The 72,089-nt window shown below is 41.8% G+C and overlaps 1 protein-coding gene across 2 annotated transcripts; it reads right to left on the reverse strand.

Annotated features, from left to right (window-relative positions):
* Positions 1-11,889: 11,889 nt before the first annotated feature.
* ANXA5 (annexin A5) lies at positions 11,890-54,546 on the reverse strand. Of its 2 annotated transcripts, none has more exons than XM_077476834.1 (13): positions 54,384-54,546; positions 52,572-52,612; positions 33,996-34,080; positions 33,531-33,625; positions 33,141-33,254; positions 32,663-32,753; positions 30,191-30,270; positions 24,343-24,399; positions 24,094-24,187; positions 17,235-17,330; positions 15,515-15,573; positions 13,183-13,305; positions 11,890-12,467 (listed from the first exon to the last, which is right to left on the reverse strand). In XM_077476834.1, the coding sequence occupies exons 2-13, from the start codon at positions 52,578-52,580 to the stop codon at positions 12,405-12,407; spliced, it is 966 nt and encodes a 321-aa protein (XP_077332960.1). In that variant the 5' UTR covers positions 52,581-52,612; positions 54,384-54,546; the 3' UTR covers positions 11,890-12,404. The 2 variants fall into 2 exon arrangements, with proteins under 2 accessions (XP_077332960.1, XP_077332961.1); XM_077476835.1 differs by lacking the exon at positions 54,384-54,546 and adding an exon at positions 52,784-52,841.
* Positions 54,547-72,089: the final 17,543 nt, after the last annotated feature.

The following is a 72,089-nucleotide window of genomic DNA, read 5'->3' on the forward strand; positions in this document are numbered from 1 at the left end:
TGCAAAATTTTATAATACCAACTTAAAAAAAAGTGTTTTTTTTTCTTTTTAAATATGCACTCTATTTTTACTTATATCACAACAAATAAAGAACTCAGTGGTAGTTAAATACAACCAAAAGAAAGCTCTATTTGTGTGGGGAAAAAAAAAAAAAAACATTTTGTTTGGGTACAATGTAGCATGACTGAGTAATTGTCAAAATGCGAGAGCACTGGGAAAAGTGCCCTGTATTGAAGTGGTTAAAGGCAAAGGGTGGTCACACCAAATTTTGATTTGATTTGGATTTCTCTTCTGTTTGTTTACTTTCCATTTTGTCTATTGATAAAAAATAAAGTAACAACAATATGGTCATAGGATTCTTCAAGCGGGGTTCCACCCTAAAGTGGAACTTCCGCTGATCGGAACCCTCCCCACCTCCGGTGTCACAATTGGCACCTTACAGGGGGGAGGGGGGTGGCGACTCGCGCATGCGCAGTAGGGAACCGGGAAGTGAAGCCGATTCGTTTCACTTCTTGATTCCCTCACCTAGATTGGTGACTGCAGCAACCGAGAGCCGAGCGATCGATCGGCCTCGGCTGCCGGCATCGCTGGAACCCGGGACAGGTGAGTGTCCATTTATTAAAAGTCAGTAGCTGTAGTATTTATAGCTGCTGACTTTTAATATTATTTTTTTAGGTGGAATCCCTCTTTCACTTAATTTTTGCTGCTGTCTGCCCTGTCCCCTGCTTTTGCCTTTCCCCCTCCATTTGCTGCTTGCTGCCCTTCCTTTAGGGCGGTAGATTTCCACCTACAGCTATGCATACATGACCCTGACTATAATAGGGAAAAATACAGTATATTAACCCTTTCATGCCTAAGCCCATTTCTGCGTTTTGTTACTTACAAGTTAAATCTGTATTTTTTGCTAGAAAATTACTTAGAACCCTCAAACATATATATATATATATATATATATATATATATATATATATATATATATATATTTATTTATTTTTTTAGCAGAGACTCTATAGAATAAAATGGCGATCTTTGCTAATTTTTTAGGTCACATGGATTTTGCACAGCGGTCTTTCAAACGCATCTTTTTTTAAATCGGCACCATTGGCAGCCGAGTAAACAGAACGTGACGTTGTGACGTCACTTCTGGGATTTTACACCTGAGACCCAATCGAAGACGAATCCGGCGGACACGCCGGCTGGTGGCTTGGGTCTTCCGGTGGGACGGGAGGCCCAGGAAGAGCAACGGAAGGCAGCAGGGGGGAGGGACTCCTCTCACTCATTTAGGAGAACAGCCAAGTGGCTTTTTGCGTATGGTCGGCATGAATGGGTTAAGAAAGAATACAACTAGCTGTGGCTGCTAGGTGCCTGTGAGGAAAGAAGTTATGATGGAAAAGCAGAGGAAATGCAGATGTGTCTTGCCTCTATATGCAATATATATACAGTATCACACAAAAGTGAGCACACCCCTCACATTTTTGTAAATATTTTATTATACCTTTTCATGTGACAACACTGAAGAAATTACACTTTGCTACAATGTAAAGTAGTGAGTGTACAACTTGTATAACAGTGTTGCTGTCCCCTCAAAATAACTCAACACACAGCCATTAATGTCTAAACTGCTGGCAACAAAAGTGAGTACACCCCTAAGTGAAAATGTCCAAATTGGGCCCAAAGTGTCAATATTTTGTGTGGCCGCCATTATTTTCCAGCACTACCTTGACCCTCTTGGGCATGGAGTTCACCCCTCCTCCATGACAACATCACAGAGCTGGTGGATGTTAGAGACCTTGCGCTCCTCCAACTTCCATTTGAGGATGCCCCACAGATGCTCAATAGGGTTTAGGTCTGGAGACATGCTTGGCCAGTCCTTCCCCTTTACCCTCAGCTTCTTTAGTGGTCACCTTGGAGGTGTGTTTGGGGTTGTTATGTTGGAATACGGCCCTGCGGCCCAATCTCAGAAAGGAGAGGTTTATGCTCTGCTTCAGTATGTCACAGTACATGTTGGCATTCACGGTTCCCTCAATGAACTGTAACTCCCCAGTGCCAGCAGCACTCATGCAGCCCCAGATCATGACACTCCCACCACCATGCTTAGCTGTAGGCAAGACACACTTGTCTTTGTACTCACCTGGTTGCTGCCACACACGCTTTACACCATCTGAACCAAATAAGTTTATCTTGGTCTCATCAGACCACAGGACATGGTTCCAGTAATCCATGTCCTTAGTTCGCTTGTCTCCAGCAAACTGTTTGCTGGCTTTCTTGTGCATCATCTTTACAAGAGGCTTCCTTCTGGGACAACAGCCATGCAGACCAATTTGTGCGGTGTATAGTCTGAGCACTGACAGGTTGACCACCCCCCCCCCCCCCCCTTCAACCTCTGTAGCAATGCTGGCAACACTCATACACCTATTTCCCAAAGACAACCTCTGGCTATGACATTGAACACGTGAACTCAACTTCTTTGGTCAACCATGGCGAGGCCTGTTCTAAATGTATGGTCTTGACCACCATGCTGCAGCTCAGTTTCAATGTCTTGGCAAACTTCTTATAGCCTAGGCCAGGAATATGCAATTAGCGGACCTCCAGCTGTTGCAAAACTACAAGTCCCATAATGCCTCTGCCTCTGGGTCTCATGCCTGTGGCTGTTAGAGTCTTGCAATGCCTCATGGGACTTGTAGTTCTACAACGGCTGGAGGTCTGCTAATAGCATATGCCTGGCCTAGGCCATCTTTATGTAGAGCAACAATTCTTTTTTTTTTCAGAGCCTCAGAGAGTTCTTTGCCATGAACTTCCAGTGACCAGTATGAGAGTGTGAGAGTGATAACACCAAATTTAACACACCTGCTCCCCATTCATATGTGAGACCCTGTAACACTAACAAGTCACATGATATCGGGGAGGTAAAATGGCTAATTGGGCCCAATTTGGACATTTTCACTTAGGCTTGTACTCACTTTTGTTGCCAGCAGATTAGACATTAATGGCTGTGGGTTGAGTTACTTAGAGGTGACAACAAATTTACACTGTTATACAAGCTGTACACTCACTACTTCGTAGCAATTTCTTCAGTGTTGTCACATGAAAAGATATAATAAAATATTTACAAAAATGTGAGGGGTGTACTCACTTTTGTGAGAGACTGTATATATATATATATATATATATATATATATATATACATACACAGTATATATATATACATATATATATATATACACACATACACATATATACGTTGTATATACATATATATATTGTGACGCATGCCTTTACATGCACATGAACTTTAATGGCATCCCAGTCTTAGTCTGTAGAGTTCATTTTTGAGTTGGCCCACCCTTTGCAGCTATAACAGCTTCAACTCTTTTGGGAAGGCTGTCTACAAGGTTTAGGAGTGTTTGACCATAATTCCAGAAGCGCATTTGTGAGGTCAGGCACCAAAGTGGATGAGAGCCTAGCTCGCAGTCTCCGCTCTAATTCATCCCAAAGGTGTTCTGTGGAGGTCAGGACTCTGTGCAGGCCAGTCAAGTTTCTCCAGCCCAAACTCGCTCATCCATGTCTTTATGGACTTTGCTTTGTGCACTGGTCCAAATCATATGGGGGAGGGGGAATTATGGTGTGGGGTTGAACATATCAAAAACATAAAAAAGGGTTTCCCAAACCATAATCTATCTCGTCATTTTGACGAATTTCATCAAAGAGACCCGTCAGGACTAATATTTTATGGCATAGATTGTATCAAGGATAATTGGAGGGGAGGAAACAAAACTATCTTGATCTCACAAAACGAAACTGCATGGATATACAGGTTGGGGTCCCTTGGATATAGATCTAAATTTCTTTATAGCTAACCCTTAGACATTAGATACAATTATTCCCCCCTCTTTGATTTTTATCTTTATATTTATATTCATACGTTTTTTTTGTTCCTCTTTTTCCTCTTTTTTTTTTTTTTTTTCTTTTTTCTCCTTATTAGTATACATACAATTATATATTTTTATTATACACAAGATAAGGGAATTTATTTATTTGTTCGGATATACAATTTTTACTGGATAATATCCAGATCGTTATGATATAATACTGTTTATATTTATAAAAAAATTTTCGTCCCTTATTTGAGACATAATTTCTGATATATGACTTTACCTGATAACATCTGGATTGATACGGTTTTTGAGTCCCCATGGTCCTTTGCCATATGTTTTTACTTGATAATATCTGGATTTGTATGGTTTTTGAGTGCTCACGGCCCCTGGCCCCTGCTCTTCTTTCCCCTCCCCTGCCTATGAATAGTCTGGGTCTGTGTTGCCTATGCAGGTTGGATGATTCCAGCTCTGGCTTTGGGATAGGGTAATCATATAGACAGGGCAGGACTTACCATTGGGCTTGACTGGGCTCAAGCCCATGGGCCCCACCCAAATGGGGGCCCCGTCAAGATACATAGCCGAGTGTACTTGGCTCGGCTCACAGTCATGCCCAGTCCCGCCCTATTATGGACATAACACAGGGACTGCGTGTGACTGTGAGCCGAGCCGAGTACACTCGGCTACTCTCCACTCGGGACTGGGAGAGGACCCGAGAGCCGCTGAGAGCCACCAAGAAGACTCTGTATCTCGGCGGCACCATTTTTTAACTTCAAGACTGCAATGACAAGGCCTAAAATGACACTGGACAAGGCTGCAGATGGACACTGATAAGGCTGCATTGATGGGCGTTTAAATGTACGTTTTTTTCCTTAAAAGTCCCTCCTAAACTTGGGGTGCGTGTTATATGCTGGCGCATGTTATACGCCGATAAATAAGGTAATGTATAGAAGGTAGGGCCCGAAAGTGACTCAAGCCCAGGGGCCCCCACCACCCTAAGTCCTGCCCTGCATATAGATAATATGATATAATATATAATACATACAGGGCGTATAGGGCTTGTTTTTAAGTTCACTTTCTTTTTCTTCTTTCTAATTAAAAAAAAATAACTTTATTGGAGATTTTTGTTTTCTCCTTATTGAAGGTCCCTGGTCTGCAACATAAAAAATTAAATTATGTAATTTGTCTTTTATTTTTGGAAATGATTTATTCATTTGTGGTAGAATGTCTCTCTGGGCAGAAGTATCATCTATATAGACAAGTTGTGAGTTTATCCCTTGCGTACAGTTCCTGAGGTGTTCTCCCTATGCCCGCCCTTTATGACTGGATTAGTTTTATGGGAGATGGTTGTGGCATACGGAGACCTCCCCTGTTTCTCTAAGTGTATGATTTGAAAAATCCCTCCCCATGATTGCCTCCTATGATGCGATTGGTCATCCTCCGGTGAGTAGCATGTGGATGGTCTCTCTATAAAATACGTAGTGTGTAGTGGCGTGGCACCGCCGCTGAAGACGTCAATGACAAAACGCGTTCGACGGAACCACGCACACTACGTAATTTCAGGGGCGCCGCAAACGGTTGGAACGCAGCTGGAGCGCACGCTGTGTATCCTCCGATCGGGCCCCGAACAGTTTTTAAGCCTGCAGAGGGGATTTTTTTTCAGCCCCAACCTGGTAATCAGTATTGAGATTTCCGCTCCATTTTTTACAGCATGGGACTGCCTGCATTGAATGGAAACTAATCTGGAGCGGACGATTTTTTTCCGCTCTGCGGATCTCCTGCTGATCAATAGAGGATTAGTCTTGATCATTTCAGGTTGTGAGCTATTTGAATTTTTAAAATCCGTCCTCTGTTGGCGTTTTGTATACCTTATATGGTTTATTTTTATGGGGTTTCTTTGATTTAGATTTTTATTTTTATTTATTTTTTATTTTCTGCTACCCCACTGATGTAAAAATGTTAAGTGGGAGTATTGGATAATATTAACTTCTATATATTTTTTGTTATAATTTATATGTGAAAAAATTTTTATATATATTTTTTTCTCTGGCATACATGCTTCTTAAGAATAAAAGTTTTTTTTCTCTGCCAAAGCGATTAATTAGTGCTTCCATTTAATCGCATACAAATTACGTATTACACTATGGAGATTCTATATTTTTTCCTATGAGGATTAAACTGGACTCTCCTTTTGGATATCGTATATGGGCCTGAGAACCGGAATCGCATTTAAAGGCACAGTACCCCTGTAGGGGTGTATCTCTTGGAAGAACTGTATCGCATATGGACCTGGATATTGGAATCGCACAAAGACTGATCTGAAGGCACAGTACCCCTGTAGGGGTGTATCTTTCTGGTGAGTGGGGAACCTTGTGGGGGAGCACGCAGTCACCTGTAGAACATATTCGCAAGCACTAAAGTCACTTTCGTTTTGCTGGATTTGCACAATCGAGGATTTTTTTATTGTTCACGTGTGGACATTAACCTCCCTGGCGGTATGATTCAGTCCGGTTTTAGGTGCTGAAAATGGTACAATTATTTTGCATGGGAATTTGGCATTTTATTTTGTAGTCCTGTAATTCTTAGGAATAACGCTCTTAAATCTGTTCAAACCAGTGTCTAGCAGACATCCTGGGTATGATAAAGTTTATAATATAATAAATAATAATAAAAATTATTCAATAATGTAATCAAATCCAAAAACACTGAAAAAGGGACACGTTTTGGTTGCTATGGACAATCTCCAAATTCCAGGCAGAAAAAACTGTATTTATAATATAAAAGTGCATGCAGGTCACTGCACAGACCACTAGGGACAAAGGGGGTGTGTAATTTTGTAATACAGTACTGTAATCTGTAAGATTACAGTGCTGTGTGTGTTTTGTGTCTTTTTACTTTTTTGAATTTGCCGCCGTTCTCCGCTCCTGTGCGCCGTAACGTCGCAGGGAACGGAGCTCGCGGCATTCGGCACTGTGAATCGAACGGAGGACAGCTCGATCACACAGCGCGGGGGACATCGCTGGATCCAGGGGACAAGGTAAGTAACTCTCCCTGTGTCCTCCCCTGCTTTTTTGCTCTCCATTTTTTTGCTCTCCTTTTTCGTTTTCTTTCATTTTGGTTTATTTATTTTTCTATTTTTTTTAAATTTCATTCTTATTACAATTTTATTTTTATTTTTTATGCACTTAATTATATTTTTTGTTTATGATACATAAGAAAGTTTTTTGCTACATATCCCACGCATACACATCCACTTTGGGCGTTTTTCTTTTGCACAATTAGATATATGAGGTTTGAAGTATACGTTTACAAATTTTATAGCCATAATGTGTGGTTTTTCAAACGTTTGCACTTTAATTTGATTATTTGATGGTTTGTAGTTCATTAGTGTTGATTAACTCAACACACAGTGGGAATTGTGGGAATTTTTAGCGTCAGTCTCATTAAGTATCATAGGTGACACTTATTTTTGCACAAAAGCACTTTATATGGGTATCTGTAGGCCTTTCTTCACAATCTACTGAATTTATATTGCGATTATTCGAATACTCTCAACTAATTTAGAAAAGTTTATGTATATTAACAATCTACTGATTTGAGGTGACACTTGGCCTGGTGGAAACAAGGGTGGTCCTCCTCTTTATATTAGGTAGCGCCGGATTCCCCACATTTTTTTGAGACTATTAAATTGTCCTAAGTGTCTTTAATGCCTGCGCTGTGACTGACTTGACTGTATGACTTTGCTCCTTGCACAGCCTAGATAGGGTAATGTAGCAGCACAAAGTAGAGAATTACGCAGATCTGGCAAATTGGCAGGTCTGCTTTTTATCTCACGGTTTATGCATCAGTAGATTGTTTATAACCGAAATAGTTTAAATTCATATGGTGTTGGTTTCTGTAAGTATTAGCAAAATAAAGGGTTGTTTTTTTTTTTTTTTTGTTTTTTTTTTTTTTTTTTTGCTTAAATCAGGAAAGGTTCAGTTAACTGCCACAATATCGCCATCTACTGTTCCAAAAAGTGAAAAATACAGTTAGTGAGAGAAACAATGACAAAGACCTGTCAAAGATTATTTGAATATAGCTGTACAGTTGCTTGTGGATCCCATTTTTTTTTTTATAGCATGACATGAATTTTATAATCTGTTTATAAACTGAAGTGCTGCATATGATTAAAAGCAGTGATGTAAATCCCAATGGTGTAGATTAGGATCAGCTTTGCTGCTCCTGATGTAGTTTGCAGGCCGGGTTCTGCTTCCACTAGATGAATTCTCACAAAGGTTTTTACTTACCCTCATTAGGAATAAAAATAATAACTCTTTAAACATATGACTGGATATATTGATAGTTTTGTCGGTGTGGTGTACCTTCCTCTTTATATGATACTTGTTGACTTTGTCTACCCATATTCCTTTGGCTTAAAATCCAATAAAGTATATTATTAGAAATAATATCAAGAGATTCCCTTAAAAGTCATTGTACTGGACCTGCTCCATTTATTCAGTGCTACAGAAGAACTAAACCTTAAAAAAAGAAAAAAGAAAAAAAGGAGGACACCAGGCAGAAAGAAGATCAGGAAAGAGGAAATGGTAGCAGCAACAATGGAGCGTGAGGGAGCGTGCAGACCTAGCACCATTGGAGGAGGCCAAACAAGAGTTTAAAGTGACACTAAAAAGGTAACTTATTTTTTTTTTTAAACAACAAACATATCTTACTTACCTCCACTTTGCAGCTCGTTTTGCACTGAGTGACCCCCAAACCTGCTCTTTTGGGGTCCCTCGGCGGCTCTCTCAGGTCCTTCCTGCATCAGAAACCCCCCTGGGGGGGGGGGGGGGATTACCTTGCGGGCACGCTCCTGAGTCCAGCATTTGGCATTCATAGGAGGTCTCGGCCCGGCCCCATCATTGGATTTGATTGACAGCAGCAGAAGCCAATCGCTGCGCAACAACAAAACAAACAACAAAAATATCCAGAAAAGCGCATTTCAAAAAAGTTATAAGTTGATTTGCATTTTAATGAGTGCAATAAGTATTTGCAAAACATAACTTAGTACTTGGTGGCAAAACCCTTAATGACAATCACAGAGGTCAGACGCTTCTTATAGTTGGTCTCCAGGTTCAAACATATCTCAGGAGGGGATATCTAGATCCAATTCATTAAAGCGGAGTTCCACCCACTTGAGAGGTGGCCTCCTTCCCAATTTTTTTTTAGGAAGTATATAGTGTACTTCTGATCCATCCGCAGCGCAGGATGTCATATCCTTCCTTTTGTGTGGCAGGCCCCCCCCCCCCCCCCATCTTCTGGGATCTGTGTGTCCCTCAGAAAACAAGCTGGCCATTCATAAAGCGCTGTGCGACTCGCGCGTGCACAGTAGGAAACTGGCAGTGAAGCTGCAAAGGCTCCACTGACAGTTTCTCTTAGTTAGCATGGCGGCGCCTACACCCAATTAGATGGATGGACCGGGGAGGGCTGGCGTTAATATCATAGGCTCTCTGGACAGGTAAGTGTCCTTATTAGACAGTCAGTGTTTGTGGCTGCTGACTTTTAAATGAAAAAAAATTTGCGGCTGAGGTTTGGCAACTTGAACCTTCAGCTTCCTCCACATATTTTCTATGGATTAAGGTCTGGAGACTGGCTAGGACACTCCAGGACCTTAACGTGCTTCTTGAGACACTCCTTTGGTACCTTGGCCGTGTGTTTTGGGTCATTGTCATGTTGGAATACACATAGCTTGATTTTGTACTCATCTGACCACAACACTTTCACCCAGTTATCCTCTGAATTATTAAGATGTTCATTAGCAAACTTCAGACGGGCCTGTACATGTGCTTTCTTGAGCAAGGGGACCTTGTGGGCACTGCAGGATTTCAGTCCCTCAAGGCTTAGTGTGTAACCAATTGTTTTCTTGGCGACTGTGGTCCCAGCTGCCTTGAGATCATTGACAATATTCTCTTGTGTAGTTCTGGGCCGATCTCTCACCGCTCTCATGATCATTGAAACTCCAAGAGGTGAGAACGAATTGACAGTTATTTTGTGTTTTTTTCCATTTGCAAATAATTGCATCAATTGTTGTCACCCTCTCACCAAGCTGCTTTGCAATGGTCTTGTAGCCCATTCCAGCCTTGTGTAGGTCTACAATCTTGCCCCTGACATCCTTGGACAGCTCTTTGGTCTTGACCATTGTGGAGATATTAGAATCTAATTGATTGATTGCTTCTGTGGACAAATGTCTTTTATACAGGTAACAAGCTGAGATTAGGAGCACTTCCTTTAAGACCCCATACACACCATTAGTTTTTTTGTAGATGATTTTTGTCTTCAGATTTGCCAAGACCATATATGAGGTCAAACCTTAAATGTTTCAATTTGTATGTAATCAGGCAGGCCCTTGCACTACATGGTTTTGGTAAATCTGAAGAAAATCTAATAGTGTGTATGGGGCTTTAGAGCGTGCTCCTAATCTCAGCTCGTTACCTGTATAGAAGACACCTGGAAGACAGAAATCCTGCTTATTGATAGGGGATCAAATACTTATTTCACTACTTAAAATGCAAATGAAGGTATAACTTTTTTTGAAATGCGTTTTTCTGGATATTTATATTGTTGTTCTGTCTTTCACTGTTAAAATAAACCTAACATTAAAATTATAGACTGATCATTTCTTTGTCAGTGAGCAAACTTACAAAATCAGCAGGGGATCAAACACTTTTTTCCCCTCACTGTATCGCTGTGTATATTTGCATACCTACAGCAGTCATTTTGACAGTGGTGACATGACAAAACATTACAGCGCAACACGTCTCTTCTACAAAAATCTGACTTCCCCGCTAATTATGGACAGAGAGAGATCAACCTTTACACACATTGGAGGTTATTTACGAAAGGCAAATCCACTTTGCACCGCAAGTGCACTTGGAAGTGCAGTCGCTGTAAATCTAAGGGGTAGATCTGAAATGAGTGGAAGGGCTGCTGATTTTATAATAAAATCATGTGCAAGCTAAAAATGCTGTTTTTTTATTTTCCTTGCATGTCTCCCTCAGATCTTAGTAAAATAACCCCCATTATGTTGAATGTAAAAAGGGTTTGTAGTTCAATCAGAAACACAACCTACTGACAAGGCTCCTTCTCCAAAGATACAGCAAAATGAGTGATCATTGTTACTCTAGGAGAGGAAGTGCGATACTGGCAGGATTACCAGGTGAAAATGAAGGAATTTGAGTCTGAATAAAAAGGAAAATGCATGAACATATAAGGACTACTAAGCTGCATGATATTGCATTTTTGGTGTTGGATTTAGACATACTTTAACAGTGCTTAAGGGATGAAAATATTGTAAGTGGTTCTCTCTATACAGTATATTCTGCTAATTATTAGATATATGCATCCAAATAGGCATTACTCCACCGATTTCAGTTGACAGGATAGGGAGCAGTATAAGGATACATCAAGTAATTAAAGTCACCCGTAGACGGAGTGCTTCTTTTCCCATAGTCATCCACCTTATGATTAGTGATTTTGGGTGGTTTAGTGCATCAAAATGTGTTTAAAGCCAGCGACAGCCATCAACTGATTACAGGTCTGTCACATAATTTGACTAGTGGGATGGATTTGGAATGTGGAGAGATACTGCTATCCACTCTGTCATACTCTGCAGTATTTCTCAATAAAGTGGCCTGCATTTTGTGACCCATGCAAAAAAATGCAGGATGTGGCACTGAACCTACAGTACTTTGTAAGTGTTCTTTCTTCCCAATCCAGGAGATGGAGCTCCATGTATAGGAGAGCCAATCATCTGACTTTCACAGGTCATATAACCGTCTTTTTATTTTCTTGTTCACTGTCTTGTGTTCTGTTGGCTTTCGATTCCTGAAGCCAATTGAGCACAGCTATGTACAAGGCCATACCACGGATTTTAAAATTAACCCCTTAATGAGGCCAGCCACATGGTAAACACCATTATACTAAATAATAATGAAACTTCATATCTGTACTCATTAAAACAAGTAAATTGAGAGAAAGATCAGTTTGAAATTAAGTTTATTTCTTGTGATGGAAAGAGGTTATCCACATACATTTCAAGGACCAGTGTGGTCATGTGTTTATTAGTGCAACTTCCATACCTACCTAAACTAACACTGAATAGTAGGATGTAAGTACAGAAAACCACAGAACAGGTTTTCTAAATAGAAGAGATTTTTGGACGTTTAAAAACACAGGTTATGGAAAAATACTGAGAAACACTACTCCTGTTTTATATTTGGAAGGAAAGACCATTATACTGGCTTTAAATCTAGTTTAAAGATTAGAAAACTAGTTACACTTAAATATTTTGGTCTAAGAGTGGACAATATAAAAGCCTCTCAATGTGGTCTTAAATTACAAGACACGTCTTAGAATAGACCTTCTCTAGCATTATAGCAAATCACATAACACAAGACAAACAAGTAAGTAACAAAGCTCATAACATAGAAACTGTAACTGCTCTAGAAAGATATGGAATGCATGGAACCAGTGGTCTTCTTGGCAAAGGAAGTGTTACTCATCATCCCCACCACAAATAAGGAGAAGTGTATTCCGGTAGTCTCCAGATGTGTCACCCTGTGGAGTGAGAGAACTATTAGACACAAATCACAACTCAAGTTCTTACCACACAGGTTTTTTTCTGTCTTTGTATGAAAATCAAGTATTGTAAATATTAGAAAAACACACACACGTATATCCATTAGTACAGCTCAAACAGCAATGATGTGCAGTAAAATATAGAAACCAATTTGTTTCTGTATGCAGAGCTACTTTTAGTTTTTGTAGTTTGTTTCAGCATCTGTCTCGAGGTGTCACAAAAAAAAAAAAAAAAAAATACACAATTGCCAAGCGAGATAGAGATATATATATATATATATATATATATATATATATATATATATATATATATATATATATATATATATATATATATATATATATATATATATATATATATAAAACCTGTAGTTCTAGACTGAGGAAAACCAAGGTTGTTCTCCTGCAAAAAAATATTTTTTTGCTAATGTTTTGCAATAAATGCATATACTGTACCCAAGTTGGACATAACATGTCAAGTTCCATTTAACATGTTTTATAGTACGCCAAAACTATATTTTAATATCTATATATATCTATATATCTATATATCTATATATATCTATATATATCTATATATATCTATATATATCTATATATATCTAAAAAAAAAAAAATTATTATTTTTTTATGCAATGCTAGGATGTTCCCTTTACTTGCCATGGTCAAGAAAAAAACTTCATTTGCTTTTTACCTTAATTGCTTGAAGCAGAGATCTTCCGTAATTTTTTCTGTACTCTTTCCGTATATCAAGCATATCAACTTCACTTCGAGAAACCATCACTCGGATCAAGGTTTCATCATCAGTTCCAGCTCCCTGTGCAGATGGTAAAAATCAATGAAATACTAATAAGGGACATTCATAAACATACATTATATTATTGTCAAGAATGAACTCTTATATTTTCTGGATGGTCCTGAAAAGTATAACTCGCTCCCTTTTAGGATCATATTAAGACATGTTGTCCTAGGTACAACCGAACAACATACATTGGTGTACAAGGTTTGTCACCTTTGTAGTCATTTTATGAAAAAATAAATGCTAGGATGTACAATAGAGGAGTCCTTCCCCTTCCAGTTTCTTTGAATTTTCCATCAAGATCAGGAGGTTGTCAGAAAATGGAAATAAAATCAGAAGAAAATATCAAAGTATGTATATTTTGAGACTCTGTGCTTTCATCTCTAACTCTGCTGCCTTAGGCACAGGCCCACAGTAGTCAGTATGACAAAAAAGACCCCTGCTTCCCATGGCTAGGCCAAGTCTAGAGTTGAAAAGGAGGCTGCTGATTTTTTTTTTTTTTAACCTCAGAACATTCAAAGGCTTCACCAATGAATGTCAGATTTTCTCTACATACAGTATACAGCTTTGATTCTCACACAAGTCAGAAAAAGGTTCCAATTAGGTTTGCACCGATACTAGTATCGGTACCGATACAAAAGTATTTGCACAATGCTCGGTTCTTCGAGCCGTCAGTGGGGATGAACACATTTAAAAAAAACAATTTCACATCTATTTTGTAAACGATAAAACAATTAAAATGTTTTTTGTTTGCTTTGTATATATATATATATATATATATATATATATATATATATATATTTATATTATGTGTAAAAATATTCACTAACATATTTACACATTTCACAGTGAAAAAGCGCAAAATAAAAAAACAAATCTATTTATTTCATTTGTAAATAACTTTTCCAGTGTATGACGACGTACATCAGGAACAATGGCATGAATGGGCATACAGGTACGTCCCCTTTAAATCGCGGCATTATGGGTGTGCGGGCCACCGGTGGTGTACTCCGTGACCGTGCCCGCGGGCGCGATGTCCGCGGGGGGCCCGCGATCTTGTCACGGAGTGGCAGAACAGGGAGATGCCTATGTAAACAAGGAGTTTCCCTGTTCTGCCTACTGCAGTGATCGTTGTCATGTCAGTGGTAGCCCCCTAGTGTTTAACCCCTTCCCTGCCAGTGTCATTTACACAGTAATCAGTGCATTTTTTATAGCACTGATCGCTGTATAAATGACAAATGGTCCCAAAATAGCGTCAAAAGTGTCCGCTATAATGTCACAGTCACGATAAAAAAAAAATAATAATAAAAATGCCATAAATCTTTCCCCTATGTTGTAGATGCTATAACAATCAAAACATGCTTATTGCGATTTTTTTTTTTTTTAACCAAAAATACATAGAAGAATACATATCAGCCTAAATGGAGAAAGACTTTAATATATTTTTTGGGGATATTATAGTAAAAATATTGCTTTTCTTTCAAAATTGTCGCTCTTTTTTTGTTTACAGCGTAAAAAATAAAAACCGCAGGAGGTGATCAAATACCAACAAAAGAAAGCTCTATTTGTGGGGGGGGGAAAAAAAAAAAAAAAAAAAAGGACGTCAATTTTGTTTGGGTGCAACGTGCAGTGCCGTATCGAAAAAAGTGCTCAGGTCAGAAAGGGGGTAAATCCTTCCGGGGCTGAAGTGGTTAAAAGTTAATGTATAGGTGACTATTTAATGCTGCCTTCCTAGCATCATATATTCACCTTCCTATTACCCCACACCCTGCTCTGTTCAGCAATCTGCTCAAGGGAGGAAAATCAGCACTGAGCTAATTGCCAAGAACCAGCACTGTCATGAGGGAGAAAGGACGAGTCATATGCCCAATACCAGGGCAACATTGGGTATTTCTCTTCTGGCAGTCCAATGGAGTAATGTGGAGCATTCAGTATTATGCTAGGAAGGGAGGGATGTAAGTAGAGATGATGGGTTGCCCTGTATAAACACTTTAGGTATAAAACACTTTTAGATTGTCTTTGTACTAACAGGAGATACCTGTTGTGAACGTATATTGGAGGTATGTACAATGCTAATGTATAGCAAAAAGCTAACGGGATCAGTGCACAGGATAGCAGAAAAGAACACAAGATAGTAGATCATTTTTGCGTGGTGTTTAGTGCAGCCCTGCTATATAGACCAAAAAAAATAAAATATATGGAAAAAAAAAAAATTAGGCCTGCTTACTATCATCGCTTTGTGAAGAGTTTCAGCAAAATATCCAGGGACACTTCGAACATTCTTCACTAAAAAAAAAAAAAAAAAAAAAAAAAAAAAAAAAGCATATATATATATATATATATATTAGTAGATTAAATAAAATATCAAGGGCTATAGGAACAAACACTTAAGTAAAGGTTACCATTTTCCTACCCTCAGATTTTCGTAAGAAAGAAATTCCTGTAAGGATATACCATTATAGAGCTCTTAGTCAATTGATGCAGATTACCTTGACTGCTTTGCAGTAATCCAATGAAAAAGTCAACATGAATAGAGATTTTCTGAATGCATTAATTGCCCGTACTATATACTAAGCCTAATATTTATCGCCCAGCAGAATACCAGCATAATGACTTAACACTAAGTTTATGTGAATATTATAAATCACACCTCCCAATCATCCCAGATTCTACAGAACTGTCCTGGGATTTCAAAACAATTCTGGTGTCCCGCAGAACTGGGCTCTGCCCCAGAGCCCAGTGCCAGAACGCTCATTCCGATACTTGGCAGGCTGTGGAAGGTGGCCCCCTTCAGGCTGCCCTGCTTGCTCTCAGCCAGTTGTGCTGAGTTTCCTATGGTGACAGTGGGAGCAGCCATGACTGAAATGTAATCATTGTGCGAGAGAGTCAAACCATCATGAAAGTGCTGACTTTTCCAGAATGCAGATGACCCAGCCACAGGCCAAGCTGAGGCAGCACTCTGCAATAGTCAAAGGCGACGGCACCAGCTTTAACCAAGCGTGTTTACGGCATGGGGGAGGGGGAGGGGGAGAGAATGTGTGGGGAAAAAAAAGGGGGGGGGGGGGGGGTTACTGTGCATGGGGAGGGCGGGATGGAGGTGAGGTGTGTGCAGGTGGGGGAGCAGTGTGTGCAGTCAGTGATTTAAATTGGAACTAAAACCTAAATGGGACATTTTATTTGCCACAGCTACTGTAACAAAAATATTTCAAAATTCACATTTTATTAAATTCACAATTTTGTTTTTTGCAGTAACCGTGGCACCTAAAAAGTGCCATTTATGTTTTCACATGCGGTTTTAAGATGTATTAGGTTTGTAGTCCCTCTCACACTCTTTCATCTAATCTGCTAAAGTTGAAAAAAAAATTGTGCACAGGCAGGCTTTATTGCAGAAGAGACATGCAATGCACATACAATAAAATGTATTTTTGTGTTTAGGTCTGCTTTAATCTGGACTAATTCCCATGTCCTGGTTATTTCTAATCAGGCTCGATAAGCCCGTCCATTATTTAGCATAATGTAACAGAATAGCAGCACATAGAGAAAATTATTTATTTTCCTACAGTGCTACTACTTACATTGCTTTGCATGCACTACAGAACTTTGAGAGCGCCTCATAACAGAATACACAAAGGCGATTATATATATATATATTTATTTATATTTATATATTACACACATACATATACACACACAAAACTAGTTGCATTTCCATCTATGTAATAAGCTACTGCAAACAGTTACATTTTCCAACACGCAATAGCAAACATTTATTTTTAGTACTGTACTCCCTAGATAGAAATGTAATGTGTTGCACACTGGTTTCCTATGTGAATTATGGAACACGGCGTCAAAGTAAAGCTTTGACTACACCTGTAATTAATCGGGTTACCCTTCTTTTACACTGCATTTTATGCTATAGGAGTAGAGTGAATGGATCCAAGTCTTACCTATAGCAAGCAAGATATTTTCAAGATTGCCTGATGTCTCACGATCAATGCTCTCTTCAATCTGGTAGCCAGAGATGGTCATGTATCTATCAAACACTGAAATGTCAAAAAAAGATGCTAAGAATCAGCACAAAATCCCAGGTAGTAAAATCAATGACACTATGGAGATCTTAAAACTATATATGGTCTGTACATGTAAGCAGACCCTGGTTTCAGACAAGCAGCTAGCTACAGAATTTAAACAAATATGTTGTATACGAGAACAGTTTTAGTGGACACAGAATTTGGCAACCAAAATCAAACAGACTGGAATTCGGGTGCGCCACCTTAATTAGAGCAGTTTTAGCACAGCTTGGTCAAGGATACAACCCCAGCATGATGCTTGTCTAATGAAGCAGATGTACACTAATGAAGCTCTTGCTCTGTGCAAACTTCACTATTGTCAGTATATTCATTTACTAATTACATGTGTACTTTTCGAATAACGGTCAGGAGGTCAACTTTAATGTTGGGTACACACTATAAGATCGGGCAAAACGATCTGATCTTCCTCGTTGTTTCACAGCAAATTGGAACTGATGAACGAAAATGGCTTTTATAGTTTTTTTGTTTCTGATCATGCGCAGTCTTTCAGATTATTCATGTAAGAAAATCTGCAAAAACAGTGCACATTAAAAAAACGAAAATCGTTTGTTCTGTTCCCACACGAGAAAAAAAATAAAAATTAGAGTTTGCCCCGTCTGGAATTTTCATACAAAAAGTCGGAATCGGCTGTCAAAAGTTGTGCATACCCTATATACAAAAATCGTATGAAAGTTCCTCGGACGAAAAAAATAAAAATAAAATAAAAATAAAAAAGAAGAATCGCCCGCCCGTTTTCCTTATAGTGTGTAAGAGCCTCAAGTCTCCAGTCTTGGTCAATTATTTCCAGGTACCTTTTCTTGTTGACAGAACTTTTCTTATAAGCAGCCTGGAATTTAGTAGCTAAATCTGTACAAAACTCAGACCTGTAAAGAATTTACCATTTGAATTATTTTTCCCTTAGGAAAATTGTATGTACAAAAAAAATAATAATAATAAACAACCACACGTTGCAAGGCTCCTTTATAAACTGCTGAGAGCTTGTGAAATAAAGACAACTAAAATGGGAATAATAAGTTAAAAAGATAAAAATACAAACAGTTGGCAAAAGAGACAGGTATTTGCAGCAGGGGCTAGAAATATTGTAATGTAAAATACATAAAATTGAAGGTGTCCTTGTTTGTGGAACCTCTTAATTGCTGCATATATTTTTTAACAGTGTGTTCATTATAGAAGCATATAGAACCAACCCTTATAATAGTACAGATTACTTTTACTTATTTTTTCTCCTCTCGTGGAAAAAAAAAAAAAAAAAAAGTAAAAAAAAAAAAAAATAAAGTTAAGTAAAGTAGAATACTCATGTCTGAGACATTTTAATCATTTCCATCTGTGAAAGTAGTAAGATTTTCCAACTACCATACATAAGCTTTTGCTGAACCTCCTGTGTGTACATGAACTCTGATTGTTTTTTTTATGTTGATTTCCAAGCTGAAAGAAGAACAGAAGACTGAAACGCTGACCTTTGAGTGTGACTGTAGGGACCAGGTTTGTGATTTAAAAACAGTATGTTGCAAACAGAAGTCCCAATTACTTGACAGCAGCAAGGTTAGGAGTATTCCCCTTTTGACGTTGGGGTGAATAACTCTGGAGAGTTCTTTCCATTTCTTACGGTGGGTGGATACATGATTCACTGCCTAATGACCACAATGACTCAAGTATGTCAAATATATTTATATACAAAGTTCACAAATTATACTTTTCAATTCTTTCAGGAAATAAATGCGGGAAGGCTTGGCTAAGCCTACTGAAATTAAGGTTTACATATGTGGCAAATTCAGACCTCCATTTAAAAGAGAGAAAAAGGACATTGGGTTAAAGTACAGTAATAAAGGTATATAAAAAAAAATAAGATAAAAAACCTGGGGTCAATATTAATTTTATGTTTATATGTATTTTAATGAATGATTTATTAGATGCTATAGAGTGAAAACCTCTAAACCTAAAAACAAAAAAATGATAATATTGCATCTTATCAGTCCTGAGATTAGGTACCTGCATTAGTTTTATATTTTCAGACATTTCTCCCTTAAATTTTTATCTGGCAATTCTGAAAAAAAGTACTGGGGATGATTTACTAAATCAGCAGAGTGCACAATCTGCTGCAGGTGTGGATAGATTTTTTTATTTTTTTGGTCAAAGCTTAATTGAACAAGCTGAACTTAAAGTGGATTGGCAGAAAATTTCCATCTACAGCAAATTTATAAATTTCCTTAAATTGCTACAGCAATCCAGCCCAGACCAAGCAGTATGCACCATGTTTGAAAATAGGTGCATGCAGGAGGTCCCTATGCGGTGGGGGCATCTTAATGCTATATCTAAACTATTCTCCAACCCTACAGCCAAGTTAAATTATCAGATGGCCTGGGAGAGGGACTTGGACATATCTCCTGAGGCGGAGGACTGCCACAAATGGAGCACACGGATTCACAAAGGCTTTTTAAACATTGCTTTGATTTAGGCTAGCTACAAAGTGCATGCTAGATGGTACCGGAACGCCTCTCAAAAAGGTTTCCAGGCTCGTCAGCCTCCTGTTACAGAGAATGTGGCCAGATAGGCATGCCTTTACATACATAGTGGACTTGTCCAAAAGTGCACTGTTTTTGGATGAGTGCACACTCTTATGCTTTTGTTACGTTGTTCAATATTAACCACTTCAATACAGGGCACTTAAACACCTTCCTGCCCAGACCAATTTTGAGCTTTCAGCGCTGTCGCACTTTGAATGACAATTGCCCGGTCATGCTACACTGTACCCAAATGAAATTTTTATCATTTTTTCCCACAAATAGAGATTTCTTTTGGTGGTATTTGATCACCTCTGCGGTTTTTATTTTTTGCTAAACAAATAAAAAAAATACTGAAAATTTTGACAAAAAAAATTTTTTTTTTTTGTTTCAGTTTCAAAACTTTGCAAATAAGTAAGTTTTCTCCTTCACTGATGGGCAATGATAAGGCGGCACTGATGGGCACCGATGAAGTGGCACCAATGAAGTGGCACTGATGAGGTGGCATTGATGGACACCGATATGTGGCACTGATAGGCGGCACTGATGGGTGGCACGGATTGGCACGGATTGGCATGGATGGGCATGGATGGGCATGGGTAGGCGGCAGAGGTGGGCATGGGTAGGCGGCACAGGTGGGCATGGGTAGGCAGCACAGGTGGGCATGGGTAGGCACTGATAGGCGGCACAGATGGGAACTGATAGGCGGCATTGTATTATAATATATTGTACTAATGGATGCCAATCAGTGCCAATCAATAATGCATGCCAATCAGTGATGCCCATTGTGGGCACTGATTGGCATCCATTGTGGCACTGACTGGAATCCATGGTGGTCTAGGGTGGCATACCTTGTCCTTGGCATCCCTGGTGGTCTGGTGGCGTCCCTGGTGGTCCAGTGTGGGCATCCTCGGGGGGGCTGTGCTGATAATCGATCAGCACAGACCCCCCGTCAGAGGAGCAGCCGATCGGCTCTCCTCTACTCGCGTCTGACAGACGCGAGTGAGGAAAAGCCGATCACCGGCTTTTCCCATTTACACTGTGATCAGCCGTGATTGGACACGGCTGATCACGTGGTAAAGAGTCTCCGTCGGAGACTCTTTACCGAGATCGTAGTTGCCGGGTGTCAGACTGACACCCCGCAACAACGATCGCCGCGATGCGCGCCCCCGGGGGCGCGCAGCGGCTCATAATCCTGATCACGTCATATGACGTCCGGTCAGGACTATGAAACCACTTTGCCGCCGTCTATTTGCTATAGGGCGGGCGGCAAGTGGTTAAAGATGCGAGTATTGCCCTACTGAATAAACCAGTCGAAAATGTCCTAAGGTATACACAGATCTTAAAATATCTCATGTTCCTGGAAGCAAAAATTGCGTTTGCAACCGCCTGGAGAAGTCCAGTTATAGACATAGCCTTAATGAAGCATAAACTAACTTGGATAAAAACTGAACAAAAAAATGGTTAGTGTCTTGCGAGATAAACAATGTCTTTTTGACAAAATGGTCTCCTTGGCTTGCCTATGGCAGGTCCCAGACAAAGTGCTAACTCCAGGAAAGGTTGGCATTATACTCCCGGAAGGACCCGTGTCCTTTTCTGCTCTAGCTTTCTCAATCTCCCCCCCCCCCCTTTTTACCCCCTTACTTATTTTTCACAAACAATCAGTAGTGGGAGTTACATTTCCCATAAAATAATGCATTGTGTTCTGATAACGGAAAGAGTAACTGTAGCCTACAAACGCAAGATAAAAGTTCAATCGTTTCAGAAAGGTTTTGCAATATTGTTGTTTAAAGCTTCCCTCCCCCTTCCCTCTTATGTCTGCTGGGGCCTTGGGCCTTGTGGGTTTCCTTTATGCAACCACCTACGTTACATTTGGACTTCATGTTCCCTATATCAGCCACTAAGGTTAATCCGTCTTATTCGCGAACCCTTTTGTTCCCTCTGTATTTGTACTGTTAAATGATTGGAGCATGGCAAGGATTGTTTGCCATTCCATTATGCATCATTCATTAAAAAAATTTCAATAAAAAACTGTTATAACAGAAAAGCTGATTAGCTACCATGTACAGCTGCACCAGATTTTGCACTCTTCAGTTTTAGTAAATCAACCCCACTGTTCACCTCTTCACTGCATCTATGGAGGAAACCTTGGTTGTCAAACAGGCCGGACTTTAAACGTGTCCGCCTTTCTATCTGGGGGGGCTAGTGGAACTAGTAGTTTATACAATAAAGATACACATTTTTTGACTATTTTCTGCTCATAGAAGTGACAAGAAAACTGTATTTCTGGTAAGACTGACAGATATTTTCTGTGCTTGATGAAAAATATTCTTAACCACTTGCCGCCCGCCCACCGTCAAATGACAGAGGGGCGAAGCAGCCCTCGTTCTGTGACAACGTCATATGACGTTGTCCCGGAACAGCCGCCCAGACCCTGTTCTCTGTAAAGAGCGACGGCCCTTTAACCATGTGATCGGTTGTGTCCAACCACAGCCGGTCACATATAAACACAAAGATGCCGGTAATCAGCGCTTCTTGCCTCACACTGACAGAGTGTGTGCCGAGGAGAGCCGGTCAGGGCATCTCCTCACAGGGGGGACATCTACACATGTAATCAGGGCACTGATCAGTGCCTTAATTACAATATAGAGCCAGAAGTGCCTATTAGTGATGCCAGTCAGTACCACCTAATAGTGATGCCCATTACTGCTGCCCATGAATGCCGCCTATCCGTGCCCACCAGTGCCTCCTTATTAGTGTCACCTAATCAGTGCAGCCTATCAGCGTACATCAGTGAAGGAGAAAAATTACTCATTTACAAAATTTACTGACAAACTAAAGAAAAACTTTTTTTCCCAAAATTGTCAAAAAATAAAAAACCCAGCAGTGATTTAATACCACCAAAATAAAGTGCGACAGCGCTGAAAGCTGAAAAATGGCCTGGGCAGGAAGGGGTTTTTAAGTGCCCTGTAATGAGGTAGTTAAATAGCCTGAAAAATTAAATCTAATCTGCCACCACTTTTAGAATGGTAAACTGTAATAGATGACATTTTTATTTTAAGGTTTACATGCACTTTAAAATGTGCAGCAGTTTTTTATTTCTTGGGTATTTTAAAGTTTTACTTTAAAGAATTTAAAGAATTACTACCACCAGACATATGCCATGTCTATTACAAGGTAGTCCCACCTTCTATATTGGATTTATCATTTTTATCCTCCAAGTCTCTTTCTTTATAGCCCATGCAATGGGCAATTTTCTAGTAAATACTGTATATAGCACTTTCAACCAACAAATACAAAATGACCAGTTTAAAGCAGCCAATACCAATAGCATTTTTGCTGTATATGAAAAGAAGGGCTTCTTAAATGGTTCTCTACATTCACCCTTAAAGTGGTTGTAAACCCTTACAAACCACTTTGACCTACAGGTAAGCCTAGTAGACAGCGGCGCGCAGGCGCACTGAGAGCGGCATTCTCAACGACGGAGCTGGCGCGTGTGTCGGCTCCCGTGCGCATGTGCGGGAGTGACGTCATCGCGGCTTCGCCGAATGACAGCGGCGGAGCTGAGAGACCCCACCAAGAAGATGGATGCGGCGGACTACAGGGGACAGCGGCGACATCGCTGGCTCCTGTGTCAGGTAAGTGACACATAATGGACTACTATGTGATGCATAGTAGTCCATTATGCTTTGCCTTTGCAGGGAATGAAAGAGGAAGTAAACTCATCAGGGTTTACGTCCTCTTTAAGTACTGATTGTTTAGAACATTCAGAAATGTGAAATACAATATCTAATTCACAGATATGGGTTACTGCACACATCTCAAAATCTCTCCAACAAAGACTTTTCCAGCAAGTTATTTAATAAAAATGCAGCAATCCACAGCCACTAACTAGAATTCCAAATTTTATTGATCTGGATACAATAAACTAAAATTGATTCAGTTGTATGAGTCGCATCACTTTGCAAATCATTATTGCATTTTGCATTTCCTTATTAAATAGGACCATTTCATCCAACACTTCATGCAAATTTAATATGTAAAACTACTCAAGCAGTGAAGCCAAATGGCTTCTAGGAATTTCAGAAAATACAGGCACATGAAAAACATTTGCATAGCTACAGAAATTCAAATGACACCAGAAAATAAACAGAAACGCGATCCATTTGCAAAGCTAATAAATCAAGGAGTCAGTACATTTAACAACGATTTACCTTTTCTTAAATGGGCATTGCTGCGAGTTCCCAAAATAGTAATGAACTTCTCTTCATCTGTGCCCCACTTCGTTTCCCCAGCTTTAAATAAATCCTACCAGAATAAAAAGAACATTGTACTGGTTTGAATTTCAAAAAGCAGACACATACACAACCAACAAAACACAAAATTATCCCTTCAAGGCATGACTGAAACATTCATGTCAGTCTCTTATCAACCATGGAGAGCAACATGAAAAATGCACTGACCTGAGCATCCTGCTCGACAAGAGCATCATTGACTTTAGAGTCCGGGTCTCTATTACCCTGCAAAAAACAGAAAAACGCCTCTATAAAAAAAAAACTGTAAATCATTTATAATGGTGCTATCCAAATATATGCAGATGTGGCAAGATTACTTCACACCAATTATTTCAATTTTTGTTGTATGCATGCGCGCACACACACACACACACACACACACACACACACACACACACAGTATCTCACAAAAGTGAGTATACCCCTCACATTTTTGTAAATATTTTAAATATATCTTTTCATGTGACAACACTGAGTAGTGAGTGTACAGCTTGTATAACAGTATCAATTTGCTGTCCCCTGCAACAAAATTGAGTACACCCCTAAGTTTAAATGTCCAAATTGGGCCCAAAGTGTCAATATTTTGTGTGGCCACCGTTGTTTTCCAGCACTGCCCTAACCCTCTTGGGCATGGCGTTCACCAGAGCTTCACTGGTTGCCACGGGAGTCCTCTTCCACTCCTCTATGATAACATCACAGAGCTGGTGGATGTTGGAGGAGCGCAAGGTCTCTTCCTCCTCCTCCATATGCTTGGCCAGTCCATCACCTTTACCCTCAGCTTCTTTAGGAAGGCAGTGGATGTCTTGGAGGCAAATTTGGCAGTTATGTTGAAATACTGCCCTGCAGTCCAGTCTCCGAAGGGAGGGGATCATGTTCTGCATCAGTATGTCACACTACATGTTAGCATTCATGGTTCCCTCAATGAAATGTAGCTCCCCAGTGCCGGCAGCATTTATGCAGCCCCACACCATGACACTCCCACCACCATGCTTGACTGTAGGCAAGACAATTGTCTTTGTACTCCTCACCTGGTTGCCACCACGCACACTTGACACCCTCTGAACCAAATAAGTTTATCCTGGTCTCATCAGACCACAGGACATGGTTCCAGTAATACATGTGCTTAGTCTGCTTGTGTACAGCAAACTGTTTGCGGGCTTTCTTGTGCATCTTTAGAAGAGGCTTCCTTCTGGGAAGACAACCATGCAGACTAAATTTGATGCTGCATATGGTCTGGTCTGAGCACTGACAGGCTGACCCCCACCCAACCTCTGCAGCACTCATACATATATTTCTCAAAGACAACCTCTGGATATGATGCTGACCACGTGCACTCAACTTCTTTGGTCGACCATGGCAAGACCTGCTCTGAGTGGAACCTGTCCTGTTAAACCGCTGCATGGTCTTGGCCACTGTGCTGCAGCTCAGTTTCAGGGTCTTTGCAATCTTCTTATAGCCTAGGCCATCTTTATGTAGAGCAACAATTCTTTTTTTCTGATCCTCAGAGTCATTTGCCATGAGGTGCCATGTTGAACTTCCAGTGACCAGTATGAAAGAGAGCGATAACACCAAAATTTAACACACCAGCTCCCCATTCACACCTGAAACCTTGTAACACTAACAAGTCACATGACACCAGGGAGGGAAAAGGGCTAATTGGGCCCAATTTGGAAATTTTTACTGAGGGTGTACTCGCTTTTTTTGAGTTATTTTGAGGGGACAGCAAGCTTACACTGTTACACAAGCTGTACACTCCCTAGGAAAAATAAAGTGTAGCTGTCCAGCACAATAAATGCATAAGACTGTCTGGTATATAGGGTTTTGCCATTATATGCGTTTTTATATATATATTGGTTGTAAGCTGTAACGAGCAATATGATTTCTACTGTATTAAATTGTATTTCTAATTGTTCTATCTGCCCTACTGTTGTAAAGCTCTGTGTAAACTGTTGGTGCTATTTAAATCCTGTAAAACAACTCAACTAGGGTTCAGGTATTAAAAAAAAACACAAACACACACACACCACAGAGAATTCAGTTTTTTAAAGTTATTCTTTTGAAACATGAAACGCCCAAATATGAAATAGTCACTTTCATAAGATTGTGAGCTTGCGGGGTACCCAACCAGACAGAGTAGTTATATTTTATAGAGAATATTTTGCCCCCATTATTCCACATCCCAACTAAAAATATATATAAAATTAAAAAAATGGCAAAGAAGAGGATTTGTTCTTTGAAAGAAATATGGACTTTGGAGGTGTATATACAATTAGGTAAAAAAAAAAAAAAAAATTATATATATATTATATGTAAATATCACAATTTTATAGTTTGTTAGTCAGGTATTCCAAAACATATTCAAGCTATAGTTATATAATGGATATGTGCTGAATGTACACATTCGGGTTTAATTTGAGAGTATGTACAGTACATCCAAAATCAGAGAAAGGGCTTAGGAATTACAGCTCTTATGAATAGCTATTCCCCCTTTTTCGAGAGACCAAAAGTAAACCGGACAACTGAATCAAAAGCTTTGTCCTGGCCAGATGTGGGCTAAGCCATTATTTTTTCAACAATTAAGCAAGTTGAAAGATCTGGAGTGGATTCTAAGTGTGGTATTTGCATTTGGAATCTATTGCTCTGAACCCAAATCATGCGATCAAAAGAGCTGTCCATGCAAGTGAAACAAGGCCATTGTAAGGCTTCAAAAAGGAAACAAATCATTTAGAGATATATGTACAAAAGGGGCTCCTGCGCTCTATGACAAAAAATTGGAAGATAGTAAAAGGAATGTTCTAGCAGGAGCAGCAAACACTCAATGAGTGAACTCTCAATATTATAGACAAAGAACAGGGGGGGGAGGGGTGTGTTGCGCTTCCTAAATACCAACAAAACAATTACAATAAATATAAATCACATAGTATAAAAAACCTATAAATAATTCTTAAAGTGTTCTGTGAGCAGCACTTAAAACTTAAAGGGTGTATTAAATTGAACATCTAATATATAGTGTTCATATGTATTATTCCTGTGTCTTAAAATAAGCAAAGATATGTATTATTCCTGTGTCATAAAATAAGCAGAAACAGTGCTTAAAACCATAAAGTGCATAAATTTAAATAGACATCTGTGATATCAATGCAGCAAGATAATAAAGGGGTATATGTGATAATCTAAGTGATCAAAAACATATAAAAAACTATGAACACATAAAATCGGTGATCTAGAGTGTGTAGAAAAAAACAGAGGAATGTCTCAATTACATTCCTTAATAAAAAAAATAAAAATAAATAAATAAATAAATAAAATAAAATAGCAGCAAAAAACGTGAATCTCAATAAAGTGTCCCATACACAGTTCAATCGTGCAACTTTCAGATGTGATTTCACAACCGCAAAAAAAGTGCAATGTGCCAAGGCTGGATGATCCCAGTTGAAGTCGTAAGACGTAACGCGTAGGAGACCGGAAGTGACGTCTGTACCTAAGGAAATCGTTCTGATCTGTTAAGCTGTGTGCTCGTTTACTCGTTCTTCTATGTGAGTAATTTTAGCTATTTTTAATAAAATATTTGACTGAAATACTACACCATGGAGGCTCTCCTTTACTTGTTGTTTTGAGCACTGCTATACTGGCCACAACTACAAGGGTGAACGGCACCGTCAGAAGCTCCCATCCACAGCCCTGCTGACCCCCCTGAGTCTTCCCTGCAATATTTGCTGTTTTGCTGCATACCTTGCAGCTGTAAGGTAATTGTTTAATATAACCAGCACTGGCACGGAACACCGTTGGAGGAGAATTGCCTTGGCACATTGCACTTTTTTTGCGGTTGTGAAATCACATCTGAAAGTTGCACGATTGAACTGTGTATGGGACACTTTATTGAGATTCACGTTTTTTGCTGCTATTTTATTTTTATTTTTTTTATTTTTTTTTATTAAGGAATGTAATTGAGACATTCCTCTGTTTTTTTCTACACACTCTAGATCACCGATTTTATGTGTTCATAGTTTTTTATATGTTTTTGATCACTTAGATTATCACATATACCCCTTTATTATCTTGCTGCATTGATATCACAGATGTCTATTTAAATGTATGCACTTTATGGTTTTAAGCACTGTTTCTGCTTATTTTAAGACACAGGAATAATACATATGAACACTATATATTAGATGTTCAATTTAATACACCCTTTAAGTTTTAAGTGCTGCTCACAGAACACTTTAAGAATTATTTATAGGTTTTTTATACTATGTGATTTATATTTATTGTAATTGTTTTGTTAGTATTTAGGAAGCGCAACACACCCCTCCCCCCCTGTTCTTCATTTAGAGATATAGCAGCAACATTTGGAGTGGTCAAATCAACTGTTTGGTACATTCTGAGGAAAGAAGAATGCACTGGTGAGCTCAGTAACATAAAAAAGGCCTGGGCGTCCACAGGAGACAACAGTGGTGGATGATCACGGGATCCTCTCTGTGGTAAAGAAACCCCATTTACAACATCCAAACAAGTGAAGGACACACTCCAGGAGGTGTGCATATCATTGTCAAAGTCTACAATCAAGAGAAGACTTCAAGAGAGCAAATACAGAGGGCTTACCACAAAGTGCAAACCATTCATGAAGAATAGAAAAGCTAGATTAGACTTTGCTAAAAAACCTCTAAAAAAAAAAAAAAAAAAAAAAAGACAGACCAGTTCTTTGACGGATGAAACTAAGATTAATCTGTGCCAGAATGACAGAAAGAATAAAACAAATAAAAATAAAAAAAAAACTATGGAGAAGGCTTGAAACAGCTCATGATCCATGCACACAATGTCCTCTGTAAAACATGGTGGAGGCAGTGTGATGGCATGGGCATGCATGGCTTCCAGTGCCACTGGGTCATTGGTGATTATGATGCGACAGAAGTAGCCAAATGAATTCTGCAGAGTTTAGATCCATAAGGTTAGCCCAGATTCAGCCAAATGAAGCAAAGTCGATTGGACGACATTTCACAGTACAGATGGACAATGATCCAAAACACACTGCAAGAGCAACCCAGGAGCTTTTGAAGGAAAACAAGTGGAATATTCTGCAATGGCCGAGTCAATCACCTTCTCTCAACACAATTGCATGCATTTCACTTGCTGAAGGCAAAACTAAAAAGGCATAAAAACCCACAAACAAAAGAAAAACTGAAGTCAGCTGCAGTTACAGCCTGGCAAAGCATCAGAAAGGAGGAAACCTGGTCTTTGGTAATGTCCATGGGTTCCAGACTTCAGGTAATCATTGCCAGTAAAGGGCACGCAACAAAATATTAAAAATGAACATTTATAAATTATATTAAATTTGTCCAATTACATTTGACCCCTAAAAATGGGGGGACTGTGTAAAAATGGTTGCAGTTCCTAAAATTTGCACTTGATATTTATGTTCAACCCCTTGAATTAAAGATGAAAGCCTGCACTTCAAATTAATTTGGATTGTTTTGTTTTAATTTTATTCTGGTGGCATACAGAGGCAAAAGTAAGAAAATTGTGCTTGTGCCCAAGTGTGTGTGTGTGTGTGTATGTATGTGTATATATATATATATATATAAATTTTAAAGCAATCAATATGTTCAAGCTGTGTAAATTCATTCATCTCGTTAAGAACACTCATTTAGGCTGGGTTCACATGGATTTCTCCACATCCAATTCACATAGCAGGAGATTGTAACCAGCTCTCCATTTTGGTGAATGGAGATGCACCAGACTCTTGCTGCGAGCTGCTGCGTTCTCAAGTGTGAACCCAGCCTTAAAGACCCTTTTTCATTTTTGTTTCATTGCTTTATTATGACAGGTATTACTACTGCAGCTACAAAAAGCTAAAAACGAGAGAATTTTTGTAGCCCCTAATAATAATGGCTACAAAACTGATCTGACAGTACCCCCAGTATCACAACAACATGCCGTCTATCTTGTACTATTGGACTTTTACTACCATAAAAGCAGACAGACACACTAATTTACAACCGACAATAATAATACTTACTTGGGCAAGGACTACCAACATCCTCTGAAAATATCCAGACGTATCTCCAGTGATGCTGTCTTCCAACTCGCATCCATATTCTAAAATTGGAATTCAGAAAGCAGCATAGACTATTAGATTAAACTACTGTATATTATAAGTCTTTATATGCAAATACATGTATGCTACAAGTCAGAACAACCATTTAAAATAATTTCTTAGATAACAGATTCTCTTGCAAGAGTGGTACTCCACCTGATGAAACTCACCTTCACTGCACTGCATTCTGTCTGAAATTAACCAGTGCTTTTGGGTATGGGGACAGCACATGCCCTACTCTCAGAATGCCAAGATAGGGTTTGAACAGCCAACTGTCAAGCCCTAATATTGCCACCTGACGAGGAACAAGAAGAAATTACCCCAATGTAAAGCTCAAAACACCATCAGACATGGAGCTTACACAGAGTTAGAACTCCCACCTCTGGTGGAGAGAGACAGTGGTGGGGGGTGCAGGTAGATGAGCATCCATGGGTTGGGGTTATTTTCACATGAGAACCTGTAGCTTTGCCCTGAATAATCTCTTTTAGTGTTTAAAAGCAAGTTGTACTCAATAAAGAATACTCTGTCAATGTCCAATGTAGCACTACAAGGCAACATTCACAGTAGGTGCAGACCCTTGGAAGAAAAATCTACAGTGTCCTAGCACAAAAAGCAGAATATCAAGTTCCTGGCTGAATGTCATTTTTGAAAGCAGATCTGCAAATCCCTAAACAAAAAGTTATGTTCATTTTAAAGATTTTAGCAAACTTTATTGGCAACTTATTTTCTATTTTGAGACATTGTTGTAGGTTTTATGACCGCTCTCAAACTGACTGCGACATACCATTTAGTGGCATTAAGGTAAATTTAAAAAAAAAAAAACATTATTTAAATATATATATATACACACACACACACACACACACATTTAAAATTATGAGGTTTGTATTTTTCATGATTTTTTTTCAATTAGACATTACCATTGATATGTTACCTAATAAACCCTTGTGGCTTTGTTTGAAGTATATACACAACAAAAAAAAAGCAAAACCGTGCAATGTTCAGCGTGGCTGCTGATGTGAATGATCTTAAAGATACTGTTAATTTCTCAATATTTGCCAATAAAAAACTGAACACAAAAAAATATATATTTTTTTCCCCACAAATATAAACTGATCAGCCATAACATTATGACCACCACCATAACCTGAATGTATGCTGTGGTATCTGACTACAAGCTGGCAGTAGCAGATCTTTTAAATCCTGTAAGTTGCTAGGTAGGGCCTCAATGAATTGCACTTGTTTTTCCATAACATCCCACAGATGCTCGATTTGATTGAGATCAGGAGAATTTGGAGACCAAGCCAATGCCTCAAACTTGTTTGAGTTCCTCAAACTATTCTTGACTTCATCAGACCATGCCACCTTCCATTGCTCCAATGCCCATTGTAGGCACTTTTGCTTGTGAACACAGGTCAGCATGTGCACCTGAAACCAGCCTGCGGTGACGCAGCCCCATGCACAAACTGCAATGCACTTCCTATTGAAAGCAGCATTCGATTTTTAAGCAATTTCAGCTACAGTGGCTCTATTAGACTGGACTACATGGGACAGCCTTCGCTCCCCACCTGCATCAATGAGCCTTGGCTACCCATGACCCTGTTGCTTGTTATCCTTCCTTGGACCACCTTTGGTAGGTCCTGACCATTGCAGCTGGGGAACATCCCACAAGACCTGCAGTTTTGGATATGCGCTGATGTAGTTGTCTAGCCATTACAAATTTGGCCCATATCAAAGTCAATTATGCTTGTCCATTGTTTCTGCTTTCAACACATTACATTTATGGACATCATGTTAGCTTGCTGCCTAACCAATTTCAGGTGCCATTGTAATGAGATGATCAATGATATTCATTAATTTTACCTGTCAGTGGTCATACTGTTATGGATGATTGTTGTAAGTTTCAATGTGCGGACCTATAATAGTACTGTGGTTAAAATAAAATTGGTCAGGATACAAAAATGGAGTCTGACCACTCTTATAGGCATCTCTTTAAATGACTCCAAAATAAACATCCCCAACGCATCACACCGAACCTTCATTTTAGCACATGACACACAAATGTGAAACCTATGTTGTTGTGCATCGACAGACCAATAAAAATGAATAGACTGTCTTAACGCAATGCACTTGGTAACACACAGTAAAAGCATGAATTCAGCCTTTAAGACCAGACATAATACTAAACCTTGCCCTGCTACATTAAACATGAACATGGGTTTTGGTAAAATTCTTCCTTCAACCTTATATTTTAATTTGGTTTGTTAAACTTTCAGGATGCGGTTACTTTATTCACCAGTTTTTTGCGAAGAAAAAAAAAAAAATCTGAAAATTCAACAACTTTTCTTAACAATAGTAAAAAACATCAGCACAGTCTATTCCTTCTGTGTATACCTTCTTTGTAGACTTTGTTAATGTGATGGATTTCAGGTGTAGATCTAGAAGCAAGAATTTCAACGAGAACATTTTCCGTTGTGCCAGCACCCTGCAAAACAAGCACATATTGCCATGTACATAGCACTCAAGAACATGCGACTCTTCACAAGAGCAGATGTTCAATCCTTTCCTTTTTTTTGTAATACATTTTTTTGTCTTGCGCTGATCAAACATTCTATTGCCCTTTTACCATGAGAGCAATCACAAAGCAGCATGTATTGCGCAAAAATCTATTATGTCCTTAAACAAAGAAAACAAAATGCAGCATAAATGAAGACAGCTGGCTCCTTGATATGTTGCCACGTATTCTGTGATTGGATTAAATTGACAGTTATGCTTCTCACTTAAAAACGTTCTGCAATCTCCACTGCATGTTTTTAAACATACATGAATTATTATATTCCTACATGCAAAATAAAAAAATAAAAATATATACCTTCATTGCATGTCTAAGTTCTTGAGCATCATACAAATTTGCTGGGGTCATTAGTGCCACAATCACCTTCTCGAGTTTACCCGTAAGTTCAGACTTCAAATCATCAACAAGATCCTATAACACACACACAAAAAAAATTTATATTTCAAGTGCTTCATAGAATTGCTTCAGCATTGCTGCATGGGATGCATGTAGAAAGAAAAAAAAAAAAAAAAAAAAAAACACCCCACACACAATCATAGAGCAATAAAAGTGAGGATTTCTTTAATTAAATAGTTATAATATTTACGTAATATGATGAACACAAATCTGTGGCAAAAGGTTTTTTTTTTTTTTCAGGCGATTCAGGGTATACAATGGTTTGGCCATCTTGTGCAAAAAACTACTTACCCTGCCAAATGAGGTCTTAAATGCTACGGCAATTTGCTGTCGCTGAGCATTGCTTCTGGATGTAAGAATCTTCATAATAGGGTCTTCATCAGTACCTGAAATGTAATGTGCAAAGAAAAGCCACAGTGAACCAAAAATATTCTTTATGACATTTTACAGGAGGGGCATAATTTGTGGTGTTGGGGGCCCAAACAGCACCCTAATAATGCCATACTTGGCAGAAAACACTTTAAAAAGTTTATCTTTTGATCACCACAAAAAAAATTCACAACATTGGGTCTAAAGCGTGGAGAACCAAAAGGCACGTATAGATTTTCCTCACTCTGCATCCATCACACCTCAACTAAAATGTAAAATTAACCATTTTGGGAAGTAGTGCCGATAAGAAACCCATTACTGCATCTGCCATTTTGATATAATCACACGCACACACACACACACACACACAGGGATATAAAAACATACCTAAACCCTTCATTGCTTTGCGGAGAGCTTCTGCATCATCATTGGCTTTGAAACCATGGAAATCCTTGATGGTTCCTCTTTTTGTCTAAATAAAAAAATAAAGTTTTTCTTGTAACCTGACATATATTTTATATGCATTATATTGCACTGAATTTCAGTTTTCCTCTGACAAATAGATTCACTATACGGACCAGTAAAGATGGTGTTCAAACCCCTTACCATTACATGAGTGGTAGTGTGCCATTCATAAAACCTTGTGCTTCAATAGATCAAGGGTTTCTGATAGGGATGCACCGAATGTTTTTTTTGGTGCCGAAACCGATACCGAAAATGAAAAATACACTAGGCCGAAAACCGAAACCGATACCGAAACAGCACCGATACCGAAAATGACTGTTTTTAAAAAAAAATTTTATACAGGAGATGGTCAGAGACAGGGGACATGGTACATAAGATGGTCAGAGACAGAGGACGTGGTACAGGAGGCATCCCCCATTGCAGGCCAGTGTCCCCTTTTGTTGCAGCCTGTGTGTCCCCTTTTGTTGCAGCCTGTGTGTCCCCTTTTGTTGCAGCCTGTGTGTCCCCTTTTGTTGCAGCCTGTGTAGGGAAGAGAGCCGTCGTTTTATCACAGCGCCGGGAACATCACAGCTTTCATTTCAATAGCCGTGTGTTGCCAGCCGCGCACCGTCACACGCAGCCCCTCCCCCTTGTCCAGGCACTTTGATAGACAGATCATCCCTCCAATCCTGCGGATGATCTGTCTATCTAAGTGCCCGGACAAGGGGGAGGGGCTGCGTGTGACAGCGCGCGGCCGGGAACACACAGCTATTGAAATGAAAGCTGTGATGTTCCCGGCGCTGTGATCAAACAAGCAGCGGAGGCGGCTCTCCTGCGCTATACACCCCCCATGATGGGCGGCACGAGGGCGGGGGCGGAGCCCCGCCCCCACCCAGGCCACACCCCATTTACGGCTCCATTATCGGCCGTTTTTCTCTTTCGGCAAATTGCCGAAAAGGGCTTTTTCGGCCGATATGTTTCGGCGGCCGAAATTTCGGTGCATCACTAGTTTCTGATGCTCTTTGCCCATGGACCTTCTGTCTGAAAGTGTCAAGGATCCAGTGGGGATTAAATTAATACCGAGTTGTAGAGGGTGCAGGAAATTAGTACCAATACTTCCTCAGGCCAGATTCACACTAGAACACGCAGTGGCTCACAGCAGGAGTTCAGTGCGTCTCCATTCACCGTTTCAGGTCCGATTTCAGCCCGAACCTCCAAGTGAACTGGTTTGGCATTCAGCAGATCTTTGAATGTCAAATGGAAGAGGTATGAAAACTTAGTGGGAGAAAGGTGTTTTTTTTTTCTTTCTTTCTCAAATAAAGGAAGGAAGGTGAAAAATGCGTTTAAGATATTTTGCCAAAAAGGTTTTAAATGCAACCTCGTACCGGGATAATAAGATTTCGTTCAAGTTTTTATTGCCATCTGTGTATCTACTACAAAAGATGTCTGCTCCTGTCTCTTAAATGCTGTACTCATACTAAATTCATTACCGATTCAGAGGACGTGGCAGCAATTAAAACCTCACAGCCATTCTAACCCTTCTGTATCACTAACTATAAAAGGAAGGTAAGGTGGATGAATAGGTTATGTCCATAAACGTATTACTCTGGATATATTGATGGAGCTAAAATAGCGATGAAAGTATTCCTAAAACATTATTTGTGCAGCAACTGAGAGTTTAGCATTACAGTAAACAAATCTGGAGATATGTGGAAGGGCATCAGAGCTTACAATTTGTTATAAAAGGCACCAAAAGGGATGTATACTAAAACATTTTCTTTAGTGTGAAGTACAATGTACCATGTACTGGCTCTTTACATGCATTCCTACTTTCAATTATAATGATATTGGCACAGAAGACAGCATATTATGCCTCAGGCTTAGAGATCCTTCGATAGACATTTATTGCATCATTACATATTTAGTATCTTGTTTAACTGAAAGAAGAAGCTCTAGACTTCTTGACATAGCATTTTGCAATGCTACCTTGCAAGATCATTTCCATGGGTGGGACAGAAACATTACACTTAGAAGCATGAATAAACGTATAATGCTTAAGGTTTACACCCACTATTAGCTTTGTAGAAAACAAACATCATAGTGTGCTTTCAGGTTTAACCACAAAAATTTCTCTTTAGAGCACACAAATCTAATGTACCCATTATCATAACCAAAAAAAAAAAAAAAAAAAAAAATTGAAGAATAATAAATTGTCTTCAGGGACTTGTAGGAAATAACAGAGTACATGTTCAATAATTCATAGGATGCCTTTCCTCTGAGACATAGCAGTAAGCCAGAAAACTGTATTTCTAAAGCTAAAACACCGCATACAATTGAAAAAAAAAAAAAAAAAAAAAAAACACGATTTTTAAAGAGCATGTCTGGACAACACTGTTTGGGATTTCAAGCCAGCAGAGTTACTGTTCTTATAGTATGGCCCCTTTTACATGGGCGTTCTGGTTAGATCTGTCAGTTTTTCACACGGATCCAGACTAAACCACAACTTATGCCTTCGTGTATATCTACCTACGGCCATGTATGTTCAGGTCAGTTTTTTTTTTTCTTTGTTTTTTTTCAAAACGAAAACACCCAACGTCCAGATCTGTTGAAACGGAACTAAAAAAGGATGCCATCTGAATCCGTATTTTTCTTTGAAAAAAAAAAAATGTGATTTAATGGATGACGTACGCGTGTGAAAGGGGCCTAAAGCGGAACTAAATTCCACATGGGGTGGGTGCTCTCTTTCCTCATGTTCCCTTCCTCTGTCACAGAAGTGGCTGGTCAGAATAAGTGGCTGGTCAAAAACATGGAAAAGAAGGCATTTTACTTATATGTTTTGTCTGAATTTTTTTTATTTCTGGAATTTCAACATGACTTATTTCTAAGAAAGTGTCAGAGTGACATAGTAAAAGGCAACAATGGGATTTAGCAAGACGGTTAGACTTTAAATAGTTAGATGTGTTTCTTGTATGCTTTTCCTAGAATCATTCATATTTACAAATTTTTTTTTTTTTTTTTTTTTTTTATGTTTTTCTTAAGTTACATGTAACGAAAATCTTTCCTAGAGTGTAGCATCAAAGATTGAGCCTTCTGAAAGTTCAAACTTGTACATGGTGGTGCACAAAGGCAAGTAGGAACCTCCCCGATGTACATACTTGTTCTGGGTCAGTGTCTGAGAAAGTATTGAAGCTTAATGATCAGTGTGACAGCCAACCAAATAGCATTTTCAAAAGGTTTGCAATGGCATATGCCATATTTCTCTTATAAAAGAAGTTTAAATCCTCCAAGTTGTATTCCATGAGGCAGTGGGAAAGTATGGAGCAACCCAACCTACAGGTACGTCTCATAAAATTAGAATATCATCAAAAAGTTAATTTAGTTTAGTAAATCAATTAAAGCGAAACTCATATTTTATATAAATGTGTTCCACACAGATTGATATTACAAGCATTTCTTTTTTTTTTTTTTTATGTTGATTATGGCTTACAGCTAGTGAAAACCCAAAATAAAAGTACCTCACAAAATTAGATTACATAAGACCAATGAAAAAAATAAAAATAAGGATTTAATACAGAAATGTTGGCTTACTGAAAAAGGTATGCCCATGTACAGTATAGCATCAATGCGTCGTGGCATGTAGGGAGCGATCCGCCTGCGGCACTGCTTTGGTGTTATGGAGGCTCAGGTTGCTTTGATAGCGACCTTCAGCTTATCTGCATTGTTGGGTCTGGTGTCTCATCTTCTTCTTGACAATACCCCACAGATTCTCTATTGGGTTTAGGTCAGCCAGGTTTTCAAGCACTGTGATACAGTGATCATTAAACCAGGAATTGGTACAGGTGTCATGTCCTGCTGGAAAATGAAATCAGAATGTCCATAATGCTGGTCAGCAGAGGAAAGCATGAAGTGCTCTAGAATTTCCTGGTAGAGGGCTGCGCTGACTTTGGACTTGATAAAAAAAAAACACAGTGGACCACCACCAACAGATGACATGACTCCCCAAATTATCACGGACTGTCGAACATTTTGCATTTAATTTGGAAATCAAGGTCGCAGAGTTTGGGGGAAGAGTGGAGAGGCACAGAATCCAAGTTGCGTGAGGTCCAGTGTTTCGACAGTTTCAACAGTCAGTAATGATTAGCTGCCAAAAGTACCAATACCTGGTTTAATGATCATGGGATCACTGTGCTTGATTGACCAGAACACTCACCTGACCTAAACCCCATAGAGAATCTGTGGGGTATCGTCAAGAGGAAGATGAGACACCAGACCCAAATGCTTGCAATATATCACTCTGTGTGTAAAGCATCTAACTATAGGAGTTTCACTTTTTGAATTGAATTATTGATATAAATGAACTTTTTGATGATATTCTAATTTTAATAAATAGATGCACCCGTATCATTCATTCAGGTTTCAAAAGGAACTGGGCATGTCAGAGTGACTAAAATCTTATGAAAATCTAAACTTTGTTGAACTATATAACATACAAACAAAAAATATAATTGAGTTGATAAGTATGCATAAATGAATGAACATGAAACTAATTGAGATTGGAATTTCATACAGCATGACATGCAGAGGTTTTAGGGTATGCATTACTCATTGAGGATCTGAGACAAAAATCATGTGTTCTTGACTAGCTTTCCAACGGAGTCAAATATTTGGCTTGTCATATATAACAAAATGACAATTGTTAGAAGGACTTATGAAGACTTTAGTGTGTAAGTGTTTAAAGAGCAAACACAGGATATTGCCAAATATGTAATTTTCAATTTAGTAAATGGATTGACTTGCATTCCTATATTATAAGCATAGGCATACACAGAACTCAGAAGTGGTAAAATATGCTACATTGTTTCTTTACTATGAGTACTTGGGCTGTTGGGGGAAAATGAGGAAAAAATAAATAAAAAAAAGTGGCATCCTGCCAAGTGTTGCCCGCACATCATGGTAAATTTAAGTATCACCAAATGAATGCACAACTGATATTAAAGCAATATTAAACCCAAAACTGAAAATTACAGCTTAGCAATCATTAGATTAGATCAGTTTTATTTTTTTGTTCCCCCCCCCCCCCCCCCTCTGTTTTCACCTGGTGATCTGGCCAGTACCACACCTTCGGTATTAGAGCACCCCCACTCTAGAAGAAGGAACACAGGGGTACCTTGGGACAGCAGCATTGTTAAATCTGGAGAGAGGTGAGCATTAGATGTACTGGCAGATTTAAATAAGGTAACAAACTGGAGCTCTTCCAACGATTCTTCTGAAAGACTCAGAATTCCCTGGGGCACAGGATTTCCTGAGCTCAGGCCCATCCCATCCCACATGTCCGAACCAATCATTTCCCTTGTCACGCACCTAGCCATGCCCCATCAGTCAAGGCTCTCTTTCCCTAGGAGGGGCTCAAGAGCCCTTCATTATAAGCAGTTACAGCAGTTTTTTTTTTTCCCCATTTTGGGATAAAAGCATTACATAAATAATTAAAATCTGATCATTTTAAAATCACCCCTGCCAGTGTGAAATGTTTCTAATCTGTGTAACATACATTCTGCTGGAGAGTTTGTTCTATTTCAAAAAACAGACTTACTGGCTGAATCACCAGATGAAAAAAGAGAAAGAAAGCCTAGGAAAAAATACAAAATAAACAACGAAAGCAGCCATCCCACATTAGAAATTGTAAGCTGTAATAGAATACGTTTTAGATTTTGAGTTAAATGCCTCTTTAACCACTTCCGGACCAGCCGCCGCAGTTTTGGTGCGGCAGGTTGGCTCAGCAAATCAACGTTACCTTGTGGCGCTTCACCTTTTGGCTGCAGCATGTACCTGAAGCCGATGCAATTGCTTGTCATAGAGTGAGAACCGGGATCTGTGTGTGTAAACACAGAGATCCCAGTTCTTTCAGGGGAGAGGAGACAGATCGTGTGTTCATACCAAGTATGAACACAGATCTCTCTCTTCCCCTAGTCAGTCCCATCCCCCTACAGTTAGAACACACCTAGAGAACACAGTTAACCGCTTTATCGCCCCCCACAATGGGAATCTGTGTGTGTAAACCCACAAATCCCGGCTCCGTCAGGGGAAGAGAGACAGATCGTCTGCTCTTAAAGATTAGGGACATCGATCGGTCTCCTCCTCCAGTGAGTCCCAATCTCCCACAGTTAGAAACACCTTTAACCCCTTGATCACCCCCTAGTGTTAACCCCTTCCCTGCCAGTGACATTTATACAGTAATCAGTGCATTTTTATAGCACTGATCACTGTATAATTGTCAAAGGTCCCAACAATGTGTCCAATTTTTCTGCTGCAATAATCGCAGTCCCGATTGCAGATCACTGCCATTACTAGTATAAAAAAAAAAAAAAAAAAAAAGTCAAATCTATTCCCTATTTTGTAGAGGCTATAACTTTTGCGCAAACCAAATCTATAAAGGCTTATTGTGATTTATTTATTTTTTTTAATCAAGAATATTTAGAATAATATAATCGGCCTAAACTGAGGAAAAATGATTTTTGAAAAAAAGTGTGGAATATTTATTATAGCAAAAAGTAAAAGATAGTGTTTTTTTCTTCAAAATTGTCACTCTTCTTTTGTATATAGCACAAATAAAGTACGTCGATTTTGTTTGGGTACAGCATCACATGACCACGTAATTTTCAGTTAAAGCGATGCAGTGTATCGCAATAAATGGCCTTGTCATTGAGCAGCCAAATCTTGCGGGTCTGAAGCAGTTAAAGTACAAGCAAAATAATTAAATATATCTAAACCCAAGATGAAAAATGTAATATTTTGCAGTCTACAAGCCCTTGGTTCCTCAAACTCCATCTTTCTAAAACAGAGCTTGTAATATTTCTTCCTCCTCCTCCCCTCGACTTTAGCATTGAGATCAATGGCACAACCATTGATCCCCCCCACCCTACCCCCTACAGTCTATTATGAATGCTGCTGCTAGAATAATACTTCTTACTAACCGATCCGTGACTGCTGCTCCTCTCTTCCAAGCTCTTCACTGGCTTCCAGTAGCCCAACATATAACATTTGAAATACTAACCACAATGTACAAAGCCATCCACAGATATCGCCCAAATCGTCTATGTAACTCCCAAGACCTCTCTCCTTGTTACCACCTCCCGCGCTCGGCTCATCCACTGGAACTCCCTGCCCCAGTATGTCTGGTCAGCTCCTAGCCTTTAGGTGATCCTTGAAAACTCACTTATTCAGGGAAGCCTACCCCTCCTCCACCTAACAACTGTACTTGAGTCACCTCCATCAGATCATCCCCTGCAGCTATTACCTTTTGTACAACCTCCCCGTTCCTTTAGATTGTAAGTTTCATGAACAAGGCCCTCCCTTTATATTGTAAAGTGCTGTGTAAACTGTTGATGCTATATACAGCATCTTACCAAAGTGAGTACACCCCTCACATTTTTGTAAATATTTTTTTTTATCTTTTCATGTGGCAACACTGAAGAAATTGCACTTTTCTACAACGTAAAATAGTGAGTATAACAAAGTAAACTTGCTGTCCCCTCACAATAACTCAACACAGCCATTAATGTCTAAACCGCTGGCAACAAGAGTACACCCCTAAGTAAAAAAAAAAAAAAATCCAAATTGGGCCCAATTAGCCATTTTCCCTCCTCTGTTTCATTTGTCTTGTTAGTGTTACAAGGTCCCAGGTGTGAATGGAGATTGGTGTTATCGCTCTCACTTTCATACTGGTCACTGGCAGTTCAACATTGTACCTCATGGCAAAGAACTCTCTAAGGATCTGAACTCTGATTTGATAAGCCCCCTGCCCGCAGACCCTCACAACCACCACCCCAGGGCTGTGGGGAAGAGAGGCCCTTATTCTCATCAGGTGGGGGGGGGGGGGGGAGAAGACAGAGCCTCCTCTGCTCCAAAGCACCCCCCATATGTTGAGGGCATGTGGCCTGGTATGGTTTGGGGGGGGTGGCGCCCGCTTGTCTCCCCCCTTTCCTGGCCTGCCAGGCTGCATGCTCGGATAAGGGTCAGTATGGATTTTGGGGGGGGGGGGCCCCCAAGCCATTTTGTTCACATTTTTGTATGCTATTTTCACTGGTAGTGCTTTTTTCAATTCAGCTGTTAGTAGGGAAGCCGAAGACTCAACTGTTAAGGATGCGGCAGCCGGCTTCCCAGCCTGTTCCTTAACAACCAGCTAATCACTGTTTGTTAGGGACGCTGGTGGCCTCAAAAAATAAAATACAAATAAAAAATCTGCTAAAAATGCTGGATACCGGCATTTAGCAGACTTTGGTAGTGTTTAGGAGCAGTCACTGGTTTTTCTGCCAAAACATATTTACATATTTTAAACATCTATGTGTGCATGGTCACATAGAACATGAAAAGCCAAGAGAGAAAGAAGGTCTCAGGCTGCCTGGCTAATTCCAGCCCTCAAAACAAAACATTGGGTGCTGCAGAGAAAGAAATAAGTAGGGGTGTAAAATTGGTTGTTGGCCAGTCTAAAAAACGGGACTACATTTTATAAGATTTTCCTAAAGGCAAAAAGCTACACAATTCGCCAAACTTTGCAGAATGTGGGTTTTTCTGGGGGAGAATGAAGCGATCAGCCAAATCGGCATCGATTTCTCTTCCATAAAAAATGGGAATGACCTATGTAGGTTGAAGTGACGGGTTATTACTGTTTATGCACTGTGTGGTTGTCACATTTAAATGAAAACAGATCTATGGGAAATAGAAGTTAACCATCTTTAAAATGATGAACTAAAAAGGTGATGGCCTGCAAATGGCTTTGAATGTGGTTGTGTATACACTTAACTTTGGCCAATAGTTCATGTTTTCATAATTAACGTCAGCGAACATCTAGCACGTAGAATAGCAGAATACAATCCAGCTAAAGCATTCACTGTGTCCTGCAGTTACATAGGGGCCATCCCCTGGATGAGAACTACTAAACTACACATGATTTGAGGTCTGCTATGCCAGGTTTGTTGATTGCATCTGCCGTTAGAACAGGTCCCTGACGTTTTTTTCTTTTAATAGGATGTAGTCTGAAGAGAAGGAAAACTGAGGAAAAAAAATTGATGTGAAAAGAGAACAAGAAAAGCATCATATAATATGTACATCGCTACCTTCCTGCCGTTTCTAACAGTATCACTGTTGCCAGAAAGATGTAATCGGGCTCAAGATGCTCTTCATTAGTAGAATTATAGGCAAAACTCCCCCCTCCCCCCCATTTTGGATAAAGTAAGGGAGGGTTATATAACCCCTGTTAATTTTTTGCCATCGGTGCCCCATTGGGGAGACTTACCTCAACTTCCTGTCCCATAGCCAAACAGCAAATCCCTATAAATTAAGGGAATTCATTGAGGCCCCCCTAGGTCACCAGTACTAGTGTCAAACATTGGAAGATTTCCCCTATATTACTTTTCTGGGAACAACCCATAAATTGTGGTTTTCTTTCACTGCTAACATTAAAGTGGTTGTAAACCGTTACAAACCACTTTGACCTAGAGGTAAGCCTAGATGAAAACTAGGTGTAATAAACCTACACGGTTTAGGAGATATTTGGCAAAAGACAGGCACTGCTGTCTATGGCGCATGCTCACATTGCTCAACAGCACTGGGGTAGTTCATTGAGAACTACAGCCACGGCCAAAAGTTGAGAAGACACAAATATTAATTTTCACAAAATCTGCTGCTTCAGTGTTTCTAGATCTTTTTGTCAGTTGTTACTATGGTACACTAAAGTATAATTACAAGCATTTCAGAAGTATCAAAGGATTTTATTGGCAATTACAGTAAGTTTATGCAGAGTCAATATTTGCAGCATTGACCCTTCTTTTTCAAGGCCTCTGCAATTCGCCCTGGCATGCTGTCAATCAACTTCTGGGCCACATCCTGGCTGATGGTAGCCCATTCTTGCATAAATTTATGCTTGGCGTTTGTCAGAATTTGTGGGATTTTTTTGTTCACCTGCCTCGAGGATTTACCACATGTTCGTTTTCAATGGGATTAAAGTCCAGGGAGATTCCTGGCCACGGACCCAACATTTTGATGTTTTGTTCCCCATGCCACTTAGTTATCACCTTTGCCTTATGGCAAGGTGCTCCATCATGCTAGAAAGGGCAATGTTCATCACCAAACTGTTCTTGGATGGTTGTGAGAAGTTGCTCTCTGAGAATGTTTTGTACCATTCTTTATTCATGGCTGTTCTTAGGCAAATTTGTGAGTGAGCTCACTCCTTTGGCAGAGAAGCAACTCCACACATGAATGGAGTCAGGGTGCATTACTGTTGGCATGACACAGGACCAATGGTAGCACTCACCTTCTCCGGATAAGGTTTTTTTTCCGAATGCCCCAAACAATCAGAAAGGGGATTTATTAGAGAAAATTACTTTACCCAAGTCCTCAGCGATCCAATCCCTGTACCTTTTTGCAGAATATCAGTCTGCCCCTGACATTTTCTGGAGAGAAGTGGCTTCTTTACTTCCCTTCTTGACACCAGGCCATCCTTCAAAAGTCTTTGCCTCATTGTGCATGCAGATGCACCCACACCTGCCTGCTGTCATTCCTGAGCAAGCTCTGTACTGGTGGTCCCCCGATCCTGTGGCTGAATCAAATGTAGGAGACAGTTCTGGCACTAGCTGGACTTTCTTGGGCGCCCTGAAGCCTTCACAAATGCAGTGGAGATGTTATTTATGGGATTAAGTTCATTTTCATGGCAAAGAGGGGGTTTGCAATTAATTGCAATTCACCTGGTCACTCTTCATAACATTCTGGAGTATATGCAACTTGGCATTAAAAATAAATAAATAAATACACTCCCTGAGGGAGCAAACTTTGTGAAAATTAATATTCGTGTCATTCAGAAAACTTATAGCCACGGCTGTACAAACAGACAGCCACAAAGACTGCAGAACCTTGTAGTTTTCAATTCACAGAACTCTGCGAAGGAGTGACGTGGCTGTGCCACAATCTTTACAGAGTGTGACAGAGAGCCGGGGAAGAAGATTGCTGGCTGCCCATCACATCAGGGAGCCGGTGGATTTGTAACATGTTACACCCTGAATATGGGTGTAACATGTTACAAAAAGGTGAACTTATCTTTTGAAGCCCCATACACACTATCCGATTTTCTGCAGATTTTTTCCTTCAGATTTACCAAAACCATATAATATGAGGTCAAACCTTAGGAGTTTTAATGTGTATGCAATCAGGCAGGCCCTTACACTACATGATTTTGGTAAATCTGAAGACAAAAATCATCAGAAAATCTGACAGTGTGTATGGGGCTTAACTGTTATGTAAATCACTATAGTTACTGTTCCCCTGTTTCCCTATACTTCTGGGTGTTTTGAATGTCTGCACCACTTCCAGGTGTGTCAAATGCCTGGTTCCCCCACTGACCTGTCTCTAAAGCCCCATACACACACACTATCAGTTTTTCTGCTGAGTTTTTCCTTCAGGTTTACCAAAGCCATGTAGTACAAGGGCCTGCCTGATTGCATACAAATTGAAACTCCTAAGGTTTGACCTCATATTATATGGTTTTGGTAAATCTGAAGGAAAAACTCAGCAGAAAAACTGATAGTGTGTGTGTGTGTTTGTGTATGGGGGCTTTACAGACAGGTCAGTGGGGGAACCAGGCATTTGACACACCTGGAAGTGTGTCAGACACTTAAAATCATTGAGCAACCATAAAATTCTTGACAACAGTGAAAATTATACATGCTCTCCACTGGAGAGGTAAGTATTGAAAACATTTGTGTTTTGTTGGGCAACAAGTCACTAAGTTTTTGTTATAATTAAGGTTCACGAGATCTTACATGGAAATGAATATTTGTTTTCAGTGCTATAAGCATCCAACAAAATGTACCACTTGTAGGGCAGGTGGGCGGCGACACTTCCTCCATGTTCCCCATTAACTCATTGGGCACAAAGTGTGGGTCACATAGGTAACCCCCGGGGTGGGTTCTTTGGGCTAAGCCAGGTGATGAATGGGGATCACTCGTCCCAGCATGGGGTAACACCTTTCCCAAAGGCATGCTCACCTGGACCCAGGGCAGGACTTAGGGTGGTCGGGGCCCCTGGGCTTGAGTCACTTTCGGGCCCTACCTGCTATACATTACCGTATAACATGTGTCGGCGTATAACACGCACCCAAAGTTTAGGAGGGAAATTTGAGGAAAAAAAACCTTTACATTTAAATGCCCATCAATGCAGCCTTGTCAGTGTCATTTGCAGCCTTGTTGTCATTGCAGTCTTGAAGTTTAAAAATGGCGCCGCAGAGATACAGAGTCCTGTGTATCTTTGCGGCTCTCAGGTCTGCTCGCAGTCCCGAGCGGAGCCGAGAGTAGCCGAGTATACTTGGCTCGGCTCACAGTCACAGACATCCCAACTAGGGATGAGCTCCAGCGTATTCTCACACTCCACATGCAGAGCCCGCCAGGAAGTCGGCGCAGCGCTGCGCGATTCCCAGGCAGCGAGACATTTCCTCGATGTGTGCTGCATTGCGCTGACTTCCTGGCGGGCTCTGCACATAGAGTGTGTGAACACGCCGGAGCTCATCCCTAATCCCAACCTGCAAAAACTAATTTCAGGGAGGTGACGCAACAAGACCCCCCACATGACACATCAATATATGTGTGAACATTTTCTGTGTATGTGTGTATAATGTCACTCATATGCAGCCTATGTCACATATATACGCCTCATACCACTCACATACAGCCTATGTAGGCTGTGTGTGTGAGTGATGTGAGTTGTATATGTGTAAGACATGGTACAAGAGAGGATCAGAGACTGCAGACAGGGTACAAGAGAGGATCAGAGACTGCAGACAGGGTACAAGAGAGGATCAGAGACTGCAGACAGGGTACAAGAGAGGATCAGAGACTGCAGACAGGGTACAAGAGAGGATCAGAGACTGCAGACAGGGTACAAGAGAGGATCAGAGACTGCAGACAGGGTACAAGAGATGATCAGAGACTGCAGACACGGTACAAGAGATGATCAATCAGAGACTGCAGACACGATACATGGGATGGTCAGAGACTGCAGACACGGTAAAAGGGATGGTCAGAGACTTCAGACAAGGTACATGGGATGGTCAGAGACTGCAGACACGGTACATGGGATGGTCAGAGACTGCAGACACGGTACAAGGGATGGTCAGATATGGTTGAACTCAGTGTACATATATATATATATAGTATTGCAGGACTGTGACACTCTATTTAAACTGGTTCTGCAAGATCAAGTCAGTAATTCTTCTTTGAAAAGTGCAACCAAGTGACAAGGCAGCAGCACATTTAATTTCCAAAATAACATTTTTCTTACAAACAGTGATCTGGTCAGGGTTAGTGGAGGACAGTTAACAGTTAATGGGTCTGTGACACTTCTAGCCTGAATCAGCAGGAAATCCTTCACAAAAACATTAAACTGTGCAGCACATAGAGAGCTCTGGCTAAATAGCTGAGCTGAAATGGTTAACAATCAACCAAGTGTGACCTCACTGTGTAGTCCAATGTGGCGGGCTGGAGAGGGGGAGGGAAGTTACACTCTGTCTGCTGCACAATACACTGACTTGCTCCTCCAGCCCTCACTCTTACACATTTCCTCAGCCCCGCCCACTGTTCACAGCACAGCCCCGCCCCCGCTTCTCCCGCTGTTCCAAATCTCCTAGGCTAGCAGCTGACAGTGTCCCTCGGAGCGACAGTTTCAGCTATGTATCTTGGCAGGGCTGCGGGGCCCCCTATTGGGCGGGGCCCCCTATTGGGCGGGGCCCCTGGGCTTGAGCCCAGTCAAGCCCAATAGTAAGTCCGGCCCTGCCTGGACCAGGCGAGGGCTACAGTTATGTGAAAATCAAACATTAAGGAAGTCCCCTACTTCAGAGATGAGCCACTTGTGTGTAGTGTATGTGGAGTTCCTCTCCGAGAGGTTGTCCCTTGTCCTACACACTTGAACAGGTGTATGTATTGCATTAGGAGTGACATGCAGAGTGTATGCCCACTCCATCAGTCTGCATACCTCTGTTACCTCACTCCCAGTAACAGAATGGAGTCCTGCTGAGCTCATAGCGATAACCTTGTGTGTGCTCTATTTAACCCTTTTTGTTCCAAACCAAGTGACCAGATATTAGATCTTTATAACACCAATCTGTTCCCAGTCCCTGGTGGAGACAGACAGCTAGGGAGGGAGGTGAACCCCACTCACTACCGGGAAACCTGTCACCTATTCAGGTATCATGGCAAGGACTGGTTGTGGTTGTTCATTCTGGTTACCCAAAGCAACTTCCTTGCAAGTTAACATTGAACTGTAGTGATGTTTCACAGATCATTTCAGACCCTGGTTCCTTAGAGAGATGCTAGGACCCCACATGCACCCCTTGAGTAACTTCAGACCAGGCTTTTAGCATTGTAAACAACTTTACTGAACTTTCGGCAGAACTTGTATGGCAACATCCTTCCGCTAACTAAATCTAAGTGTAGCTGCCCCAGGTTACCTGTACGGGTGTAGCAACTTTGAATAGAGTCCAAACTAGAGATAAGTCAAGCAAAGGAGTTCATGTCCTTGGGGGTATTACAATGGGTCATGTTCCAACAAGCTTCTTAAGACATAATTGTGAGTCTCTGTGTGTGCGCATCCTGAGCCTATTTTCGGTTCCCGTTCCCATCCCATCCCCAGGTTCCAGGCATCTTCCCTTTTATATCACACAGGAGGGAGGCCCCCCTGAGGAAAAACCCACAAACAAAGAAAGGTGGCACAAACATTAACCCCTTCCCACACAATCTGAGAAGCCAGGTAGACTGACTAAGCACACACACACACACACACACACACACACACACACTTTCCAGATCAATGACTAAAAACATTAGCTGCTAGGCAACCAGAATGTTTGGAAATCAGCAATGGCAACCCACATTTCATTTTCATGATCTGTCCTTTAAACCAACCCTGCTGCTAGATGAAAGAAATCAGACCAACATTACCCAGGCCAGTAAATGTACAAGAGATATTTACCTGTCCAGCTGGCAGAGACTACAAACTTTGCTTTGTGCTTCCTTCTGCTGACCACATTACTTCTGTGTCCCATAGTGAAGTAGGGGTGAGCTGCTGCCCACTGCAAAGGTAAGTATTCCTCCTCACCTTTTATAGGATACTGCAAGTCTGACTTCTTGTGAATAGTAACATGATAGTTTTAACTACAAGCTTATGAAAAAATAGTTCCCTTGCCTTCACTGTCAACCATTGCAATGGGGTTCATTTACTACAGGCAAATAATTTGTTCACTATTGTAAGGGGATTTTACCCAGAGAGGAGTGAATGTTGTGAGAATCCACTTTGCAATGAATATTCAATCATGGATAATGGAAGTAAGCAGAGCCAATGGAAGATTACCTTGGAATTTTCTCTAAGAAAATCAATCCCTATGATGTCGGAGCCCATGGTAGCCATTAAAGTGATTGCAAATGCTCTTTTTAACAACAGGTTTATTACTTACCTGCTCTGTGCAATGGGATTGCACAGAGCGGCCCCAAAACTTCTTCTTGGGTTCTCTGCAAGTGCTCCTGGTTCCTCCCCTCTACCGAGCACCCCATTACAAAGTTTCTATGGGGTCTTCTTATGGGGATGCATGTGAGGGCTTGCTCCCAAGCCTCCCTGTCTGTGTCTATTGACACACACAGTAGGACTTGGCCCTGCCCTCCCCTCCCTTATCACTGGCTTTGATTGACAGCACGGGACCAGGAAAAGCCGCAGACGTGCACAGCGCTGTATTGAATGAGAACTCGGGCAAGTAAAAAAAGGGGAGGGAGGACACGGATGCCTAAACATTTTTACCTTAAGGTATGCATTAAAAGGACATGTAAAGGTTCATAAAAAGTAAATTAAAAACCACACACGTCATACTTTCCTCTATTGTGCAGTTGGTTTTGCACAGAATAGCCCCAGTCCTTTTCTTCTGGGGTCCCTCAGCAGCGCTCCTGGCTCCTCGAGTGCCCCATTGGAGAGCACTCTTGTGGGTGCGCTCCCATGTCCTGCTGCTGCATCCATTGACACAGACAGCAGGATTCGGCCACATCACCACCTCCCCCCCCCCATCTCCCACGTCATTGGATTTGATTGACAGCAGCGGGAGGCAATGACTGCGCTGCTATTAATCTATCCAATCAGGACCCAAGACACCGGTTGGAGCTGGTGTGCTCACCCCCGTCAACCATTTTAAAACCTTCTGGCCTGAATCATTTCAAGGGCATTTTGTGTTTGTCCGATAGTCTAAGCGGTATTAAACCCCAAAAACAAAAATGTAACAATATTCAGCTATCCTTAGATCTGGTTGGTGCATTAACTTTCTTCTTTGCCTTTATTTTCACCTGTTGATCTAGCCAGTATGTCATTTTTCAACTTACATAGTTAGTAAGGTTGAATAAAAAGACACCAGTCCATCCTGAGTGAGTGTCTACAATTGTCCCTATCCCTGTACATTGCACACTCACGTTGGTCCCTACACCCTCAAGGAGCCCACAATCCAAGGTCCTCATTCGTATACTAGGGTAAATTTTGGATAGAAGCCAATTAACCTACCTGCATGTCTTTGGAGTGTGGGAGGAAACCGGAGTACCCAAAGGAAACCCACACAGGCATAGGGAGAACATGCAAACTCCAGGCAGGTAGTGTTGCGGTTGGGATTCGAATCAGTGACCCTTTTTACTGCTAGGCGAGAGTGCTACTTCATTTAACAAACCTGGCTGAGTTCAAATAATATTACCCTATTGAAGCCTTTTTTCCGCTCTATTATTTTATTTTTATTTTTTTTGCATTTTCTTTACATATTCATTATTATTATTATTATTATTATTATACGGGATTTATATAGCGCCAGCAGTTGATCTAACACCTAGTGACCTCTTTTATGTAGTGCGTCTCTGGTGGCAGCTGTCCTCCTTCACACTGATCATTGGAATTGTCTGTATTCTGGTTGCAATAACTTACAGCTGGACATCGTTGCCCTTCGCCAGTTATGGACACGGTTGCTGAAACTCTTCAGTCGCAACAAGGTGGTCTCACTTTTAGTGCTGCATTTTTATTTTGTTATGGTCTGCATTACCGGGCTAGCTGCTTTTGTACTAATGAAGATAGCTTTTGTTAAGAGAGCACTTTCATATTATTTTAAGCTTTCAAACTGTAGTTAACTCCACTGCTAGCTTGCAGTTTAGCAGACAAATAGTTTGCATCTCCTGATAAAACCTGCTCTGCAACTTTCCACTCACGTATTACTATGTACTAACTAGAGTAAATGAGTTCATTGAGAACACTACAGAGTATATTCCTGCAGGCAGGTAATGCCAGAGCGTGGCGAGTAAATACATCTCGGCATGGATGGGGTTACTTATTACATCTGTACAGCTTTGAAAGCTGGAAGCAGACTCCCTTTCATATGACCGATGACACAGCACAGACCGCCCAGCCTCCTTTTAGATTTTTTTGGGTGGGTTCACTACAGAGACGGAAAATCATTCTACTAAGAGGAAAGAGAAGCTGTACACGTCAACGCTTCCCATCGCTCTCTACAGGGACAACTCATAGAAAAACACATTCTATATCCTGATAACCAGCATACTTTTTTGAATCAAATACTTTTTAACTCAATGTAAAAATGTATTTTAAAAGACACTACTGGGCTTATTTAATTGGAGAATAATATATTTATATATATATATATATATATATATATATATATATATATATATATATATATATATATAATAAAACACACACATACAGATGCCTTGCCCACTCCTCTGTACACAACCATTAATACAGGCAACAGCGGTAAAGCTGTAGTACATTACAATCATGCATTGGGTGAACTCTAATGTAATATAAATAGGTATAAAATGTAATAGCAAAATGTATTATCTATACATAGGCCCAAGTGGGACAAATGTGGAGTAGAGATGAGCTCAGGCGCCCTCGAAACGCACCTCTAGCTGAATAACAAATGTGCGTTTTTTGGGGTTTTTCTTACTCCAATGAGTTTCAGGGTAGGTTGTTCATGCCCTTCATACCCCATCAAAGAGGAGGGCTACGGTGCAGAAATGACCCAGCCAGTGACTCTTTGAAGTAAAAATATATATATATATATATATAGCGCAAATTTGGAGTTTGTCTAGAGGAAGAAGCCTGAGCTTATCTTGGAGAGTCTATACAATTGATGGCTGGGGGGGTATGCAATGCCGAAACAAATTTTATATATATATATATATATATATATATATATATATATATATATATATATATCTCTCTCTCAATTAAACTTTGTCAATAAAGCCTGGAAGGTGATTGGTTTATATGCAGAGTTGCACTGCTCAGCTTTAGTGAATAACCCACCCTCTCTCTAATATTTTTTCACATCTTACTTCAAAAGCACATCATTTCAGTTTTATTTTGCCTAAATATACGACAAAAGCAACATAAGCAGCAAGCATCAACGATCACTTATTTCTACAAAATTAAACATTATCCACTTACCGTTGCCATTTTTGCTGCTAGTGTAAAGTAGGTGTCAAAGGCTGCAAAGGGAAGTAAAGGCTAAATTATGAAACATGTAATAGCTAAGTAAACAGATCATGCATTGTTTGAAATCAGGGCCGTGGATGGCTGCCCATAAAACTTTTGGAACAAAAAAATTAAATAAAGAGGCATTCTGCGTGGACGCTTAATAGATATGACAAAGTACTCACAATAGATAACCCTGTAGTACAGTGGGAGGGTTTGCTGTCCCCAGCTGAGCCTGCGCTCTCACACACAGGTAAGCTGTATGCAAATCAATCATCCTCCCTGGTTTTGGGTTCAGGTGACACCTGATAGTGACATATACACTGGAGTAATAGGATTCTTTCAGTATTAGTAGACACCAGAGTTCTAGATCTAGCACGTGTAATAACAGCAACCAGCTAGGAATCGTCTTTTGGCACTGTGAATGCTATAGAAAAAATAAAATAAAAATAATAAAATTTATATATATCATTTCATTTTTTTTTTTTTTTTTTTTTTAATAAGTGCAATAATCCAAAGAAACCAATGAGAAACCACTGCTCAGATCACAGCTAGATGAAATACGTTCTCATTGGTTGCTGGGGGGGGGGGGGGTACTGGAAACTAATAAATAGGACCAATAGCATGCCTTCAATAAGCTCTTGAAATTTGCACTCCCTTACTAGAGAAAGCCAACAAAAGTACAGCACTGATAAAGATTAAGAAAAAAAAAAAAAAATTCCCCATTTTGGAAAGAGTAAGGAGGGGTTATAAACCTTGTCAGATTTTTTTTTTTTTTCTAGAGGTTTCCCTTCACTTTCAGTCCCACAAGCAAAACAGGAAATGTGAGAAAATCCCTCCAAAGTAAAGCCAAGTTTATTGCCATTTCCCTATGGCGCAGCCCTTTCACTTGAATGGGCTGCTGTACCTATGTAAAAAGTCCCTGCGCATTAAAAAAAAAAAAAAATTAAAAACAATCGCAGTAGTAGTACTATGTAGTTCCCAGCACAGGAAAGCAGTTTACAGTGTATGGGGGTTGCCATTAGTAATTAGTAAAACGCAGCTCTGCACTTCCATATAGTGAGAGCCTAGCCTAAGTGTTGTCACCAGAACTAATGTCCCCAAAAGGAAGATTTCCCTTCTAGTCCTGTTCTGGCGACGATCCAAATTTTTAGATTTTCCTTTCGCTTTCAGTGATAACTATGAAACGGGACAAAGAGAGACTTGAAATCTCCCTAAGGCTCCTTTCGCACTTGTGCAACTTTTCCTGCGACTTTGGACATGAGAGTGAGACGCACAAGTCGTACCCCATGATTCCCAATGATAACCATTCATATCTGTGCGACTTCAAGTCGCACCAATTTCAAAAGTAGTCCCTGTACTACGTTGGTCTGATTTGGATGCGAGTTGAGGTCCATAAGCATTCCCTGAAATGGCGGACAAGTTGCGGCAGCGTGAAAAGGGCCTAATTTGGGTACAGTCAGCAATAAAAACCCTGCAGGCATTCTAATCTTTCCCACTCTACCCAGAACTTTATATATGTATATATTTTAATAATAATAATAATCTTTAGGTATACTATAAACATTTGCAAACAAATTTATGTCTATATCACAACTTCTGCTTGCAGTATTTGCTTGCAAAGTAACACAAGCTACTGGAGCATGTCAAAATGTTGACAGAAAGACACGTTTATCCCGCTGATGCTGGATTCTCCTCTATCCTCTCCTCCTAAAGTACCTGTGTACTGTATAGTAGCCCTGCCAGTATAATACACAGATAACATATGTCCTGGTATACACTTACATGGCCTGTTGTGTTTCCCCCTCAGGCTAGCTGTGAGATGCTGCTGATCAGGCGGAGTGCAGGAAGCAATGGAGACCCAGCCACAGCCCAGAGTGTGGAAGTGAACTCAGCTCTCCCAGACACACCCTACACATCACTAGCACTGCCCTCAGCTGCCTCACTCCTCTAATACAGGATGTTTCCTCCTCACACACACAATACACATATCCAGCCCCTATTGCAGCATCGCAAATCAATCTCACACTGTACCATATGGGTAAAAGTGAGAGCATTCTTGTACCAAGCAGTTCTCTTAACTTTTTTTTCAGCAGCGTATTTACTTTTTTCTTTGTTTACACCAGGGATCGCTTGAAAAGGGCTAAAAACTATATTTGATCACCTCTACGTTTTTTTTTTTTTGTGTGCTATAAACAAAACAGAAAAAAACAACAATTGAAAAAAAAAACTTTTTTTTCTGCTAAAAAAACATATCCAATAAAAAAATGTAAAAAAAAAAAAAATATTAATGTCTTCATCAATTTAGGCTAATGTATATTCTGCTACATGTTTCTGGTAAAAAAAAAAAAATCCCAATAAGCGTATATTGATTGGTTTGCGCAAAAGTTACAGCGTTTACAAACGATGGGATATATTTATGGAATTTTTATTCTTTTCATTTTTTTTTTTTTTAACTAGTAGCGACTTATTATGGGACTGCGATTTTGTGGCGGACAAATCGGACGCTGACACTTTTGACACTTTTTGGGGACCAGTGACACTAATACAGTGATCATGCTAAAAAAATATGCACTGTCACTGTACTGATGACACTGGTTAACATTGGGGGCGATCAAAGGGTTAACTGTGTGCCTAGCCTGTGTTTGTGCACAGTATGGGAGGTGCTTTAAAGTGATTGTAAGGGTTAGTTTTTTTTTTTTTTTTTAAATAACAAAACTATCATACTTACCTCCACTGTGCAGCTTGTTTTGCACAGTGGCCCCGACCCTCGTCTTCTGGGGTTCCCTGGTGGCTCTCGCAGTTCCTCCCCCCCCCCTTATGCCCCTAGCCCACCCTTTTTTAGAAGCCTATTCAAGCCCATGGCTCTAGCCAAGTGCTTCAGGAAAAACAAATTCCCCATTGGAATCCATGCGTCTGGCGCCCTGCATGTAATGTAGACCAGGGGGGCGGATGCATGGATAGGGGTGGTGGTGCCCGTGCGCCCCCTATGGATGGGCCGCCACTGATGAAAACAATACAGACCAGTGGAGTAGAAGCTGCTAAAATTAGATTACATGTTTCAACCATGCTATGAATGTAGTGTAAGGATGAGCTCAGGCGTGTTCGAATGGAACACGTGCAAAGCCCGCCAGGAAGTCGGCGCAGCGCTGCGCTAATCACAGGTAGTGAGACATTGCTGCAGAGATTGGGCAATGTCTCACTGCCTGTGATTAGCGCAGCGCTGCACCAACTTCCTAGCGGGCTCTGCACATGTTCCATGCGAACACACCTGAGCTCATCCCTAATGTAGTGTCTCCAATCCATATAAGTAGTCAAATGCAATAATGATTGTTAAAGTGGTTGTAAACCCTTACAAACCACTTTGACCTACAGGTAAGCCTAGTTTAATGCGCCGTAGACAGCGGCGTGCAGGTGCACTGAGCGCGGCATCGTCAATTACGAAGATGCCGCGCGTGCGCATGTGCGGGAGTGACGTCATTGCGGCTTCGCCAAATGACAGAGGCGGAGCTGCGAGACCCCACCGAGAAGATGGATGTGCCGGACTACAGGGGACAGCGGTGACTTTGCTGGCTCCTGTGTCAGGTAAGTGACACATAATGGACTACTATGCAATGGATAGTAGTCCATTATGCTTTACCTTTGCAGGGAATGAAAGAGGAAGTAAACCCATCAGGGTTTACTTCCTCTTTAAGCATCTCAGGGCCTTGTAGGTGCCCTGGAAATTAAACCCAGTCTACATTCCCTCTTTTCCACTTGGAAAAGTGGCAACATAGAGGCCCAAAGCTTCATTTTGTTTTTGTTTTTTGCTTCCTATTACTTTCAATACATTTATTGTACTTTAAAGCGGAGTTCTGCCAAATTATTTTCCCTCAGCTCTCAGGTGGAGGCACCTCCATCTTCAGTAAGGGAATCAGGAAGTGAAGCCTTGCGGCTTCACTTCCTGTTTTCCCTACTGCACATCCCACCAGAAGACAGCAGGGGGGATGGAGAAGGCACCATAAGTGGCGTAAATACCGGCAGGTGGTTCGGCTATCTATGCCCAGAAGTAGGAGCAAAATACTTGTATTAGACAGGTATCTTCTCCCCCCTGAAAGGTGCCAAATGTGACACTGGAGGGGGGGGGGGATTCCGAAAAGCGTAAGTTCCATTTTTGGGTGGAACTCTGCTTTAAACTCCTACAGAATGTCTTTTTGAAAATGTATTTTGCTGAAAATTGAACTCCTGGCAGATATAAAATGACATAGTTGCAGTTCTCACTTGAAGCGGAGTTCCACCCCGAATTGGAACTTCCGCTTATCGGATTCCTCCCCCCTTCTGGTGTCACATTTGGCACCTTTCAGGGGGGAGCAGATACCTTGCTTCCACTTCCGGGCATAGATCATTGCACTTTCCACAGCTATCTATGACATGTCCAGCCCCTCCTCCTTCCCCCCGCTGTCTTCTGAGAGACACACAGGTCCCAGAAGACAGCAGGGACCATTCAAAACGTGCAGCGTGACTCGCGCATGTGCAGTAGGAAACCAGGAGCGAAGCCGAAAGTCTTCACTTCCTGGTTTCCTTACCAGGAATGGGGGCGGCAGCACCTGTGAGTCAATTGAACAGGTGAGTGTCCATATATTAAGGCTCAGTTTCCACTATTGCAACCCCAAAGTCACACGATTTTCCCGCGATTTTTTGCTGTAATTTTACCGCAAATTTTGCCTCGATTTTGATGGGACTTGAAGCAATGCCTGTGTATTCTTGAGGTCTATGGACCTCAAGTCGCATCAAAGTGGGACCAAAGTGGTGCAGGGACTACTTTGAAGTTGCACAGATATGAACAGTACTTATTGGAAATCATTGGGTACGACTTGTCATGCGACTTTGAAGTCTCAAGTCGCATGACCGGTCGCACTAGTGGAAATCGAGCCTTAAAGTCAGCAGCTATTTGTAGCTGCTGACTTTACATTTTTTTCCCCCAGGCAGAACTCTGCTTTAAAGAGGACTGCAATCTGCTCACATAATTTGTAATAAAAACCTCTTTGCCATTCTGAAGCTTCCCTCAAACCACTTTGCATATTATTTTATATATACTGTGATTCTGTAGTTTGACAAATATGCTGCAGAAATCCCCCTCCACTGAGTCTGGCTGCATCCATTTTAACTGTGGGCAGCTGAAGCTGCTGCCTGTTAACTTCCTGGATTTACACAGACACACAGAGGCACACCTCCAGCTCTGCAGCTCTCATTGGCCCTCTTATAACTCATCCCCCTCCCACCGTGGCAAACTCTCACAAGAGTGAGAGAGAGAGAGAGAGATAATGTCATAAGTCTAGGCTTTTTACCAGACAAGAAAAAAGAAGTGGGCTATATAAGGTATTTACTGTCAGAAAAAAATGTTTTACTATCCAAAGTTAAAACAACAAGGGCTGAAGATTTAATAGATGGAAAGATGAAAAATTACTGAAGGTCCACTTTAATACATTGTTAAATATATTATTTAAATGCAATAATTGTATCTGAAGTTGACCTGGAAGAAGGTTCTTGCAGTCCCTGTACAACAGAGCTTAGACTGGGAGAGGGCAAGGCAGCACAATGAGCCAGTAAGTTGTGCTGCAGTGCTCCCATACCAATAAGAGATGTGCTGATGTGCAGGAGGAGAGAGCAGAATGACAAAGATGAGCTTGTCAGTGTTCTGATTGCTTTTATCATATTTTGCTGTCCAGTGATAGGCTGGGGGAATGACAAAGCCTACTTACCTAGGTGGATGCAGCATCAGATCGATGCTACCTGCAACTGTCCCCCAGCATCTCTGCACTGAGAACCGAGCCTCTGAACACTGCCAATGGCTCGGTTCTAACTACTCCCTGAGCAGAGAGCTGCTGCCTGTCAGTCTGCATCTCTCCTGCTCTGCTCCTCCACGCTCATTGGAGCAATGAGCTGTAGAGGCACAAGGAGCGGCTGTCTCAGCCTCTCAGCGGCTCACTGGGAGGCTGAGACAGGCATCAGTCAAGGCAGCTGGCGGATCCAGACTTCCGAAGTCAGGATGATGCGGTGCCTGGACTTATTCCAGTGACGTCAGCAGATAGCGGACTTCAGACTGCTCTTCGTTGAAAACATGTCAGAGGAGTGCAAAACGGTCTGCACTCCTGTGACCCATAGGAGAAGCCCAGTCTAAAAAGCTCATGCTGGACTTCTGTCAGGGCTGGGCTCAGCCCTTCCTTCTCTGAGCTCTCCGAGCCTTCTCTGAGCTGGCTGCTCAGCTGTCGGCTAATTGCCAGCTCCCATCTCTCTCCACGGTTACTCTGCTGGTGATGATCTTGCTCGTCAGTCCTGCCTACTTAAGCCGTCCAGTTCAGTGGCTCTCTCCCTTCGCCTTGGTCAACATCACAAGAAACATCTCCTGCATTCCTGTTTAAAGACAGGCTTTGCTGACATCCCTTCTGGCTCTGGATCCTGCTTGCTGTTCCATTACTTTGATCCCTGACTTCTGGCTTGGCTGACTATCCGTTCCAGTTACTGAACTTTGTTTTGACTACATTTGTTCTTTTTACTTTTTTTTATTAAACAAGTGTCATTTAATTGTACTTCTGTCTCGGTCTGATTTCATGGTTTCTGACAACTTCTCCCTTAACTGCAGCAGAGAAGAACTAAGTCTTATACCCCACCAAGCAGGCCTGTGCTGTGTAGCAAGGCTGAGTATATGTAAGAACTGGTTGAACATAAATACAAATCAGTGTAGCAATATCCCCGCAGGAGCTGCTTAAGTTAATTCAGTCTGTTACTCTGCCTCTCTCTCAACCCCAATAACAGCTTCAGCCCCTCTGGCACACCTGCCAATAGTGTAAGTTATTATTATTATATATGATTTATATAGCGTCAACAGTTTATGCAGGGCTTTACAGTTTATAGGGGGATAACACAATTACATTACAGTTCAATACAAAAGGTACAGGAGGGCCATGCTCGTAGAGCTTACATTCTAAAAGAGAGAGGTTGGTAAGTGCAATGAACAGTGAGAAACACAGGTTATCATAAAACACAGAAATCTGTGTTTACTGCAATATTTCTGTGGAAAAGAGTAACAAACAGTAACAATATATATTCAAAATAATCAACTGGAGAGCAATAACTGAGATTAAGCCCAGGTTCACACTGAGTTGCGGGAATGAAACCGTGCAAGTTCAGATGAATTTGCACGATTTCACCCCCCCCCCGCATGTCAGTCCCGATTTTGCCTGCAACTGCACAGATGTCAATGGAAATCGCAAGCTGAAATTGCAAAGAGTAGTACAGAAACTACTTTTTAAAAATCGATACAGCGTTGCACCGATTAGGCTGGTGTCATTGCCGGCAATTGCCGCCGATTTGACATGCGATTTGACAGGTCCAAATTTACACACCTATTCAAGTCAATAAGCAATAGTTTAACTTTATAGATAAACTGTCCCACACACCCAATACAAATGGAGAGCCCTGAATATGTGTATAGTCCCCAAAGCAAGTAACAGTCCTTGACCTAGTGCATGCTTTTAGAACATACGTGAAAAAAAAACAACAACTTGTTAAAGTGGGGTACCCCCTAAAAAAAAAAAATTAAAAGTCAGCAGCTACAAATACTGCAGCTGCTGGCTTTTAATAATCGGACACTTACCTGCCCCAGGGTCCAGCGATGCGGGGGAACGAAGCCCCCCCCTCGCTCCCCGCTCCGCTCGCGGCGCCGTCATGAATACTGTGGGTACCCGGCTGTGGCTTCACAGCCGGGCACCCACTGCGCATGCGCGAGCGGCGCAGGGCGCCGTGATACGCCGTACAGTCACCTGGGACACATGACAGGTCCCAGGTGAATGTGCGGCGCGAGGGGAAGTGATGTCACCAGCCCGGGCAATGAAGAAGGCAGACTACGAGGGACCCCCTAACAACCGGTATTTAGAGGTGAGTAAAAAAATTTTTTTTTGCCAATTATTTTTTTTTGATTTTTTTTACGAATTTTAAGTAGTTTTATTTTTTTGGTGGCAACACCACTTTAATGCACACATGACAACAATTTGCATTTTTATAAAAAGAGCCCAACTCAAACAGCTCATATCACGTCACAGAGTTGACAGAGGATCCTCCCACCAATTGTCATAGGAGGGGGGTTGTTCTGTCCACACACCACTGATACTGGAGTGTCCTGCATAGATGTGCCAGGGGGTGAGTTGGGGTTATCCTCCACCAAATCAGCGGTGGAATAGCTAGGCGCTTCAAGAGTCCTTTTGGAAGTGAGAATGATCTTTCCCATTCCTTCAGCTGGGGCCTTCTGTTCTTGTACCGAGTGCTGATAGGCTTGTCTCAACATGGGGTGCACCCTTGTAGTTGAAAGGTACGGCTCTTGGACAAGAGGTGTCAACAGTCTTCTGGCAAGATCCGTATTAGTCCCGATGATGAGAGAACCATTACTGGCCCCTGGTGGGTGAGGACAGACCACTGCCAAAGTGTCAAAGATCTCAGCCCTCCCAGCTACAGAGGGATCGAAGGTCAGCTTATCTGGTAGATAGCCATCATAGGGGAAGTTCTAGGTCCCAATTCTCCATATCTCTAGCTCTTCCAACTTCTGCAATGGCAGGTGCTTGAAGTACCGGTCATAGAAGTCTCTGTAGAGGAGGGTCACTTGAGCTCCAGTATCCAGAAGAACCATGGTGTAGATTCACTCTACTTGGATGGGGACAACCAGAGAAGGTCCCACCAGCTTGTCAGGGAGCTTGGAGGAAGTTTTGGTCATGGCCTGTTCGGTGGTTTGTATCCTCGCTTCCTTCTTGCGGAAATTCTGATCTGGCCTAGAATTCCCTTGAGTTCTGGGAGTTTGGTGTGCACTGACTCTCTGACGCGGGCAACATGTGTCAAAGGAAATGGGACACTGGATCGCTCGGAGGCAACAACAGGAGCCCTCTGCAAGGGTTTGGATTTCCGGTGCTTTGCATCGTTGGGTTTTCTGGAGCTAGTTAATGTAGATGGGCACCAGGCTAGCTCCATAACCCTCTGAAGTTTCCTGTTGGCTTCCTGAGGGACAGCTTCATGCCACATTTGGCATGCAGTCTTCCACTCTCCCATAAATTTCATGAAGTACTTCTAGACATTTAGAAACAGAACTGTTGGGTTTATCCTGCTTTAGATTCCGAATGACATCAGAAGTCGGGGCCCACAAACTCTCAACTACCATTTGTTTCTTTACTGCATCAGTCACTTCCCACTCCTCAACTGCTTGGATGGCTTGATCAATCCAAGTATCAAAATCATCTTCTCCTGTAGGTGTGGGAACTTTCCCCAAGAAGAACCGTAGTTTTGCCATACCTATAATTTTTGGCACTGCTGGATTCTTAAGGAGCCCCGTGACTAGCTTCCCAAACTCGGCCACTAGGAGGGAAGAGGAGTCTTCAGAGGCTGTAGATGGTTTTAAGCTAGTGGCCTCTGAGCCTAGCGTGAGGCATCCTGAGCTCTGTGGCATAGAGCTTAATTTACCCGGATGAATTAGTGTAGCATTAATATCTGCAGTCAGTTGGAAGCTATTTTTCCGCAGAATCTCAGGAACTCCCTTCTTCCATTCTAGCAGTGCATAGGTGCAAGAGGTCCCATGGTCTGGCTTAATATCGATCACCCACACCTTCTTGTCTGGGGACAGTGTTTTTATTGTATTGTTTGTTCAACAAGGTGAGACGACATTGATGCCTGTATACAATGTCCCAGAAATGGCTAGCCTTATCCTTTATCCCTGCAGTACTACAACTGTCTGCAAGATGATGTTTGTATACAGTTTTAAAATAACTCTTTCTGTAGTGAAGTGTCTCTGTTCCTTGCAGATGGGCAGAAATGCCCTCTCACCAAATCCTGAGATCAGGGCCCAAGCAAACGTCCTGGAACAGGCAAACTTTCATGGCGACCTGACCAGTCCCCTCACAGTGGAAAGGTTCACCATTGGTGGAGATGTGCCTCAATATTCACCTTCACCCTCTCTCAGGCTGAAGGCCTGAATCGCGCAGGGAGATCATCTGAGAGACAGCATCTTTCCTTCAGGTCTTGTTTCTTTACTCCCTCATCGATGTCTTGACTTTACCTCAGGATTACCTCAGAACATAAAATGGAGTCTTTTACTTTCCTGTCAGCAAAGCCTGCTGGGATTTGTATTTCTACCTGTATACCAGTCCATTGGGTCGTTTTGTGTGGGAACCGCATGTCCCGGACTCCATTGCAGCTCCCCCTGCAGTTCAGTATAATCTCTTCCATTGGCTGTTGTAACTGTGCCCTTAATTGGTTTTCCTCTTCCGGCCAATAGGGGCACAAGAGAGGCCACTGAATCCAGAGCTCTATGTGTGTCAGCTCACATTACATTAAAGCGGAGTTCCGCTTAAAAAAATAACTAAAAGTCAGCAGCTACAAATACTGCAGCTGCTGACTATAAATAATCAGACAATTATCTGTCCCAGGGTCCAGCGATGCGGGGAACGAAGCCCTGCTTGTCTCCACCTTCTCTCAGCGGCGCCAGCATTGTCACTGTGGGCGCCCAGCTGTGGCTTCACAGCCAGGCATGCACTGTGAATGCGCGAGTCGCGCGGCACGCTGTGACTGGCCGGGAAATCACCTGGGATCTTTGACGTGTCCTAGATGATTACCGAGAGAGAGGGGGTGAGGTGAACTTACTTCTGGCGTCGTGGTGCCCCTGGGAGGAAGTGGGAGCTGGAACTCCCCCCCCCCCCTAAAAAAAATGACATACCAAATATGGCATGTCAGGGGGTCACCTTCCCTTAAAGTGGAAGTTCCATTTTTGGGTGGAACTCCGCTTTAACTCAGTCAGTGAAAGAGAAGGGGGGGGGGTGAAAAATTCCCCTTACAGCCGCTTGCATGCAGCTCTCCCTAACTCAAGCTGGAAAACCTGTGTACATTGTTCCGGCCAGTTTGGTGGGATTACGGGATTAGAGCTAGACACCCGCTACATCAGTAAAAGCTAAAACGGTTCTTATATACTGCATGTAGTGTATTTCATCTGTGTAGTCAGCTGTTTGTCTGGAGAGCAACTTTAACTGGCCACATTTTTTATTTTTTTCCTGATGATCTGAATCTGATATCATCACTTTCATTTCATATTACAACCAGCTCCCACAGAGATCTTGTTTACAACATCTGAAAAAAAAAAAACTTAAATTCTTTGGACTGTGAATGAGCCTTGATCAGATCTTGCTTTTGGCAGTAAACTACAATATCCCTCTTTGATATCTCCTATCAGATAAATATTAATATCATTTTTTAGTGCATAGATGCTGCGGAACTGTAAGGTTCCATGATGTGGTTACCATGTATGCAGGCGCAGTTCTTTCCATAACAATACAGGCCCCAAGTGTAATAGAATAAGTAACTAGAAATGAAATACATGTAGCGCCACCCCTGAAGGAGCTGCTTGGTAAATTTGGGTTTTCTGATCTCCACCCCATCACCAAGAATGACCTCAGCCCCTCTGGCACACCTAGTTAAATTTAATTACTGCAAACAAATTTAAAGACACATGTGGAAAATACTGTTATCCTGGCTGTGGATTATCACCAAAAACAGACACACACCTGGTATTGAAACAAATTGAATATATATAACGGTTTTAAGCATTTGGAAGCTTACAACACTGTTAAACCTTTCTGCAAAGAATACATTAGAAAAGACAACCTTCAATACTTAGCAACTGTAAATTTAGAAAAGGGCAGTAATCTATATGCCCATAACACAGACACTGAGAGGGAGGAGAGAATATCTATCAACTTCTCACTCCTTCTGGGCCACAAACACCATTGAAAGCAACAATACAAAAGAAAGAAATGGTTTAACAGGTACAGTAAAGCACAGTTCTGTAACTTTACAGGTCCTGAGTTGAAGGGTACTAGTGTCTTTTGCTAGCAAACATTGGGACCCTTTGTAAAGAGAGTAGGTTTAATTAATCAAAAGTGAGACAGTAATCCTCTAGGACAGGGATATGCAATTAGCGGACCTCCAGCTGTTGCAGAACTACAAGTCCCATGACGCATTGCAAGACTCTGACAGCCAAAAGCATGACACCCAGAGGCAGAGGCATGATGGGACTTGTAGTTTTGCAACAGCTGGAGGTCCGCTAATTGCATATCCATGCTCTAGGAAATCCTGTTAGGTAGTGGTTTGTAAGAACAGAATGGCTAAAACTGGCCGCTCCAAACAAGCATCCTTTGACAGCAGAAAGGAGAATAGGTGTCTGCGTGCAGTGTCTGTACTGTGCTAAGAAAGATGTTGGGTTTACACCGGCTCACCAATCCTCTGGGTGATGACACAACGAAAGTCCCACATGGTGGTTCAGGCTCCTGGCAATGTTGTAAGGCACTGGATCACCTTCTGTTGGCCAATCAGGATGGCTTGTAGTTGAACTGGTAGGGTGATGGGATGGACAACGTCCAACAGGACACCTGTATGGGTCTTGTGATCCCCGAAGCGGTGTGTGGGTGGTCTCTGCTGGGCTAGATGGCGCTGAGTTGCTGAGCAGGGTCCCTACGCTGAATAGTTGAGTACCGTGTGGGTAACACTGTTCCTGGCTCCTTTAGCCCCTCAGTCTCTTGGCAGCAGTCTCAGGAAAAGCGTGGCTCTCCCTCAGATGCTGGTCTTTTTCCTAGATGGAGTTCCACCACACAGTCCTATCACCTGACCACTCCTATCATCTATCCCCTCTCCTCACGGTAACTCTCCCCGGTAGTCTCAAGAGGAACGTTGGCTTTCTCTCCCTCTGTTGGGTCACACAGTCCATGGTGTCTCTCCCCTCAATCAGATGCTGGTACCCAGACTGCTCTCCTCACTCTCCTCAGACAGCCCTCTTCAAATCTTCTGTCAGCACTCTCTCTGTAGTGCCTTGTGGAAAACCTGTCTCTCTCTCTTTTCTCTGACCTCAGCTCTTCTCTCTCCTCATTTACCTGCACTTCCTGAAACTCCCCTTTTTCCCTGTGTCCATGGTTGGGATTTGAACCGATGACCCTAATGCTGCATACAAATCATAAACGTCACCACATTATGATCAGCTCATGTATCTTCTCACTTTCCAGTCTGTCTCACTAACCACAATCAGTTCCTTTTTTCATTCAGGCTGAATAGAAAGTGGAATGGAAATTTTCTCAGCAGGGACACAGACAGCAGTAAAGACCTGACAGGGGTTCTAAATCTTTGCTTAAATAGAAAATCATTTTAATTGCTGTCTGTTCCCATTGTATGGATTTCACCTTCTGCCTGTGTGCTTCAAATAGGACATTTCTGAGTAAGGAATAATCTCCAGACAGGGACATAGACATCAAAAAAATAAAGTCAGGGGTTCTAACCTTCCCCACTACAATCTAAAAAAAAATAAAAATTATAGCTGCATTCTGTGCATTAAAATGTCTTTACGATCCCAGTGAATACCTTAAAAGTAGAAGTAGTGGTAACATCATCACTGTGCTGTACATAAACTGTGCAGAGTGCAGAGCTGTGGGGGGGACCCAGCAGGCTCCACCTACTACACACTGCCTGCAAAAAACTACAAAAGGGGGTGGAGACATGGCTAATCATCCTGCAATAGAAGAGAGAGCAGCAGTGACTGGTCTTAATACAGGAAGCTCCTGCACAGAGGGAAAGTTTCACAATGCATTACTGCAAAGATCTGGAAGAAATACACAAAGCACACCAAGATTAACCACTTAAGCCCCGGACCAATTTTCAGCCAAAGGACCAAGCCTTTTTTTGTGATTCGCACTGCATTGCTTTAACTGACAATGGTCGTGTGACGTGGCTCCCAAACAAAATTGGCATTCTTTTTTTCCCCCACAAATAGAGCTTTCTTTTCGTGGTATTTGATCACCCCTGCGTTTTTTATTTTTTGCACTATAAACAAAAATAGAGCGACGATTTTGAAAAAAATTCAATAATATATAAAAAAACTTTTTTTTTCCCTCAGTTTAGGCCGATACGTATTCTTCTACATATTTTTGGCAAAAAAAATAAAAAATCGCAATTAGCGATTATTGATTGGTTTGTGCAAAAGTTATAGTGTTTACAAAATAGGGGATAGTTTTATAGCATTTTTATTATTATTTTTTTTTTTTTACTAGTAATGGCGGCGATCAACGATTTTTATTGTGACTGCGACATTATAGCGGACACATCAGACATTTTTGACACATTTGTGGGACCATTGTCATTTATACAGCAATCAGTGCTATTTAAATGCACTGATTCCTGTGTAAATGACACTGGCAGTGAAGGAGTTAACCACTAGGGGGCAGTGTAGGTGTTATGTATGACATTATGTGTTTTTTTATTGTGTGGGGGTGTGGCCTGGCATGTGACGTCACTGAGCGTCTTTCCCTATAAAAGGGAAGAGACGATCAGTGACAGGCTCAGTAGGAAGCACGGGTAGAGATTTGTTTACACAGACCTCTCCTCGTTCTTCAGCTCTGTGACCCGATCGCGGGACACCAGCGGCAATCGGGTGCGCTGGTCCCGCAGCCACGGTCACGGAGCTCAGGATCGGGTCGGGGGCACGACGGCGGTAGCGCGCTCCCGCCCCAAGGCTTGCCACTTAAAGAGCAACGTACAGGTACGTGCTTGTGCCCAGCCGTGCCATTCTGCCGACATACATCGGTGTGAGACGGTCCTTAAGTGGTTAAAGAAAGAACACACATGCTTCTTGTACTTATACAATATTTTCTTATCCCAGAGTTCAAATTTAAATCTTCCAAAGGTACAGCTGTCTAGTTGGTAACTCTTCAGACTGTTCTGTGGCTGGATAAAGAAGATTGTTTTGGGTTAACGAAAAAACAAGCATACATACTCACTTAGATGGCTGCAGCCAGGGCCATCTTATTAGCATCATGGGCCCCTGGGCAAAGTAAGGCACTGGGGCCCCTACCAGCCTGCATCAGGTGTCCCCATCACAGTGCCCATATACATCATGTTACCCCATCACAGTGCCCATATACTGTATATCGGGTGTCCCCATCAAAGTGTGCCCTTACATTGGGTTCCACAATCACAGTGTCCCATACATCAGGTTCCCCCATCACAGTGTCCCCATACATCAAGTGTCCCCCATCACAGTGTCCCTATACATCACGTTCCCCCATCACAGTGTCCCCATACATCAGGTGTCCCCCATCACAGTGTCCCCATACATCAGGTGTTCCCCACATCAGGTTCCCCCATCAGTGCCCCCATACATTGGGTTCCCCCATCACAGTGGCCTCAAACATCAGGTGCCCCCTTCATCAGGTGTCCCCATCACAGTGTCCATATAGATCAGATGTCCCCATCAAATTACTACCATATAACAGGTGTCCCCCATCACAGTGTCCTCTTAAATCAGGTGTCCCCCATTACAGTACCCCCATACATCATGTGACCCCATCACAGTGTCCCCCTTACATCATGTCACCCCATCACAGTGCCCCCTTACATCATGTCACCCCATCACAGTGTCCCCCTTACATCATGTCACCCCATCACAGTGTCCCCCTTACATCATGTTACCCCACCACAGTGCCCCCATACATCAGGTCACCCCCTCACAGTGCTCCTATACATCAGGCCACCCCATCACAGTGCCCCCTTACATCATGTGACCCCATCACAGTGCACCCATACATAATTTCACCCCATCACAATGCCCCCATACATCATGTCACCCCATCAATGTGCCCCTTACATCATGTCACCCCATCACAGTGCCCCCCTTACACCATGTCACCCCATCACAGTGCCCCCTTACATCATGTCACCCCATCACAGTGCCCCTTCACATAATTTCACCCCATCACAGTGCCCCCATACATCAGGTCACCCCATCACAGTGCCCCCATACATCATGTAGCCCCATCACTGTGCCCCCTTACATCATGTCACCCCATCACAGTGTCCCCTTACTTCATTTCACCCCATCACAGTGCCCCCATACATCATGTCACCCCCCATCACTGTTCCCTTTTACATCATGTCACCCTATCACAGTGCCCCCTTACATCATGTCATCCCATCACAGTGCCCCCTTACATCATGTTACCCCATTACAGTGTCCCCCTTACATCATGTCACCCAATCACAGTGCCCCCTTATATCATTTCACCCCACCACAGTGCCCCCTTACATCACATCACTCCATCACAGTGTCCCCTTACATCGTTTCACCCCATCACAGTGCCCCCTTACATCATGTCACCCCATCACAGTGTCCCATACATCATGTCACCCCATCACATTGCCCGCTTACATCACGTCAACCCATACCATTGCACCCTTACATCATGGCACCCCATCGCAGTGTCCCCCTTACATCATGTCACCCCATCACAGTGCCCCCATACATCAGGTCACCCCCTCACAGTGCTTCCATACATCAGGCCACCCCATCACAGTGTCCCCTTACATCGTTTCACCCCATCACAGTGCCCCCTTACATCATGTCACCCCATCACAGTGCCCCCTTACATCATTTCACCCCACCACAGTGCCCCCTTACATCACATCACTTCATCACAGTGTCTCCTTACATCGTTTCACCCCATCACAGTGCCCCCTTACATCATGTCACCCCATCACAGTGCCCCATACATCATGTCATCCCATCACATTGCCCGCTTACATCACGTCACCCCATCACATTGCCACCTTACATCATGTCACCCCGTCACATTGCACCCTTACATCATGTCACCCCATCACATTGCCCATATAATGTACAGCAGGTGTCCCCCATCACAGTGTCCATATTGATCAGATGTCCCCATCACAGTGCTCCCATTCATTAGGTGTCCCAATACATCAGGTGTCCCCTATCACAGTGTCCTCTTAAATCATGTTCCCCCATCACAATCTTCACGTACCTGAATGAAAGAAGTGTCTGACAGGAGTGATGCCAACAAGCTCCCGTAGGACGACACGACACTACACCCTGGACCTCCGCCCTCCCCTTATCCCGACCCTAGGCAAAGCACAGTCCTCCTCCGTTTGAATGCTGTGCGGTGTGCAAGGAGTCGCACCCATGACCTCACTAGTTACTAGACACCAAGCGGCTCTAGAAACTAGTGGCCAGTAAGGCTCAGGTGGAGGTGGACGCGGAGCCTGCGATATGTTCGGGTTTGTTGGCTGTCAGTTTCATTCCGCAACACTGCATTGTCCTAGAATGAAGGTGCCTGGGACCAGGGCTCAAAATTTCAAGTCCTGAGCTACAAGTCAGGCCTCAAGGGTTACTCACCACCAGTTGCCCTGACCAACTCCTACCTTGCCCCGACCCTAATTCTGCCCCTAATCACGCCCTCATGAATAATCTCATGAAATGACACTTAAATGTTTTATGTAGAATTAAGTTACAAAAATAAATATTAACAACAACTTTATCAGTTCCCCTCAGCACAGCCTCACCAGTGCCCATCAATGCAGGCTCACCTGTACCCATCAATGCACCATAACCTGTGCCCATCATTGCAGCCTCACCGTGCCCACCATTGTAGCCTCACCATGCCCCCATTGCAGCCTCACCGTGCCCCCATTTAAGCCTCACCATGCCCCTATTGCAGCCTCACCATGCCCCTATTGCAGCCTCACCGTGCCCAACATTGCAGCCTCATCATGCCCAACATTGCAGTCTCACTGTGCCCCCATTGCAACCTCACCGTACTCAACATTGCAGCCTCACTGTGCCCAACATTGCAGCCTCACTGTGCCCAACATTGCAGCCTCACTGTGCCCAACATTGCAGCCTCACTGTGCCCAACATTGCAGCCTCACTGTGCCCCCATTGCAGCCTCACTGTGCCCAAATTTGAAGCCTCACTGTGCCCCCATTGCAGCCTCACTGTGACCCTTGCAGTCTCACAGTGCCCCCATTGCAACCTCACTGTACCAACATTGCAGCCTCGCCAGGGGAGGTGGAAAAGAGAGGGTGGCCGGATGATGACTGGAAGAAGAGGAATGCCACGGAGTCACAGAGCAGTATAGCACACTGTTACAGCTTACACTGAAATTACCTCCACTCTGCTCGCTGTCACACACAGCCCCGCCTCCTCCAGAACCCCTGCCTGTGATAGACAGAACACATCCCAGCATTGGACCCACATTCTGTCTATCGCAAGCACAGAGATAGGAGGATGCAGGGCTGTGTTTAACAGAAAGCAGAGCAGAGGCAATTGCAATGTAAGCTGTAACAGCATGCTATACCGCTCAGTGACCCCATGGCTCTCCTCTTCCTCTATTCTCTCTTGCACCAGGGCATTCACTGGGAGAACGGCTCCCAATCAACCCCACCCGCTGGCGGTGCTTGCCCCCCCCCCCACTCCCAGGCAGCCCAGCTCGCAAGCCCTCATTTTCCACTCCCAAAATGCGAGTGGAAAATTTGAGGGCTGCCTGGGACAATCCCAGCTCATTGGAGCAATGTACTTGGCCCTGATGGGGCCTCAGGTGCAGCTGGGGCCCCTGGGCAGTGTCCAGGGTGCACACTTGATAAGACGACCCTGGCTGCAGCATTGATCAGATGCTGCAGCTGTTCCTAGCCAGCTCTACTATGAGAACTGAGCGATCAAAGAATGCTGATCACTCAGTTTTTGGTGTTCAATGGACAGAGACCAGTGACTGTCAGTCACCGGCTCTCTGCTCTGCCTCTTTGGCACTCACTGGAGTACTGGACTGTGGAGGGGCGAAACTGTCTCAGGCTCTCAGCAGCATGCTAAGAGGCTGAGCCAGCTGCCTGTCAGGCATCTAGGCAGATCCCAATATTATTGTTGGGATCCCTGCAAAGCCTGGACTGGCTCTGTGGCGTAAGCTGACAGCAGGATTTAGCCCACTGTCGACTGAATCTGGGACACAGGAGTGCAAAACTAAGTGCACTCCTGTGACCTTCAGGAGAAGTAGAGCCAAAAAGGTTCCGCCATACTTTTCCTTTAAGATTGAAATACACTGTAATATTAATCTGTATAATCATCAAAAATGTGTTACTTTCTGGTTTTAAAATGGCTGCTTTTCTTTCTACATTAAGACAGACTCCTTTTCACAATGAAAGGCTTCATTATGAACATTATCTAGGACACCTCATAGATTTCTGACCTTCTACCTTTTACTATAACATAAATATCAAACATGACACAGGTAAAAGAACAGGACTTGGAATGCAGATGTGATAGTAAAAGAATTCATGTAAAAAAATGTAAAGAATTTCCAGTATTCTTTAAGTGGAACACACCAGGTTCTGAACACACCATTACAATCCTACACAGGGAGCAAGGGAGGGAGAAGCTGCAAAGTTGCTGTATGATCTAAGTTACTTACATTAACTGCATATTCCCTAATACACAAATTATTTTTAAATTGTCTAAAAACAACTCTAGTGTTTTAAAGCATTCTTTAAAAAATTAGGTATTGGAATACATCAATAGATTGTAGGTGTGCTTTTCTGGATAAAAGTTTATAAATGTCTGCAAAAAGCAGTTTTTTTAACCGCTTCAGCCCGGAAGAT

Source organism: Lithobates pipiens, unplaced genomic scaffold, assembly GCF_037356315.1.
Source record: "Lithobates pipiens isolate NorthernLeopardFrog02 unplaced genomic scaffold, aLitPip1_a1.2 Scaffold_13, whole genome shotgun sequence".
Taxonomy (NCBI): domain Eukaryota; kingdom Metazoa; phylum Chordata; class Amphibia; order Anura; family Ranidae; genus Lithobates; species Lithobates pipiens.

Coding starts and splice junctions, on each gene's coding strand:
- ANXA5 (XM_077476834.1), bottom strand. Junction 30,271..32,662: donor TAACAAAGTCTACAAAGAAG/GTATACACAGAA, acceptor TTCCAATTTTAG/AATATGGATGCGAGTTGGAA. Junction 17,331..24,093: donor CAATGCCCATTTAAGAAAAG/GTAAATCGTTGT, acceptor TTGACATTTCAG/TGTTTGATAGATACATGACC.